The following is a 72,089-nucleotide window of genomic DNA, read 5'->3' as shown; positions in this document are numbered from 1 at the left end:
TCTATTGGTTTTAAGACTTACTAATTAAATTAGACATACAAACCAAAAACAAGTGATAATTAATAAAACATAATTAAGCCAATTTATTTCGGATCCCTACGGTTAAATTACTTTACATACCGACATCTAAATAAATTAGCCAGACATACTTAAAGAAACAAACATGAAATTATAATTATTAAACATGGAATTATAATTATTAAACATGAAATTATAATTACTAACCATATTATAATAATAATGATAAAACAATATTATAAGAACATAAAACTAAAATAATTGCAAATAAATAAACCTGGAAGTAAAGCAGACGAAATAAACTTGAATTAAATTGCGAACAAAACAAATCTTGAAACTTGAATGAAGCTTTGAAATAATGTCGGCAAGATTGTGATCCAAGAGTACATAAATTGTAGGCCTAAAACTAATGGTGTGGTAGTTCCTCAATGTGAGAAACTACCACTTTTACAAAGTGATAATTTATGCCTAAAACTATGAACAGCGCTTCCGCGCCTAAAACTTGGATGCTCTCAAATGAATGCTCAGCCTCTATTTATAGGGAATGGAAATGGAAGTTCCTTTCAGCATCATGTGAGAAGTAGTGGAGATCATGCGTGGGAAGTTGAGAAAAAGGTGGAGAAAATAGTGGAGAAAGTGGCGGGGTCCACGTGCTTTTGGAGACGTGCGTCTCCACTTCTTCAGAGTGACCCAGCACGCGACTTGAGACGTGCGTCTCAAGTGGAGGAAATGTAGGAGGAGCTGGAGACGGGCGTCTCCTCATTGGTGACGTGGCATGGATCGTTGGAGACGTGCGTCTCCACTTGCTTGTGTGATTTGGGCCACGCACAATTGATTACTTCGTGGGCTGACTTTGTCTCTTTGGGCCTTTGGGTCTCCTTTAGCATGGTTGAGCCTTATTTGCACCCCCTTTTCATTTCAACACCATTTTTCATCTTTTAGGCACAAATAGTAGTGATTTTAGCTCCATTTCTTTCCTTTTCACAAATAGTCCTCAAAACGAACATAAAACCTAAAACAGTGAAAATACCAGCATAATACCAACATAAAGCAACATAATTAAGATAAAATAAGGAAATAATATATGTAAATCAAGCCAAATATGTGATACATTTTCGTGTTATCAAATACCCCCACACTTAAACCATTGCTTGTCCTCAAGCAATCAACCACACGGTAAAAGAAAATGATTAAGCAAGATTCGGAACAAGGGCATGACACGACTCCTAATCATATTTATGTTAGGCAAATGTTACATCGATAGGAAATAGAGATCAACACCAAGGATACCGTAACGACACAATGTTCAAAAACTCCCTCCTTATACAAACCAATTCAAATTATGCCATTATAACTCAACCTATATCTCTCGTTTTTCTTTCGCTCCTTTTCATTCAAGCGCAATCACATTAAGCCCGTTATCCGTACACTCACATAGTAGGGGAAATCGGTTAGCGACTATGATCCTTTTCTTTTCTTTAGCACGGGGTTCTGGTTTTTTAAATGGCAAAGCCCCATCTTTCCCAACTGCGGTTGCGGGGGATCGGACCGTAGTCCACCCTACCAAGCCCAGTACCAGTGACCTCTAGGCCAACCAACAGTGGGTGCTAATTATTAAATCCTTATTGGCTTAACAACCGTTGGGCTAAATGACCGTGTGAGGGTCACCTAACTTAGAAGGTTATTTTTCAATCAAAACATTTATATATTAAAAACAGGATCATTCACTTATATTCATCGACTCCCTACGTAGTTTGTGCTTAAGATGGTGCCGACTGCTAATATAAACTACTTAAGAGCTACTTTGAAAACTTGAGCCTAAGGTCTCGGCATAATGGGTACTCAAATTGATATCACATAATTAGGGGGTTTAGGGTGTCAGGACGGTATCAATGTTATTGAAACATTCCCAAGTCTTTCCAACAAAGCCTAAAGTGTGACGACCTAAATACTTTCAGAGTGTGTATGCCATGCGTCAAAATTCAAATTTTTGTTGGAGGTTGAAATTTTTAAATTTCATGGGAAATTCAATAACAACTGAAAATCACATATAAAGACTCGACAACACAACTAGAAGACAATAAATAAAGTAATAAATGAAAGCGGTAAAGCTTCTCCCCCACACTTAAACCAAACATTGTCCTCAATGTTTCGATCCAAGGTGGAGAAGAAAAGACAGAACCTATATGGATGCAACCGGCGGGCTATCACAACCAAATCTGCTCCGCGTCCGGAGGAAATATCTTCTCTTATCATGCTCATCAATGGTGTCACCACCAGCAGCAACATTCGTAGGAATGTGCGTGGAGACCCATTCATCTTTGAGATGATCGTCTATAGATTTTTCGCCTAGATATGGCCGAGACGTGACAAGTGATCCATATCTTTATTATCTGCAAGTTCAAACGATAAAAGGAAAACATTAAACTGAAAACTCGTGGGTTGCCTCCCACGCAGCGCTTTGTTTAACGTCGATAGCTCGACGGCTTAAGAGTGCAAGCACTCAAGGTGGTTCTCTCGAGAATGAATCCTCGGTTGAACTTTTAGAAAACGTCGTTTTCCATGGCCACTTATCAAGCCATCTCACATATCCCTCACCTTTTCTTTTCTTTCTTCTATGGGGTGGTTCATTCTTTTGAAATCGTGGTGGCGGTTCTGGATCGATCCTAAGTATCAGCTTTTCAAGTTCGGGCTTAGTGATATTATCCACCACCTCAAAGATTAACCTTACCCTCTTATCACTAATGATATCCTTAGTTTCATGGTCGTCTAAATTTCTCTTTTTATGCAAGACTTCAAATAAGGGTGCATTAGTGTGGATATTTTTCAATATCTTCACATACATTATGGATTTGGAGTCTACCTTAGCTTCCACAAAACTTTGCGGGAAAGAAATCGGTGGGGTATAGGGAAGAGGAATAACAATAGGTGTTTCCCTCTCTACCTCTTCTACAACCTCCCTTTCAGATGGTGTTGGTGGATTTTTCTCAATCTCCACTCTTTTCTTACTAGAAATCTCTTCAACCGCATTATCACTCTCCTCAATCTCATAATCACTCTCCTCAATATCATTATCACTCTCCTCAGGAATTTCAATTTGTTTTTCACTAATGGTTGTTTCAACATCCACATGTTCCTCAAGGAAGGGTCCTAGAAGGTTTTGTTCAAGTTGGGAGATTTGAGTCTCTAATGCCATGTTGTGAGTCGCGAGGGACTCAACCATAGTGGTCAGTTGCTTAAGGGTGTCATTGTCATGAATACTTTGTTTGATAAACTCTTGGTTTTGGACGGTTTGCGTCTCTACAAAGTGCTCCATCATGGCTTCTAATCTAGAGTGAGTTAGCGTCTCGTCGAGATCCTCCATTGATGTTTCGAAGTTAAAATTATGGGATTCTTGAGGTTCTTCAAAGGGATCTTGCGTTCCATTTTGCGTTTCCTCAAAGTGCTTCGTCATCATAGATTCTAGCCTAGAGAGAGTTTGTGCTTCAATGAATTCCTCCATTATGATTTCGAGGTTGGATTTATGATAATCTTGCGACTCCTCAAAATGTTGGGCGTGGTGATCATAGAGGAAATTTGGTTGATGATAAGTTGGCGTTGCATTGAAATCCTCTATTAATGCTTCGAGGTTAGAATTATTGGAATCTTGTGGTTCCTCGAGGTAGGTTAGCGTCGCATTTTGTGTTTCCACAAAGTTCCTTGTCATCATAGATGTTTCATTAAAATTTTCCATTATTGTTTCGAGGTCGGATTTATGGGATTCTGGCGACTCCTCGAAATATTGATTGTGGTGATCGTAGAGGAAATTCGGTTGAGGATAGGTTTGGTTGGGATTATAAAATTCTTGTGTCTCCTCAAAATGTTGGGATTGATAGTTGGAGAGGTAGTTTGGGTGAGAATGAGTTTGTGACACATTGAAATTTTCCAACAGTCTTTCGAGGTTGGATTTATAGGATCCAGGTGATTCCTCGAAATACTGTTGTTGGGAGTTGTAGGAAAAGTTTGGGTGATACATTGTAACTAATAAAATAAATAAAAAAAAATTCCTTAGTCTCTACTGCGTAACTAAAAGAGTTACGATATCGACTTGAATAGTCCCCGGCAACGGCGCCAAAAACTTGATCGCGACTTTGCGTGTCTATTAGTCGGGATAACTGCAAGTGCACAGTCGTGTCGTGTAGTTTTAAAAGATATCGAATCCACAGGGACTATAAATCGACCTACCGTTATCTAAAGTTACTATGTAAAGCTAAGGCTAATGATATTTGGGTTTTTTTATAAATGGGGAAACTAAAATCTTAAATCTAGGTAAAATATAATAACAAACGGATATCAGTATGTATTTCATCTAACTTAGGTGATCCGAAGTTCCATTGGCCCGATTCTAATTAAATCAAAGATCTTTACTAACTATGTTATTTAAAAGTCCTCCTCTCAAACTCTCGCTCTATTGATTCAGACTACGATCCTAACTCTTAATGTACGCTTTCGCCATCCCACCAGATTTAGAAACGCTTTTTGAAAACAACATAGTTAATAAAATGCTTGTCTTATGAAGTCGTTATCTATTTAAATCTCCTAATCTCAAACTTTCGCTCTGTTGACTCGGAACATGCTAATATCCCTAACGTACGCTTTCGCCATCCCGCTCGGGTGTAAAAACACTTTTTGGAAATAAATAAGTTCTAATTAGTTTTAATACGCTTTCGCCATCCTTAAAACCAATGTCCTATGTCTACTATCCAGTTAAAGATCTCAAACTTTCGCTCTATTGATTTTAACCTTTGACCGTCTTAACCCCTCAAACTTTCGCTCTATTGGTTTTAAGACTTACTAATTAAATTAGACATACAAACCAAAAACAAGTGATAATTAATAAAACATAATTAAGCCAATTTATTTCGGATCCCTACGGTTAAATTACTTTACATACCGACATCTAAATAAATTAGCCAGACATACTTAAAGAAACAAACATGAAATTATAATTATTAAACATGGAATTATAATTATTAAACATGAAATTATAATTACTAACCATATTATAATAATAATGATAAAACAATATTATAAGAACATAAAACTAAAATAATTGCAAATAAATAAACCTGGAAGTAAAGCAGACGAAATAAACTTGAATTAAATTGCGAACAAAACAAATCTTGAAACTTGAATGAAGCTTTGAAATAATGTCGGCAAGATTGTGATCCAAGAGTACATAAATTGTAGGCCTAAAACTAATGGTGTGGTAGTTCCTCAATGTGAGAAACTACCACTTTTACAAAGTGATAATTTATGCCTAAAACTATGAACAGCGCTTCCGCGCCTAAAACTTGGATGCTCTCAAATGAATGCTCAGCCTCTATTTATAGGGAATGGAAATGGAAGTTCCTTTCAGCATCATGTGAGAAGTAGTGGAGATCATGCGTGGGAAGTTGAGAAAAAGGTGGAGAAAATAGTGGAGAAAGTGGCGGGGTCCACGTGCTTTTGGAGACGTGCGTCTCCACTTCTTCAGAGTGACCCAGCACGCGACTTGAGACGTGCGTCTCAAGTGGAGGAAATGTAGGAGGAGCTGGAGACGGGCGTCTCCTCATTGGTGACGTGGCATGGATCGTTGGAGACGTGCGTCTCCACTTGCTTGTGTGATTTGGGCCACGCACAATTGATTACTTCGTGGGCTGACTTTGTCTCTTTGGGCCTTTGGGTCTCCTTTAGCATGGTTGAGCCTTATTTGCACCCCCTTTTCATTTCAACACCATTTTTCATCTTTTAGGCACAAATAGTAGTGATTTTAGCTCCATTTCTTTCCTTTTCACAAATAGTCCTCAAAACGAACATAAAACCTAAAACAGTGAAAATACCAGCATAATACCAACATAAAGCAACATAATTAAGATAAAATAAGGAAATAATATATGTAAATCAAGCCAAATATGTGATACATTTTCGTGTTATCACAAGTCACACAATTGCCTTAGGGTTAGGCTTGCATGAAGTCCATAGGTGCATACCCTCCTTCCTCGCGTTTAGTTCGTTCAACCTGTCCGAAAAGAGTAACCGGGTTCTATGGTGCTCATATCCCCGATCTTTCTCGCGGGCATTATCTCAACATGGCACTCGATCGACCGACCAAAAACATCCCTAGAGTCCGATCTCAATGAGTGTAGCATCGAGTATCAACCGGCTTCAGTCAGGAATCCAAAGCCAACTATCTCGCTACTTTCTATAAGCCAAAGTCAAGTTCAACTAAGGTTCTAAGGGCGAATTAGTGCTTATGACACCACGCGGTAGCCAAACGTCTCCTCGATCATATTCAACGGCCATCAGGATAAACCAAAGCGTCGCACTAACGGTGGCCACCAGATCAACCATAACGATACATGTCGTACAGTCTCCTTGGTCTCTTGCCACATACCTAAGGTACACTAGATCCGGGTGTAGGATCTTTCACACAGCAGAATACCCAAAACAGCCTTTAAAGATAAAGCAAACAAATCAAACAAGTGAAAACATTTAAGTGAATCCTAAACTTTAAGGTAACCCCTCTTTTATTCGAAAGCATCCCCAGCAGAGTCGCCAGTTCTGTAATACGGTGAACTGACTTTAAAGAATTGTCGCGGTAAGGAAGAGTCGCCACCGACTTTTATTTTATCCAATTTAATAGAAAGGCTAAAAGAACAGAAAAAAACCTTTTAAAAAGATTTTGAGTTCGGGGGGTAATTTATACAAAGGGAAGGTTTAAGGCACCCTTTGTATCCATGGTTTTCCATGGGCTCTTAATTGCTTAGCTCATTTGTTTTCAAAAGTTTAGAAATGTATAGAAAAAAAAGGCATTTGAATAAGGACTTTAGCTTGTAAATAAGTGTAGCCTTTTTGAAGGTTTTTTGACAAAAGGGTAAAATAGATTTAAACCAGAGCAAGCAATTAGGAGGTAATTACCCTTAAAATAAAAAAGGTTCTTTTAGCCTTTCAGGGCTATCCATACCATAAGAGAGTAGGAAGTCCTTTTATTGGAGGTTGAAGGGTCATCGGAGTTATCGTTCGCCATAAGACTATCCTTGCCATAAAGAGGGCAAGTAGTCTAAGGGAAGGATGAAATAGTCATTTTAGGCAACCAATGAGGACACCTCTGCAATCGAAAGGGACTATCATATCATATCGTAGGCAACTTAGAGGGACGAGATCATATAATTGGAGGCAACATCGAAGGGGCTTATGATCTTCAGTAATGATAATGAACTGAGGGCAACATTTGCTGAGGCATCCTCGTATCCGAGGGACTTGACTATTCTGTAACAAACAAGGCAACAAGGCAACAAGGAAGCAAATAACAAGGCAACAAGCAACAAGCAACACGCAACAAGAGGGGTTACCCTTAAAGGTGTGTGGGTGCACAATCACATGGTTGATTCAGATATATTATCTTATAATTAATGATTCTAAATTTGATTCAAGGTTTTAACGCCCTATTATTACTAACCACGCAATTAAACAAATAATACAAAATCTAACTATTACAAGGCCTCGGGCGGGGGATTACATGGCCAAAAGCCCATTGATAAAAAATAAAGGCAAGAAAGAACAATAATTAAATAATAGTGAGTTTAGGGTTACCACAAGGTTTGAGCTTTAATCGATCTGGTTAACCCTGAAAATTAGGCACGAAGAAGAGGAATGGTTAGTGCATTATAGATCGACAACCCTGATTTACCGGGATAAATCAGGGTTGGAAACCATAAGATTTAAAAATAATTTAAATAACACCAAAAATTAAAGAAAAGTCGAAAGTTCGATTTAATATATCAATTAAATAATTATTGGATTAAATCCTAATTATTTAATTGATTAAAAGTATTTATGAAAATATCGTTGAATTTTTTAAAACAAAACAATTATTAATAGAATAAAAAAAATCGAACTTTCGACAAAAAGAAATAAATAAAATAAACAATATAAAAAAATATAAACTTTGGTAAATAGATAAAAAGATGTTTTAAAAAATAAATATTTAACAAACAAAAAGAAAATAAATGAATAAATAAAAAACTATGTAATTAAAAATAAAAAAAAATTGGAAAACTTAGCTTTTAATCTGGTGTGGCGTGGCGCTGAAGGACCTTGGTGGATTCCCAGCCTTGGGTGCGTAGGATCAAACACAAGTGCGATCGGAGGGCTGTGAGACTAGAGATGCATCACACGTACGTAGGCAAGTGCGTACTGGATTGGAGACCATCAAAATAAAAAGCACGCGCGCATCTGGTTTCAAACCATCCAATAGGATGACGCCACGTCTTCGTCGTCTTCACCAAAAATCTGAAATACACTTTTTACAGCGTTGGTTGCAGGCACGCTATAAAAGGTTCATGTCTTTTACACCTGCAAAATCATAAACCATCCAAAACGAAGCAAAAATTTGGCGCATCCCATGGATACGATTGTCTAGATGTCACGAGTTCAATGATACCTACCTTCAACCCTAATTGCACATGGAACGCAAAGCCCCAAATTGAAAGGCTCAAACCCTAACATAGTGATCTATGGCAAACGCGCGTAAAAACACAAATAAAACTCCAGATTCATTCAGAACAATATTAGGAACCATATTAGAATGAGTAGTATGTGCGTAAATTATTGAATTCGAAGAAAAATAAAAAGACACAAACCGCAGGTCCTGTGAGCGAATTCTGGGTGCTTCAAAGCTTGGTAAGAGTCTGAACACGATCAGTGATACTCCAAGACTCTGTTTGAATCTTCGAAACTCTTTGAATCGATCCCAATCACCAATCATGAATTCAACTTTTTCTTGACTTTAGAGGCTCAGATTAGGGTTCTTAAGACTGCCAAAAAACTCCCCTTTCTGTCTGGAACAGTTAGGTACTTATAGGAGAATCAATTAGGTCAATAAAATTGGCTTGAATCTTGCTGAATCATGGATTGGAAATTTGGAGAGAATTGATTTGTAAATCTTTCTAAATTGGTCCAATTTCAATCTTTTTCTCTCAATATTGTCTTGCACGAAATTACATTGATAATATCACTTAAATGATGATTGAATTTGATCCTTATAGTATCTCTAACCAAATATTTGTTTTTCCTTTGATTTACTTAATTTTAATCATCTTTTAAATGAATAAAAAACCATAATAAATCAAATAAATTATGTAATTTCGTGGCAATTGGGTTTTAAGTCTTGGATAACTTGAGGATCAAGATTGGGCCAATAAAGATTGGGTCCCTTTGTAAAAAGATTCATTTTGGAGCCTTTTATTTCACATTTTTCTTCTTAAAATTGTCCAACTTTGACAAGGCATATCTCCCTCAATGTTTTAGATATGGAGGATTTCTAGGACTTTTTGGAAACCTCAAGATGTCCTCTACAAGCCACTTTGGAAGCTTTTTTTCATTTGAAGATTTTATCTGGATGATATGTGCTTTGACAAAAAACTGCTTTTGGTTGACTTTCAAAAAGGACCCATAATCTTTTGATCCATATCTCTCAATTGAAGCATTTTTAGACTTGGCTTGTGAGAGACAAAGTTGTAGAGAATTCAATTTCCTTCAAAATGAGCTTCGGATGGGAAATTTCTGAGGTTCCATGTGAAAGTTATGGTTGGTCAAAGTTCAGTTGACTTTAGGTCAAAAAACCCTAATTTAGAAACTTTAGGTTTTTGTTGATTTCTTAACTTTCCTTGATGAATCATGATCAATCCTTGATCAAATGATGAATGATACTTCCAAATAAGGATATAGACAAAAAATCAAGAGTTTTGACTGTACTTTGACCACAGTTGACTTTTAGGTCAAACTAGTCGACTGTTGGCTTTCTGATCATTTGACTGGGCAATCCTTAGAATTGAAGCTTGTACTTATCCATAGAGATAGTTTGAAGCATCATAGGTCTTATGAAGTCCATTGGAGACTTTGATTCATTGATTTCCTTTAGGGAATTCAAAACCCTAGTTCATTGAGCCATTGTTTAGGAGGGTGTGTCTTTGAGCCTTGAACTTTGGTATGAGCTTGAATAGGAGAAATGAGATGGGCAAATTTTGGGGTATGACAGTCAATTAGGTTTAAATCTCACTTTTAACCCTATTCACTTTCTGTCATTAGCCACAAACCTTACCATAATACTCTTACAAACCTTAAATGCAAACCTTAAGAAAGGGTTAAGGGTGCCTAACACCTTCCCTTGACCTGATTATAATAACTTACCCAGAGTTCTCTAAAACTTCGTAGGGTTTCCTATTCGCCCTGGTAGAATAGGTGGCGACTCTAAATTCATTAATTTTTAGGGCAGGTTGCTACATTGTGGGAGAAGTTTTTATTATTAAAATCAAAATATAGGGATAGGGAGTGGGTTATTGGAGGCGACTTCAATGCGGTGAAGAACAGGAGGGAAATAAAGGGGTGTTCGGTTATGTGTAGAAGCGGTAAATGAAGGGAGTTTGCAGAGTTCATTGAGTTGAGTAATTTGGTGGACATTCCAAGCAAAGGGTAGAAATTCACTTGGTTTCGTGGGGATGGTAAGGCAGGAATTAGAATATATCGTTTTTTAGTGGCGGATAATGTTGTTAGCAAATGGGGTGTTGTTAGCCAATTTGTTGGAGATTATGATTTATCATATCATTGTTCGATTTGGTTGATTACTGACAAATCAAATTGGGGTCCTAAACCGTTCAAAGTCAATAATGAATGGTTTTCTAATATGGATTTTATTCCGTTTGTGGAAAAGGAATGTCAAGCTTTATCGGTGGAAGGAATGAATGATTTTGTTCTAAAAGAGAAATTGCGGCTTCTTAAAGAAAGGTTAAAGTGGTGGAATTTGAATATTATTGGGAAGTTTGATTTGGAGGTTGATGAAGGAGTGCGGATAATGAACGAAGGTGATGAGATGGTGGATGATGATGACGATGTGGAAGACAACGTGGATTTGGAAAGTAAAAGAAGGGCTAGTAGCGATTTTTAGACGAATCTCAAGATTAAAGAGAACATGTTAATTCAAAAAGCGAGATTGAAATGGTTGAATGATTGGGATTCAATTTTAACAGAAAGAGGTATAGTTGATTCGGTAGTGGAAGTGAAGGAGGAAGTTAAACATCATTTCGAGAAGAAATTTTTCGTGATGGAGAGTGGTAGGCCGTCTTTGGAGGGTATTCCATTTAGATCGTTGAATCTTAATGAGAGAGCTTTTCTTGAAGCTTCTTTTTTGGAGTTGGAAATTAAAGACGCGATTTGGAATTGCGAGGGATCGAAGAGTCCGGGCCCCGATGGGTATTATTTTATGTTCATAAAAAAATGTTGGGATATTCTAAAGTTGGATTTTATCAATTGTTTCAAGTGCTTCCATCGCGAGGCTATCTTATCAAAGGCTATTACTTCATCTTTTTTGACTTTGATTCCTAAATCCTCTAATCCTTTAGGTCTAGATGATTATAGGCCTATTTTTTTAGTGGGTTGTGTGTAGGGGTGGCAAAGCGGGCGGCCCGCCGCGCCCCGTCATATGTCTGCAAAAAAAAGAACGGAGCGGGCAAGCCCGCAAATTGAAATGGGCATAAAAACCTAGCCCGCCCCGCCAAGGTGGCGGGTTTGCCCGCCTATTATTTATTTATTTTATTTTGATTTTTTTAATAGATTTTTTTTACATTTTAATTAGATATTTCACATAGTTTTTAGAACAATTTTTTATAAAACATTTTTTAACAAATTTTACTTAAAAATATTGCATATATTCACAAATAAATGTATAAAATAAAACCATCAAGAATTAGAATTAGTAGAATTAACTTAAAAAATAGTGGATTTTGACGGAGCGACGGGTTTTGGCAGGCAGCGGGCTTTGACGGGGCAGGCTATGGCAGGAGGCAGGTTTTGGAGGGCGGGCTATGGCGGACGGCGGGGCTAAAATGCCAACCCAACCCGCCATTTTTTGGCGGGTGCGCGGGCTGGCCTGCGGGCCCGACCTGACGGGCCACGACCCATTTTGCCACCCCTATTTGTGTGTATAAAGCCATATCCAAACTTTTGGCTTCGAGATTAAATAAGTTGTTGAACTCAGTTGTTTCCAATTCTCAAAGCGCTTTTGTCCCGGATAGGCAATTATTGGATGGGGTTTTTGTTGCAAATGAGGTAGTAGATTTGGCGACAAAAGAGGGGAATAGTTGTTTACTTTTCAAGGTGGATTTTGAGAATCTTATGACAACGTTTGTTGGATTTTCTTTGATTCATGTTGAGAAAGTTGGGTTTTGGTGATACTTGGATGAAGTGGATGGAGGCGTTGATTTTTTCGAGAAAAATGTCGGTGTTGGTCAATGGTAGTCCTACGAAGGAGTTTGTGGTGGAGAGAGGTTTAAGACAAGGTGATCCTTTATCGCCGTTTCTTTTTGTGCTTGTAGCGGAGGGTTTGAAGGGTTTGGTTAGTAAAGCGGTGGAAATTGGCGAGTATGTTGGTTTTAATGTTAAGAGAGCTTGTTGTGTAGATATATTACATTTTGCGGATGATACTTTATTGGTGGGAGAGGGGAGTTGGACGAAAGTTTGGGCTATCAAAGCAATTTTAAGGGGTTTTGAAATTGTTCCGGGTCTAGGGATTAACTACCATAAGAGTAAGCTAATTGGAATTAATGTTAGTGATAATTTATTGGACATTGGTTCTAACTTTTTATCTTATAGGAGGGAGGAGAATCGTTTTACTTTCCTTGGTATTCCTATAGATTTTAATCCTAGAAGAATATTATCTTGGAATTTGATTTTGAATAAGATTAAGTCTCGGCTTACGGAGTGGAAGGCTCGTTTGTTAAGTTTCGGTGGAAGATTAACTCTTCTTAAGTCGGTGCTATGTAGTATCTCGATATTCATGCTTTCATTTTACAAGGCTCTCATGAAAGTCTCAAAGGAAATTACGAGGTTTTGAAGTAACATTCTTTGGGGCGGATCGATCAAAGGTAGGAAAATTCATTGGTTAAGTTGGAGGAATATTTATCTTCCCATTAAGAAGGGTGGGCTTGGGTTGAGAAGGATTATTGATTTTAATTTTGCTCTTCTTCACAAATGGCGATGGAGAATTCTATGAGGTTTGGATGCGTTACAGTACAAAGTTTTGAAAGCTAGATATGGTGATATTAATCTACATGTTGTTTCTTATGATGGGAATAATTGCAAGAGGATTTCTAAATCTTCTTGGTGGATGGACATTATTTCTTTGGAGAAGAGTTACAAGGAATTTTTTTTGTCAATAACTGTAGATTTATTATCGATAATGGTTACAACACTTCTTTTTGGTAAGCAAATTGGTTGAATGATAAGTGTTTAATGGATTTATTTCTGGATGCTTTTAAGCTATTGGAGTTGAAATTTATGGCAGTGGCGGGTATGGGCAGGTGGGTCAATGGAGTGTGGGAGTGGGGGGAGTTCGGTATTCCGACTCGAAACAGTTCGATGGCTGCTGCTGCAGTGCAGCACCTGAGACTGTTTTTGCGCCATTTTCAGCCTGTTGTTTCGGGCAGCGACGACGTCGTGTGGTTGGCGGAAGCGGACAATGTGTATTCGGTTAGAAGTTGTTATTACCTTTCAAATGTTTTCCATGTTCCTTTTGGCCCAGAGAAGGCGTTTGTCAAAGTTTTTAATCTTATTTGGAAATTGGATGTCCCTTACAAGATTAAGACTTTTGGTTAGGGATGTTTTATCAATAGAATGCCCACAAGGGATCTCTTCTTATTAGAGGTATTTCTTTTCCTTCTTCTATTGTTTGTGTTATGCGGAACGGGGAGGGAAACGTTGAATCATATATTATTCTCTTGTGGAACTTCCGCTTTAATTTGGAAGGAGGTGGCAAGTTGGATCGTCATGATTGATTTTGAGTCCTATTGCATCATGAGTAGTTTTTTGAGATGGAATAGTTTTTGCAAATCCAAAAAGGTGAAATCTTGTAGAAAAGGGAGTATTTGGTTGGCTACTTGTTGGACTATTTGGAAGCTTAAGAATGGGATCATCTTCCGAAATGATTATTGGAATGTTTTCGATACCGTATGGAGCGTTAAGGCGCTTATTTGGCGGTGGTCCTTCATAGGAAAAATTACTCGTACCAATTACAACTTTTATGAATTTAACAAATCTCCTTTTTTCTATCTTTCTTAGGTTGTATTTGGAGTATAATTTTTCTTCGGTTTGAGTTATGTTTAAGCCCTTTTGTAATCTTGTTTTAGAACCAACTTTTAATTCTTTCGTTAATATATCTTGATTAAAACTACGGAACTCTTTTTACACTATTTTTAAAGTATTAGCATTAAACTTAATTTTTGAATATTTGAAACATTGAATTATATTTTAAACTATCAATGCATTAAGAAAATAGTGATTCACTTTTCTATTTTATGCACAAAAAAACACTTATTAATTAATTCAATACCTGTATATATAAGCAACCATCACTTGATTATGTTCAGTTCATCAAAATAAAATAAACAATACATATGTGTTATTGATTAATATAATTTTTTTATATTATTAGTCGGATACTTCGTTCCCAATTCTATCTTAAATCTTACAATTGGGAATGAATTTCTAATGATTATTGTAACTTTATCTACATATCAAATGTCCAACATTAAAATAAAAGTGATAATATTTATTATAAATTAGTTGTATACAGTCAGGATGTGTGTGTAATTAAATAGTTAGTGTTTTCCCAATAGTAGCAAAGAATAAATATGTTATATTAATGAATTTTCCACACTTTTTCAATTTTTTCATAATGAAGTAAATTAATATGTTATTGGAATATACGGTTAATCTATAAAATAAATACTTTATCATTAATCAATAAATTAAATTAATTTTTCTAATATTTTTTTAAAATATTAATTAATATTAAAAAGAAAGATATGTATTCATTACAAATATTTGAGATTAGTACATTGAAATAATATGTAGAAAATATTTGTTATCAAAATAGTAAACAAATATTTACTTATAATATATAAAAAAAAAGTAAAACAAATGGAATAAAAAATTCTATCGATAAATATGTAAAAGAAATAGAAACACATATTTATATTATATAATATTAAAATAAATTGCACTTAGTTAATAATACATAAAAATCTCAATATAAATTTTGAATATGAAATTATTATTTTTAATTTGTAAACATTAATTTAGATAATTTAATGCATATTTTTAATAATCAAACTATAAAAACTATAATTATTTTATTAAAATGTTAAAAGTGTCAGAGTATTTAATGATTTTTTATTTATGTTATTTAATTTTAATTCTATCAATTAAATTTTAAGATACTTTATTTAATCTATCAAATATATTATCTATTGTATAATTAGCAAACATTTACCTAATAGTAGTAATATTCAGTGTTTTAAAACCGGACTGAACCGGTCGGTCGGACTGGTTGGATCGAAAATTAAAGGGATTATTGGTCTGGTCTGATTGCTGGATCAGGTATGCTATTGCACCGATCAAAATCGGAAAAAATCGATGAACCAGTGGTTTTAAAAAATCGGTGATTCAAATGCATGCTCTATTTTTTTCACACAAAACGACGCCGTTTTCATGATTTTTTTTAAAATATATAATTAAAATATAATTAGATTTTATTCAAACCTTATTTGGAACAACTTTTTCTCGTTTGCAATTAGACCTCATTTAAAATTTATTTAAATTAATATTTTGTATTATTTTATATTATATTTAGAATTTGAATGTTAAAATTTTGTATTATATTTAGAATTTGAATGTTAAGAATAAATATGTGAAATTATGATATTTTAAAATTTTAAAATTTTGTAGGTGTTGTTAGGGGTGCTCGCGGTGCGGTTTGGGCGGTTTTGACGAAAAAAATCATCCGAACCGCAAGAGAAAAAATAGTGCGGTTTGGTTTGGTTCGGTTAACTTTTAAAAAAAATCCGAACCAAACCAAACCAAACTAATGCGGTTTGGTTTGGTTCGGTTGGTTCGGTTTTGTACAAATATTTTATTGACCCATTCATACATATATATGACAACATAATTTTATATTTAGACATTCATACACTAACAAATAACAACAAAACTCGTCATATTTTGACAACAATTTTCCATGTAATATGCAAAAATTAAATTAGACAAAAGTGGAATATTAAACATAAAATAATAGCATAAAACAATATAAAATTATTATAATGAAAAAAAAATAGAAGAGACGAAAGATTAGTGAAGGTGAAAAAAAAAGTGTTGAGAGATTAGAGAAGAAGATGTGCGATAAAAATGAAACTGAAATACGGAACATTTACATAAAAATGAGAAGGTGAAAAAGAAAGAATATAGGAGAGTAAAGATTATAGAAGAAGAGGGAAGATGTATGTAGCAAAGAAGGTAAAATAATGTTATTAGAGATTTGAGAAAATCGGGACCGAAATTACATGTGTAAGGATGAGAAAATTGTTCGCATTCATAAGGCTAATGTATAATAGGTTTAATTTTGGGTTGGATGTGAGTTAAGTAAAATTTAGGTTGTAACATAATGCGGTTTGATTCGGTTTGGTTCGGTTTACAAAATACAAATTGCAAACCGAACCAAACCGTGTGGTTTTGTTAAAAAATGACCCAAACTAATCCGAACCAAATGCGGTTTTTTGCGGTTTCGGTTTGGTTTGGTTTGGTTTGCGGTTTTCTATTGGGTAGGTTTGGTTTTGAGCACCCCTAGGTGTTGTGATATTTTTTAGAGACTAAGTCATCAGGTTTGACCGATTTAATAAATATATAGTATTATAATAGAGACCAATTTATTTAATCAAATTATTCGATTTAGTTATACGGTTTGATTAATAACCTAGTATTTCAACCAATGAATCAGTAACTTAATACCTTCAAAAGTTTGATGAATTGTCTAATTTTTAAAACACTCTTCACAAGTTTGATGAATTGTCTAATTTTTAAAACACTGGTAATATTGTAGTATTTATAACAATTACGTACGGGACCCGCGTGGGTATTTTCTAGTTTAATATAACAATCATATCTATAACAATAACAACCCCGTGCGATATCAGAAGTATTTCTCCAATTTATCAAAATATTTTTAAAATTAACCTGGAAAGCAACATTTCACTTGATGCATTTTACACAATGAATGTGTAAAATTTGTTCTATTAAAACAAAATAATAATCATTTCTCATAAGTTTTCCTAGTAGAAAAAGTACTTACTACTCTCTCATTGCTAGTAATGAAGTTATTCATTTGGCATAGAATACTGTTTCAAAATAAATAATTTATTTTAATTTTTAATACATTTTTTAAATTATATTTTTAATTAATAAAAATTATCATTTTCAATACATGATAGGAGACACTATAGTAAAATGTTAAATTATACTTCTTATTAATAAAAATTTCATCATTTCCAATACATAATAAGGAATACTAGTATTTTTATACACTTTTTTAAAATGTGTGAATAATTAAGTGAGGGAGTGAAATAATTAATTATTCCTATATTAATTTAACCAATATCAGACTCTTAAATATACATTGAAAAAGGAAAGAAGAATATAAAAATCTAATTATTCATTATAAATTCAAACGTAGAAAAAGTGATGATGATTGCTCTTCTTCTACTTTGGCGCCATACTATATTACTTCCATTCTTATAATATCTCTTCACATCACATTCCTACTCTCTGTAAACAAACCATTATTGTGTTTGTTTCAATGGATGGTGCTTCCAGTATTACTCAAAGTAAGAATGTTTCACTGTTCGGTAGTGTTCCATTTCATGGCTCATGTTCGTTGAAAACTAAGCGTAGAAGAAGTGACATGTGTTTGAGCTCTAAAAAAAGCAAGTCAGATGAAGAGTCTCTTGTGTGGCATAAACAAGTTAATTTTATTCGCATTGACAGTGATGAAGAACGAGATCAAGAGTGGTCGAAATTTTCTAAGGGTTATGATGATGATGTTATTTGGATTGACACTGACGAAGAAGGAGATCAAGAGGAGTTGAAATTTTCTAAGGCTTGTGTTGAACAAGTAGAAAATGTTGTTGGTGATGCTGATGATGTTATTTGCCTTGACAGTGACGAGGAAGGAGATAAAGAGGAGTTGAACTTTTCTGATAAGAAATTTTCTAAGGCTTGTGTTGAACAAGTAGAAATTGTTGATAATGCTGATGCTGATAAGGTTGGAGATGAGGAATGGTTGGGATATCCTAACAAGAACAAATTTGAGGTTGACGGCATTAATATCCAAAATGAGGAACAAAGTGGAGATATTGTTGGTGAAGGAGGGTTGGAAGAATATTATAATGATGATGAAGAAGATGAATTTGATGATGGTGAAGAAAGTGAGGAAATTGAGACTAGTGATGAAGAATTTCTAGTTGATAATGTGAATGATGTTTTTGAAAGTGATGATAGCCGTGGTGGTGGTGGTGGTGGTGATGATGATGTACAATCTGTTCGAGGTTTACGTGTTGGGGTTGAAAGTGATTCTATTAAACCAAAACAGAAGAAGATGATTGAGAGGAAGGAAAGTGATTATAAAGGTAGAGCTAGCAGCAGTAGTGGCGAGAAGAAGGAATCCATGGAGTTGCGTTTGAATCAAAGGGGAAAAAGCACAGTTTTTTTGCCGAAGGAGTTGCGTTTAATCGAACTCCTTGCTGGATACTATTGGGGAAACAAGAATAGTAGAATTCAGAATGATTCACCTGTGTTGGAGATGAAAGATGTTATTCGGCGTGATACAAGATCACCACCTGTTTGTACTGAGACAGCTCCATTGATATGGAGCCTTAAAAAGGCGGAGAAGGTGCAAAAGACCAAGAGCGAGAAGGAGGAGGAAGTACTATGGGATAAAATGGAAACAAGCCTTAGAGAACTTGAAGCTGAATCCATGGTAATCCTCCTCCTTAAGAATATTTAAATTTATAAGCATTTTAATTTTAATTTTTGAACTACAAGACTAGTGCTTAAGCTGATCTAGCTATCTGTGTAGATGGGAAATTTAGGGACCAATAAAGCTGTGAAGGAAAAGATGGAAAGTTCATCCTCTGAATGTGATCATGACATTCGTCTCGACGAAGAGATTGGTGTATATTGCAGGCGATGTGGTTGGGTTGTCACTGATATTAAAGATGTCTCGCCACAAGTGGTAAGCATGGTCTGATGTTGATATATATATATATATATATATATATATATATATATATATATATATATATATATATATATATATATATATATATATATATATATATATATATATATATATATATATATATACACTATCTTGCTTAGTTTTTTTCTAATTGCAGCTATAGTGTTGTAAATGTCTCACACTTTCATGACTCCCACTTCAATGACCCAGGTTGATAAATTTCCTTATGAAGGGTCCGGACAAAGGGTGTCGTTTGGTGATGCAAATGTCTCACACTTTCATGACTCCTACTTCAATGTTTTTAATAATGACTTGGGGACTAATTTCTCGTACGACGAAAGAACAGTTTGGGACCTAATTCCTGATGTAAAACAAACCTTATATTCTCACCAACAAGAAGGTTTTGAGTTCATTTGGAATAAGTTAGTAGGAAACATTGAACTTCAAGGGTTAAAGAATGCCAATCTTCAAAGGGAGGGTGGTTGCATTATTTCACATGCTCCGGGAACTGGAAAGACAAAGCTGACAATCATGTTTCTCAAGGCTTATTTAAAAGTTTTTCCAAAATGCTTGCCGGTCATTGTTGCTCCTGCTGGTTTGTTGCTTACTTGGGAAGAAGAATTCAAAAAATGGGACATAGGTGTTCCATTTCACAATTTGAAGAATCCTGAGTTATCTGTTAAAGAGCTTGATGATGTTGTTAATGCAACTAATTGGTCTAATTCACAGTGGCATAGTACCGACGAGACACGAATGGCTAAACTGATTTCGTGGTTCAAAGAAACGAGCATTCTGGGAATCAGTTACAGTTTGTTCAAGAAGCTAGCAGGCGGAGAAGGGGCTTTACAAAAGAGAAAAGAAAACAGTTATATGAGAAAGGCTTTACTTGAAGCTCCAGGTTTGTTGGTTCTAGATGAAGGACATACGCCAAGAAATGCAAGAAGTCGTGTTTGGAAGGTGTTGTCAAAAATTCAAACAAAGAAGCGAATTATGCTTTCTGGAACTCCTTTCCAGAATAATTTCTTGGAACTGTACAACACCTTTAGCATAGTGAAGCCTTCTTTTCCTAACACGATACCGCACAAGCTGAAAAAGTTTTGCCAAAAACATAAGAAAGCAGCAAAAGAGTGGAGTTGGGAACCAGTTGCTGAAAACAGTACAACAGGAAATTCTACTGATGATAAGATCAAGCATTTGAAGTTGCTAATGGATCCCTTTGTTCATGTTTACAAAGGCGCGATTCTTCAAAAGAAGATTCCAGGGTTAAGAGATTGTGTGCTTCGTTTGAGGCCAGACAGTTTACAGAAGCAAATTCTTGAGAGCATTCAAAGTTCTCAGGGCATATTGAACTTTGAACATAAGCTGATACTGGCCTCAATCCATCCATCACTATTCCTAAAATGCAAACTTTTGGAGAAAGAAGAATCTATTGTCGACAAGGAACGACTTGAAAAAGTTAGATTGGATCCACATGTCGGCGTCAAAACAAAATTTTTGGTGGAGTTTGTTAATCTTTGTAATGCTGTTAATGAAAAAGTCCTTGTGTTCAGCCAATTCACCGCTCCTTTACGCTTAATTATTGAGCAATTAAACTCAATCTTCAATTGGGCCGAGGGGAAGGAAATACTCTACATGGATGGCAAGATTGATCTGAAGGAAAAACAGTCTTTAATCCATAACTTCAATGATGCAAACAGCAAAGCTAAGATTCTACTTGCATGTACGAAAGCTTGTTCCGAGGGAATTAGCTTAGTTGGAGCTTCAAGGATTGTGCTACTTGATGTTGTATGGAATCCTTCTGTCGAACGACAGGCTATCAGTAGAGCATATAGGATTGGACAAGAGAGAGTCGTGTACACGTACCATCTACTCATGCACGGGACTGCCGAGTGTGTCAAATATAGCAAACAGGCCGAAAAGGACCGGTTGTCTGAACTAGTGTTTTCGGATAATGGCAAGGGAAAAAACCGTGCGGTGAACTTTGAAGATGGTATTCTTGATCGAATGCTTCGGCACAAAAAACTTAAAGACATGTTTGTCGAGTGTGTGGTGCAGCCGAAGGAAAGAGATTTGGTGGAGAGTTATTATTATTGATTATGATGAATGAATGTCCAAGGTAAAATAATTTCTGGCGGTTGATCTTGTTTCTATGTTTTTGATTAGATTTAATTGTCGCTGCTTTATTTAATTCAGTTCATGCGTCTAATGTAACTTTATTTGTTTTTGCAGATTCTTCAATATTGCTCACTATACAAAACAAGTTCATGTGATGCTCACTTTAACTGTTATTGTTATTATTATTATTATTATTATTAGGGTTAAAAGATGTTTTTGGTTCCTAAAAAATTATTAAGGTTTGCTTTTGATCCTTGCAAGAAAAATGACATGTTTTGGTCCCCACAAAATTATTATGCATATAATTTTAGTCTTTTCTTATTTTTTTTGTGGTGATTCTCCCGAGTCTTCCCATCTGTGTGTTCCTTGTGATAACTTAAAAAAATAACGATGAAACGAGGATTTCGAGTAGATTGAATACCGTTCCTTAAAGCCATGGGAAAATCAGACTTTGTGTAGGGTTACTCCACTATATGATTAAATGGCTGAGCAAGACATGCTTCTTGTGATTCATCAAGTAATGTTAGACCAGAAATTGATAATTGTCTAGAAAGAAAGAGTGCTAATAATGATGAATAATCAAGTCTTTCAAAGATAATTTGAGATATTGGTGTAAACTTCAAGTATTCATTAATTTTCACAATTTTTTATTTTATTTTTTACATAATTGTAAGTCCTACTGATCTAAACCTTGCTTTGCTTGGACTTATACTATTTTTCCATAGAGTGTAAATGTGTAATGCTTGGGAAGAAGAAAGTGATTAGTTTAAACTCAAGACGTCCAATAAAACCAAGGGATATCATACTAAACACCAATTGAAGTGATAGATTCATAATAACATGGATAGTATTCGAAAAAGTATCTGGAAGGGAAACCGTTTTTAGTTATTTTTAGCCTTTAAGAAGTTTTCTGGTGGAATTAGGAGGTTGAAATCTTCATTTGTAAAGTTAAACAAGCACTCTATGGCCAGCCTCCAAATATGAAAACTAGCAAAAGTGGTTTTAGGCTCTTGTCCTGCAAGCAAGAATTTTGGCATTGTAGAGGAAGTAAACTTAGAGTTACACTTAATCTTGCAGAAAGTTGATTTACTTTTGTATGATGTAGCGTTGATCTATCTTAAATCCTGTTAGGTTTTTCATCCTTGTTTGGGCCTGATCAATCAACTTTTTTGCTTTCCCAAAACAATGGAATTTTTTTGAAATTCTTTAATTTGATCAATCAGTCTAGGATCTCTTGAACCGAGAAGTCAATGCCCCAGAGGTGTGTTGCAATAGGAGCAACAAAAGGGTCAAGATTTCTTTTGATCTGTCAGGTGCATTGGTCTGGTGAGCTTATCATTTATTTCTTTGGTGTGCTGCCGGCGTCAGTGGCAAATGCGATCCGGTGTTAGAGATATTTTTGAAGTTAATCTTATATCTCTGAGTTTTGAGCATATATGGCTCAAGTGGTTTTGCTTTGTGGATGGCTGGGCTTGTTTGCTTTCCAAGGCGTATTTGTTGCTGATTGTTAGGTGGTGGTTCAAGTGGCAGTGATTGTATCAGCACTTAGAATCGGAGGCTCGTATTAGTAGGTCTTCGCAGAGCTAGCTTGGTCATTGATGGGTTGTTGCGGGCTCTGTCCCATAATTCAGTGTTCTTTATTTCTATTGCCCCGCTTTTCCGGCAACGGCGAGTTCGCTGGAACTAAGATGAATAGTATTCACGTCTGCGCCATTTAGGAGTTCCTTGGAAGATATCTGACCTTGGAGTTGGAATGGTTGTCAGTTTGGAGCTGTGTAGGATTTGGTATCGATGCAGATTGCGGTACTATTGTTTTTTCGTCCAGCAGTACTGATAGGTCGTCTTCCTTCTTTCTATTTTCTATAGCAATGCTTGAGAAGGTAGTTGTGTGCCGGTTATATGAGGTTCTTAGGCGTGGAAACAATGTCAGGCTTCAGACTGTTGTACTTTCTACCGGTAGAACGAAGCTGATCTTATCTGAAACTTTCAGTTTCTCTCGATGGAGGCTGCAATCTTATTATCAGTTTGAAAGTTTGTCTCGTCCGATTCAGTGGTGTTGAGGTAGCATCCTTGAATTTCTGTTTCTCACGACTTAATAGTTTAACTGCAGTATTAAATGAGCAACAATGCTTAGGAGAGTCTGATTCAAACTTAAACAGTTGTATGGACTCTGTACCAGCTTAGAGTTAACTCTCATGCCGGCGTTGGCACTGGCACAACCCCTTATGAAATCAAATGCTACTAGAATAGGTTGGTATATTTAACATCTTATTATGACTTAAAGTAACATTGGTATTACAATAGATTTGGTTGTATGTGGGCTATGTCTTGGTAAAACAGTAATGCAAACTACTACTGAAAGCATTTTGAATGTTTTCAGCTTCTAAATCCAATGCTTCTACTGCTGAAAGCATAAAACTGAATATGAGTTTTACAGTAATAGTTTTTAATTCAACTTGTTGTGTAACACACTATTGTTTCAATCTTACAATTATGAAACTTGTGGTGTGAAAAAGTGATTTCTCAAATCTAATTTATGCAATAAAATGATAATAGAATTTGGTTGTTGCAGTCAATTAGGAGTAAGCCAGTATTTGCAAATAACCGAGTAAGAGATTTCTAGCTATAATTCATGATTCTGTTTTCCTCTCTGCAGGTGGACTATTTGCTTGGAAAACAAGCCTTCTTTGGACAAACTGATTCTGAGGTAATTTGTTAATAATTTATAACTACCATGCATTATAACTTACGTAGACTCCAGACACGACACTGACACGTAAACATTAATTATAATTTAAGAAAATTGATGTGATAGAATGTAAACCACATATACCGGTGTCATGTTGATTACAGACACTTGCACGTGTCAGTAATCAAGGAGGCATAAAGGAAATCCTAACTCAAAGAAGAAGTGGTAAAGGAAAACAAATATGCACACCATGCATAGAACCAAAGTAAGGGAGTTTGTTAGTATGAATTTCTCCAAAAAAAAGCAATAGTCAAATAATTCTAAATAATTGAATACAATCAAATATTTAAACTGTATCATTCTCCCTCAAAATAGAATAGGATACATCTTTGATAAAATAGGCACATAAAAATACTTAGTTTTCCAACGGATTATGAAGCTCGTCGTTTTTCTGGATAAACACAGAATTAAATTACGCCTTCGTATAGTTTTAACTTTGCATCGAGAATACAATGCCATAAAGAGTTTAAATTGACAGCGAAAATATATAAAGCCTTGAGAGAATATTATGATCAAGATAATAGATGGGTACTTTAGTATATACATTTGTTTTTAATGAGCTTTACTAACTTTATTAAGTGTGTGCATATTATTAGTTTTGATTATATATAGGTAATCAGCGGCACTCTTTTGCCCTTGAAATCCGGGTGGTGCAACAGATGAAGCAGGGCCGCCGGCAACAAACTGGGGGTTGTTGGTTTTATACAAGAATATTTGGGTGATTTCTCCAATCAAAATTATAAGTATTACAATATGAATTTTTTTGTTGGGTATAATTCATCTGGTCAGGAGGATGTTCGGTAACAAACAATAATTGACATGCAGCATCAATATGATCAGACACACTTTCGCAATTTGGAGTTACAGCGGTTGTAGTGATGGTTAAATTATCTAACTTCTGATATAAGGTGTCCATTTTCACATTCATGTGGTCCAGGGTGCTAACTTCATAAAATACGCCTTTTTGAAGGGCCTTTTCCGCAGAAGCTCATTTGCTCCCCCATTGGTAATGATTTTAGGCCATATCCTCGATAAGAGCATAAGCCTCATCGAAAGGTTTGTTCATAAGCGTTCCTCATGCAACTGTGTGTAGAGTCATTCTCGTATTGTAGAGAAGACCATTTTAGAAAGTGTGGACGATAAACCACTTTTTTGAGTCTATGATGTGGGAATATTCAGATCATCTCCTTGACTCACTCTAATGCTTCGAAGAGCGATTCCTCACCCTTGTGCCTAAAAGATATGATTTGGTTCATAAGTTGCGCAGTTTTACTCGGCTGAAAGTATATGGCTAGAAACATCTTTTTAAGTTCAGTCCATGTCATTATGGAATTGAATGGAAAGGACTGCAGCCATTCTCTGGCTCTATCCCTAAGGGAAAACGGAAAAAGTCTTTGTCGAATTGCATTGGTATCCACTCTAATGTATTTCAGAATGTTCTAGTATTCGACAAAGATCGAAAGGTGCAATATATATATATATATATATATATATATATATATATATATATATATATATATATATATATATATATATATATATATATATATATATATATATATATATATTTCTCTGGAGACTTGTCTGCGTTCCCCGGGTGACATTAGGGAACGACGAGGTCGACATCACGTGGTCGTACTTTGTACTATGCTCTGTGTCACAAAGGACCGTTTCTCGGCCAAGGGTAGGATCCTCGTCCCTTCCCCTGAGGCTTGGCTCGGATCGAGGTGGACGTCTCCAAGATCCACCACCTACGCCCTTGGACTGGCTAGATCCATTGGGGTACGCCAGCTACGCAGAAGAGCGTTTAATTAGCCTCGAATGCGAGGTGTGACTTTGAGTTGTGTCTTAATTGCATAAATGCGTTTACTCTGTAGCGGATACACCATTGAGGTGTGGAATGTGTTTTAAATTGTTTTAGAATCGCATGAACACGTTAAATTTGTATCGGATACACATTAATGCATCTGGCGCGTTTTAAGCCGTATTAGAATTGCATAGATGTGTTAAATCTGTATCATAATAGGCTCAGAATACGCTTAGGTCGAATCAGAATCGCAAAAATGTGTTTAAGTGTGTATCGGAAAAGTCATCAATAGGTTGTCGTTAGAATCAGCTGCTACCCCGTGGAGAGTTATGGTCGACTCAACTGACCTTGCTTTGGTTTATTATACACGACAAAAGGTAGTTTTGGATGTAGGTATAAGATCCTTTGGGGTACCCGTAGTGGGCTTCTTATCATCTATCCTACACCCGGTATTTACCATGAACTTGTTGTATCTTCGACGTCGCCTCTACAAGTAACCCGATATTGGTGGGAAGTACATGTGACGTAAAGTTGGAGGGTGGATCCTGAACCTTTGGCTCGGGCTTCACGGAAATTGCCTCCAGACACCGACTCAACCTTAGATCTGATTCTAAGAGCCTTCATTTGCTATTATGTGGAATTCTCGAAGAAATCAAAGATTTTTATTCTAAAGAAGTGGAGCAGAAGCGGTAGTTGGCTAATCCTTGTCTTCTTTCTCGAAGACTTTCTGATTTTGAAACCTGACGAAGTAGCAACCGGTGAGGATGGAAAGCGAGCGCAGATTTGCAAAAAACCTAAGAATCGAAAAATTGACCCCCTCTTGATTTGATTATCTGAGGATGTTATAAACTGGTTAATCGAGATTTGAATTTGAACCGCAAGAATCCATATATAAAGCTTCTAAGTTTGTCCGACGATATTTTGTGAAGCAAACGTGATTTTTGTGGAAAAAGAAGGAATCAAATGTCAATTCTCACAGACAATGCCATTATTCTGTTCGGAAACCAGAATTGGACGATCTAGCTCCATGAAAGAACAAAAAATAAAGAGAGTTGGATAACCATTGATATTGAACAGTGGTCCCGATTTCTAGGTGGTGTAAGATGGACCTGCATGATAAGCATAAAAGAGTATAGTAAATTTAGAAATTAGAGATTGTGTTCCAAATCAATTTAAAATTTAAAAGGAGGGAAAATACCAACCATAACACTTGTACTTACACACAACCAATTACATTTTTTTTTATTAATTAAAAATTAACAATAAAATTGTCTCTCTCCTCTTTAATCTCAACCATCCCCATGATGTCAATTAAAAACGAAATTAAAATTTAAATAAATTTGGATTCTCTCTTTTCATTGGTTGTTCCTAAAAATATGGATTTAGGTTCGTGTCCATGCAAGTATTTCTCTAAAAGGAGTATAGTAAATTTAGAAATTAGAGATTGTGTAACTTCTCAGTATACTATATGGAATAACATAAATTATATTCAATCATCTTTCTATACTTTTTTTTCAATTTTCCAAAATTTTACCTAAATGAAAACTCAAAAATCATATTAAAGAAGAATTTTAAAAAGGTTTAGATAAATACTTCTAATTCAATATATACTGATATTATCTTTTAAAAATTAAAATTATATCAGTAACAAACATTCTTTATCACTCTATTAAAATGCTATTTTATAAAATGTGAAAGATTTTTCTCCCCCTCTCTATTCCTCCTTAAAATTCTATCTTTCCATGTCATCTAAAGTTTAGTTTCTAAACTTACTAGCATGTAGGATAGTAATAAATAAAGAAATCACTGTCATTGAGTCCTATTCTTATGCTTGAGTCCTAGTAGGTTAAAAAGTAGACTTCAATGATGCAAAATTTGTTATTCCTATGCTTGAGTCCTAGTAGGTTAAAAAATTAGACAAAAAGTAAACAAAATACAACACATCAACACCATGTTGAAATAAATACCAAAATATATGATTCTTGTTCAGCAAGCAAACTCCCCAAAATGGAATTTCATTGAAATTCTAACTCTATCAAAAATCGACCATTTATGTTCATGATGCCAAATTGCCAATGCATCATCACAGTAGTAATTCACTAGCTGTCACCATCAGTAGAGTAGTTCAGATATTATTTATTAAGTACAGCCATTTAAAATTCACAAAAGATGTTACACCAGAAGCATTAACTTGTTTTGCATAGTCAGTAATGTTGAAGAATCTGCAAAACCAAATAAAGTTACATTAGAAGAAGCATGAACTGAATAAAACAAAACAGTGACAAATAAATCTAATCAAATGGTATAATAAATAAGATCAACCACCAGAAATTATTTTACCTTGGACATTCATTCATCATAATCAATAATAATAACTCTCCACCAAATCTCTTTCCTTCGGCTGTACCACACACTCGACAAACATGTCTTTAAGTTTTTTGTGCTGAAGCATTAGATCCAGAATACCATCTTCAAGGTTTACCGCACGGTTTTTGCCCTTGTCATTATCTGAAAATACTAGTTCAGACAACCGGTCCTTTTCGGCCTGTTTGAAATATTTAACGCACTCGGAAGTCTCGTGCGTGAGCAGATGGTACGTGTACACAGTTCTCTTTTGTCCAATCCTATATGCTCTACTGATTGCCTGTCGCTCGACAGAAGGATTCCATACAACATCAAGTAGCACAACCCTCGACGCTCCAATTAAGCTAATTCCCTCGGAACAAGCTTTCGTACATGCAAGTAGAATCTTAGCTTTGCTGTTTGCATCATTGAAGTTGTGAATTAAAGACTGCTTTTCCTTCAGATCAATCATGCCATCCATGTAGAGTATTTCTTTCCCCTCGGCCCAATTGAAGATTGAGTTTAATTGCTCAACAATTAAGCGTAAAGGGGGGATGAATTGGCTGAACACGAGAACTTTTTCATTAACAGCATTACAAAGATTAACAAACTCCACCAAAAATTTTGCTTTGACGCCGACATGTGGATCCAATCTAACTTTTTCAAGCCGTTCCTTGTCGACAACAGATTCTTCTTCTTCCAATAGTTTGCTTTCGAGGAATAGAGACGGATGGACCGATGCCAGTGCCAGCTTATGCTCAAAGTTCAATATGTTCTGAGAAATTTTAATGCTCTCAAGAATTTGTTTCTGAAAACTGTCCGGCTTCAAACGAAGCACACAATCTCTTAATCCGAAAAGCTTCTTTTGAAGAATCGCGCCTTTGTAAACATGGACAAAGGGATCCATTAGCAACTTCAAATGCTTGATCTTATCATCGGAAGGATTTCCTGTTGTACTGTTTCCAGTAACCGGTTCCCAACTCCATTTTCTTGCTGCTTCCTTATGTTTCAGGCAAAACTTTTTCAGCTTGGGCGGTATCGTGTTAGGAAAAGAAGGCTTCACTATGCTGAAAGTGTTGTACAGTTCCAAGAAATTATTCTGGAAAGGAGTTCCAGAAAGCATAATTCGCTTCTTTGTTTGAATTTTTGACAACACCTTCCAAACACGACTTCTTGCATTTCTTGGCGTATGTCCTTCATCTAGAACCAACAAACCAGGAGCTTCAAGCAAAGCCTTTCTCATATAACTGTTTTCTTTTCTCTTCTGATTATTCTTTTTCTTATCTTTGCATTCCTCTTCTCCGTGGGCTAGATCCTTGAACAAAGTGTAACTGATTCCCAGAATGCTCGTTTCTTTGAACCACAAAATCAGTTTAGCCATTCGTGTCTCTTCCGTACTATGCCGCCGTGTATTAGACCAATTAGTTGCATTAACAACATCGTCATGCTCTTTAACAGATAACTCAGGATTGTTCAAATTGTGAAATGGAACACCTATGTCCCATTTTTTGAATTCGTCTTCCCAAGTAAGCAACAATCCAGCAGGAGCAACAATGACCGGCAAGCATTTCGGAAAAACTTTTAAATACGCCTTGAGAAACATGATTGTCAGCTTTGTCTTTCCAGTTCCAGGAGCATGTGAAATAATGCAACCGCCCTCCCTTTGAAGATTGGCATTCTTTAACGCTTGAAGCTCGATGTTTCCTACTAACTTATTCCAAATGAACTCAAAACCTTCTTGTTGGTGAGAATATAAGGTCTGTTTTACATCAGGAATTAGGTCCCAAACTGTTCTTTCATCGAAAGAGAAATTAGTCCCCGAGTCATTATCAGAAACATTGAAGTGTGAGTCCTGAAAGTGTGAGACATTTGCATCACCAAACGAAGCCCTTTGTCCCGAACCTTCGTAGGGATATTTATCAACCTGTGTCACATACAAAAACAATTATGCATAAACTCAGGGCTACTTCTCAAAGTCAAATCAGAGCAATTATATACAACACAGAACAAACCAAAGATGCAAACATCAGTGGCTCCTATCAACTTATCCCTTACTAGAACAACCATAAGAGAATCAAACTAAACATAAATATATTTGAACCACATGGATATCACAGCAATTAATCCCTATTTTGCTCTTCAATTTTTAAGTATATTGAGTAATACAAAATAATGCAAATCAGTTTGTCAATCACCGATCGCAAAAAGTTCCGCCATAGTTGCAATTAGACTACACTTGGTTACATAACAACAATGGTTTGTCCAAATTTTGCTAACCAAGAGTCAAATAAAAAAGTTAAGCAAGATAATATTTATATAAATCACATCAGACCATGCTTACCACTTGTGGTGAGACATCTTTAATATCAGTGACAACCCAACCACACCGCCTGCAATATACACCAATCTCTTCGTCGAGACGAATGTCATGATCACAGTCAGGGGATGAACTTCCAATTTTTTCCTGAGCAACTTCATTGGTCCCCAAATTTCCGATCTGCGGATAGTAACACATGTATTTAGTCACTTCTACTAATTTCTCCTTACAAATCTCAGAGTATATCTTATATCTTATCATTTAGACTAAAGTTTTAGCATATAAACAATTTAAATTAAAAATCAAAATCAGCTTAAGTTACTAATCCTTTAGTTCAAAATTTAAATGCTTATAAAGAGGAGGATTACCATGGATTCAGCATCAAGTTCTCTAAGGCTTGTATCCATTATATCCCATAGTACTTCCTCCTCCTCCTCGGTCTTGGTCTTTTGCACTTTCTCCACCTTTTTAAGGCTCCATATCAATGGAGCTGTCTCATTACAAACAGGTGGTGATCTTGTATCACGCCAAATAACATCTTTCATCTCCAATATAGGTGAATCATTCTGAATTCTACTATTCTTGTTTCCCCAATAGTATTCAGCAAGGAGTTGGCGTAAACGTAACTCCTTCGGCATAAAAACTGTGCTTTTTCCCCTTTGATTCAAACACAACTCTACGGATTCCTTCTTCTCGCCACTATTGCTGCTAGCTCTACCTTTATAATTGCTTCCCTTCATCTCCGTCATTTTCTGTTTCTCTGAACTCTTCATCTCCTTCTGTTTTGTTTGAATAGAAGAATCACTTTCATCATTAACACCTAAAGCTTGAACAGATTGCATTTCTTCTTCATCAAAATCACCAATAATAACACTTTCTTTGGCTTTGGATTTGGACTTGGATTTGGTTTTGCCAACATAAACATTATCATCATCATCATCATCATCAGACACATTTTTCTCTTTCATTTGCATACCTTTAGATGCTTGATGCAATTTAGAAGAAGAAGAAGGAGCCTCCATTGGAACATAAGAAACCTTTTTGTTTAAGGCATTATTTCTCTCAGAAATTTCATTATTTTGACCCACCATCTCCGCCAGCTCATTGTCACATTCTTGCCAAACCATTCCCAAACCCACATCTTTCTCCACCTCTTCCTCCACAACCACCACCTCCTCCTCCTCCTCTTTCTTCCTCCAACCCTTTTTCTTCGCTTCTTTCTCCTCACCATTATCATCATCATCATCAGCATAAGAAGAACTGCTATTATCACTGTCAGAAACTTCATTCACCTCATCAACTTGAAATTCTTCATCACTAGTTTCAATTTCCTCACTTTCATCATATTCATCTTCATCATCTTCATCATCATCATCGTCATCATCAGATTCATCTTCATACTCAGATTCATCCTCTGAATCTGTAATCAGGTTTTCAGATATCAAACCACACTCTTCATCATCAAAGCTTTCATCTTTTTCAGCTAACTCACCAATTCCTCCATTTTTCTCGCTCACTGCTTCATTTTCAACACCAACACAACCTTCAAAACTATTATTTTCACAATTTTTCAACCCTCCTTCATCTTGATCATCACCGTCATCTTTATCATCATCAGATTCATGATCTGAACCTATAATCATGTTTTCAGATATCAAACCACACTTCTCATCATCAAAGATTTCATCTTTTTCAACTAAATCACCAAGTCCTCCATTTTTCTCTCTCTCTACTTCATTCTCAACACCAATACAACCCTCAAACCTGTTTCTTTCACAATTTTCTAACCCTCCTTCACCACCATTATCAACACTATCGCCACTTTGTTCCTCATTTTCAACATCAATGTCACCCTCAAATTTGTTCTTATTACAATATCTCAACCAATCCTCATCTCCAACCTCGTCAGCATCAGCATCACCATCAACACAACCCTCAAAGTTGTTTCTTTCACAATCTTCAAACCCTTCCACATCACCATTATCAACACAACTTTGAGAAAATTTCTTATCAGAAAATTTCAACCCCTCTTCATCTCCTTCCTCGTCACTACCAATGCGAATAACATCATCATCTTCATGCAACACAAAAGACTCTTCATTTGGCTTCCTTTTCTTAGATTCCAACGAACCTGAGCCATGAAATGAAAGACTACCAAACAGCAGAACATTCTTGCTCCGAGTACGACTCGAAACACCCTCCGGCGGACCATTCTTCTTCCAACGCATATTCTTCTCCTCCTCCTTCCAACCCTTTTTCTTCGCTTCTTTCCCCTCACCATTATCATCAGCAGCATTAACACAACCCTCAAAACTGTTTATTTCACAATCTTCCAACCCTCCTTCACCAACAATATCTCCACTTTGTTCCTCATTTTTAACATCAATATCGCCAACCTCAAACTTGTTCTTGTTAAGATATTCCAACCAAGCCTCATCTCCAACCTCGTCAGCATCACCATTACCAAAATTTTCCACTTGTTCAGCACATGCCTCAGAAAATTTCAACACAGAAGGCTCTTCATCTCCTTCCTTGTCACTGTCAATGGGAATAACATCAACACCTTCATGCAACACAAAAGGCTCTTCATTTGGCTTTCTTTTTTTAGAGCTCAAACCTATATCACTTTTTCTACGGTTAGATTTCAACGAACACGCACACGAGCCATGAAATGGAATACTACCGAAGAGTGGAACATTCTTACTACGAGTTCGACTAGAAACACCAACCATTGTGACAAAAACAAGAACAATAAAAACTTTAGTTTTGTATGGTTTTAATTGATGTCAGTTTGAGAAAAAGTGGAATAGGAATGTGATGTGATGAGAAGAAGAAAAAAAAGGTATGTTGGTAAAGTACAAAAAAGAAGACAGAGAGAGAGAGAGAGAGAGTATGGTGGCGCCAAAGAAGAAGAAGATGAATCAATCACTCATTTTTCTATGTGGAATTTATAATTAATGAATAAATTTATTTTTGTATTGTTATTTTTTTTTCCAATGTATATTTAAGAGAACTTTAGGTTAAATTCTGATTTCAATTAAATTTTTTAGTCAAATTGTTAACGTACATGGATTTTAACAGTTTGGATCACTAATTGTTTTAATATTGTTAAACACTTTTTAGTAAATGTTTTTTTTACAGTAAAAATGTTGTTGTTAAATGTTTCATAAAAAATAATGTTACCACTTATTAAATTAAATGTATTAGAGTTTATAATCAAAATAAGTGTTGATTTGTTTCAGTTTTAAAAAAATGGATTTTTTCTTTGTATTTTTGAAAATAGATTTTTTTAAATTGTTTTTTAAAATATTACAAGTTTTTTTATATTTGTTTTTTCTAAAATGAAACACTAATTTTGACATCCTATAACATAAACATACATTATTGAAGACCAAAACTTAGTCAAAATCGTAATTATTTCAAAAAGTTGCATTTCAAAAATGATTTTTATTAAAATCTATTTGAAATAGCTTCAAAATTAAGTGATTTTTTGAAATTTAGATATCCAATTTTTTTTCATAAATTGATGAAATACCTAAAATCGCATTTTAAAAATAACTATTCAAACAAAAATTTTATTTGAAGCTTCTATAAAAAATTTCTTTGTAAATATTTTTTCACAAAATTATTTAACACTATAAAAATTATTTAAAAAAAAAAAAACAAAACAAACGGGTCCTAAGACATTGGGCCATGATATATAAAAGGGAAAATTAAGTACACAAAAAAGGGAAACAAACACCAAAAACCTCAAATCTGACCCATTCGAAAGTTAGGAAGGTCTAACTTGTCTATTATAAATATATAAAAAAATAAATTATCTGATAATTACATAATAAACCGTCTGATTAAAAGCTAAAATTAATCTAATTACAAGGATAAAATTGATTAATTACTCATTGTTTGTTTTATATTGACTTGGTATTTAATATCGTTGATATGGCATATCTAGGAATTTTGTTACATTTTCTTTTATTGCATAATAATTAACTTAACTTAATTATTCTGTGCATTTATATAATAAGCGTGGTTGCACTTGGTAACAGAAAAGTCAGTCGAAATTGTTTGAACTTCACACTACACACAATATTCAACTCCACCCACCATTTTCCAATATTCATTCAATCGATTTTGTTGTTAGCCATATTAATACGATTCACTACATGTCAAAAAATCACTTAATTTTAAAGTTATTTCAAATAGATTTTAATAAAAATCATTTTTAAATAATGAAATTCAAAACATAAATATTGATTCTTTAAATAATGAAACTCAATTTAATTTTTTTAATTTGTTTTGATATAGAACGCAACAAATTTTGACCATATTATATTGTTTCTATGAAAATTGATTGTTTTAATAATTAATTTATTCTTTAATAATATATTATAAAAGAATTTTAAATTTAAGCAAAAAAATATATTAAAAGAATTCTCTCTATTTTAAGATATCAGCCTTAGTAATAAGGCCTAATACTAATCGAAAAAAAGTATACCTCACTCAATTTTTTTTAAAACAAAATTGATTCTTAAGTTAACATAATATTTATAAAAATTATGTTTATGAATGATCGTAAAATATCCATTATATTAAAAAATTTATATTATCTATAAATTTTGATAATAATAAAAAATAATTTTATTTTATACATCACTCAATCTTATTGAATAGATCCATATTAAAACAGTTTTTAGTTTATAGCTAAAATACTACATAATATTTATAAAATATTAAAATTTTGTATTAGGAATATGTACATTGAAATTATCCATAATTATATACCTATGAAAATTATATTTTTTTAATGATAAAATGGTAATATTTATACTAAAAATTGCTATAATGTTTGTTTTAATAAAAAAACATGAGACAATCAAGATGTATGAAAAACATAACTTTCATATGTAAAACACAAATTTATCATTCTTTTATTCAATTTATTTTATTGTGTATTAAATATTTATAAAAAGGCTTAATAACACTTTTGGTTCTCGTGTTTTGACCAACTCATGAATTTGGTCCTTCCATTTTAAAACAGAACAAAGCAGTCCCTGAACTTGTCTAATGGATGCAATACTGGTCCCCATTTCCACTCCCAAAAAACTGATGTGTTCAAATTTTAAATGATGTGGCCAGATGTTTGTTTATGTGGAGTTGCATATTTGGAAATATAAATTATTAATTAATCATATAAATAATTGATGTAATTAATTTATTAATTCAGAAGTATAATATCTTCTCTAATCTCCTCAAATAGAATAACCTTCTTCTTCTTCTTTAGTATTTTCAATCTCATCTTCATCTTTTCTTTCCTTTTCTTCATCCAAGATTAGATTTTTCTTTGACTCTTTTGCTTTCTTTTTCTGAATTGATGTTTGGTTTGGTTGTGTATGAACATGATGAAGATTTTGTGTTATTTTTGTGCCTTCCAAAATTCTCTTTTTTATGTTCATTTTTTTAGACAAATTGATATATATATATATATATATATATATATATATATATATATATATATATATATATATATATATATATATATATATATATATATATATATATATATATATATATATATTGATGATTGATAATGCTTTATTAACAAGATAATGCAAAGAATTCAATTAAATGTGATTTTTTGTTTAAATTTTTTTCTTTATTTTCTGAAATATTAAATCAAATATTATTAAATAAAATATTCAGTTTTTAATGACGTGTAAATGCCTAGTCAGCCCCTTAATTTGGACACATCAGCTTTTTGGAGTGGAAATGGGGGTTAGGATCAGTATGGCATCCTTTAGACAAATTCAGAGACTGCTTTGTTCTGTTTTAAAATGGAAGGACCAGATTCGTGAGTTGGTCAAAACACGAGGATCAAAAGTGTTATTAAGCCTTAGACTATTTACAATGGAGGTGTTGAATTTTTTTTTCAATAGTTGAATTGGTACAATGGTGTGTTGAATCATATGTTGAAAGTGATGTGGATTATTTAGTGTTGAAAACATTCAACATGTTGAATGAGAAATTAGTGGGGGCCACATAATATTTTTGGCAAATTATTATTGGTTGTTGTGAGTGTTTATATTTTTATTTCATGATAATTATTTAATGTCATTTATTTTATAGTAAATAAATTTTTTATTAATTTTTATTTTCACCAAAATTCATCATTTTTTTTTTCTATAAATAAAGACTTGGTTCATTTGATTTGGACACACCAAAAAATTCCACTTTTTTCATAATTTTTCATAATTTCAATTGATAATAATATTAATATATAATTAATAATATTAAAATTCATCATTTTTCATAATTTCAATTGATAATAATATTAATATATAATTAATTTTAATATATAATCATAAAACAAAAATATAAAAGAAAATAAGAATATGAAATAAAAGTAGTGGGGTAGGGTGTTGAATTTTATTAAACAAAATTATTGTAGTGAGTAAAAGTTGAATGTGTGTTGAATTATTAGGTGGAAGAGAAGATGATGTGGAGTATAAAAAGTGAAAAAGTAGGGTGTTGAATTTGGAAACCATTGTAAATAGTCTTATAAAAAAGATGAATAAATTCATATTATATTTTTGCTTAAGTAAATTTATACTATATGAATTTTATATTCATACTATATTTTTTCTTATGTAAATTCATACTACATGAACCTTCTGTATATTTGTAAAAAATTATTTATTAACCATCATTATACTATATTTATTTTTTATTTATAACGATAATGTGTGACTCGTGCAAACGCACGAGTAGATGACTACTTACTTATTTTCTTTATTTTTTTCAAATAAAATATAAATTTTTGACATACCATACTACTTTTTTATAGTTTTTATAAACATTTTGTAACCATCACTATCCTTTTATATATATATATATATATATATATATATATATATATATATATATATATATATATATATATCCCTCCTCATATATATATATATATATATATATATATATATATATATATATATATATATATATATATATATATATATATATAAACTAATAAAAATATTTAAAACTATTAATATATATGAACATATATATTAATTCACTACAAAAATTATTTTTTACTCCATTGTTAATACTCTTACGGGTAATGTGAATGTATCTATGAGATATCCGTTTAGACTATTAATTTTGATGTCATATTTTAAATTTTTCTTTTCCTTCTATTTTATATAATTGAAGTTAGAGAATCAGATGTACGGTTTATTATAAGTACAGATCAATGATTAAAAGCTGGAGTATATTATTAGTCTATATTTGTAACCATGTGAATCTTAATCAATTGAAGAATGAATTCAAACTTTATAAATGATAATTTGATAAATGTGTAATGTGAATTCAGACAGGACCCGTGTGATAGCACGTGTTTCTTACTAGTTTAACTATAACATTGTGTTAACACACTAATATAAAAACATAATATTTTTATAGTTTAACGATAACAGTGTGTTATCTATCATATAAGAAAAGTCTACCATTTGAGCCATTCTTAGACTATCCACATCAGCAAATGTTCCCTCAATTTTCCACGTCATCCCCTGCTCTTCTTCATACTGATTCTGTGCTACGGAAGTTGCAAAGTTTGTGATTTGTAACGTTAAGCCTCCATCATGTTGCAGTTACAGATACTTTAATTCTCTACCCATCCACGTTCTAAACTGCTACACTTTGGTTAATCAATGATACGCCCATCCACGTTCCAATGTTTCTCTCCAATCTTCTTCTTCTACAGCGCGGTTTCAGACAACCGTTTCTCTTTCATTGGGCTTCTGATTTGTTCGTCTTCTCTCTCTTTCAACTTTGATTTTGATTTAGTTTTCAAAGTTTCAGGTTTCATGGTGTTGGCTCACGCGGAAGGGGAAAGATCCATCGCCGATGCAGTTTCTGATGATGTGTGGTGTTGGTTGTGGTGGACGGCAATTAATATTCTAAAAGAGGTTCGGTTTTATATATATTTGTTATTACTTTGTATGATTTGTTAAATTCTGTTTGGATAAGCTGTGACCTACGTTTGATGTGGGTTTATGTAGGTTCGATGATGAAGCACAAGTTTGCTTGACCATAAAAAAGAAAGGATGGCAATGAGAGAGATTGATCGGTTCTTTGTAGTATTTTGATTTTGTTTATGCTTTGAATTTCAGGTGGCGGTTCGTTTCGATTTGGATTTCTAATGCTGCCTCAGGTATAATGCTTAAATTTTTTAACCGCATTAAAGATTGTTTATTCGACGTTGTTGGAATTGAAATTCTGTTGAAATTATGCAGGATGGGAAAAGTAAGAGAATAGTATAACATGGTATATCTTGCCATCATTTCAGTATTTGGATGGGCTTATAGCTTGCCACTTACGTTCAGCATTCAGGTATAAATATAATCAACCAATTAACACTTCATCTTTTGGCAGAAGAATGATAAGTAACACCGGTTTTCAACTCTGATTTAGGATTTTGCGTATCTTTATGATCCAAACAATGAGACTGCTGGAGCGTCATTCGTGAAGCTGAATCTTCTTCCATCATCACCAATGCAATCTAATTGATTCTACCTTAATTCCATTCTCTTCAGGTACATTTTCATCCAATTTTCAATCATGAGTTTCAATCATCGGTTGATTTCATTTTATGCAAGAGGCTCTCAGGATATGAAGTGTGTTGGAATGCAGTATCTTGAAGTTGTTCGTAAGCTTAAGGAATGGGGGTTTCAACCTAAAAGGAGTATTTATTTGGCTTTTGCTCTTAATGAGGAGATTGGTGGACTTGATGATGCTGAGAAGTTTTCTCTTTCTAGAGTTTTTCAGGATTTGAAGGTTGGTACAACCCTTGATGAAGATAACTAAACATTTCCTCTTCTTAATTTTTTACTTTATAGCATAAACACTTATAGCACTTACATTGCCTCTTTATTCATTTCAACTTTGTATTCACTTTCAAACACACAGGGCTTCCTTCTCCGGACGACCATTGCAGGGCATTCTATGCAGAGAGGAGTCCGTGGTGGTAGGTGATCAAGGGTGTTGGGATTCCTGGGCATGGGGCCAAACTTTATGATAACTCTGCTATGGAGAATCTTTTGAAGAGTATTGAGACCATCCGAAAGCAGCGTGCCTCACAGTTTGACTTGATAAACTCCGGCTTGAAGGATCTTGGGGAAGTTGTTTCTATTAACCCGGTCTTTTTGAAAGCTGGAACTCCATCACCAATAGTAAGTCAATCATGGTTGTGGACAACTATTTAAACCTTTATGTAATACATACGATTGATCGTTCCATGAATAGAATAGAATCAAAAACACAATCTTGCTCAACATTTTTTTCACATTGTAGAGGAGTCTTCCTGCCAACTATGCTATGCTTACTTTTGAAATGACACTTCATTTCACATATTTGTGTATTAGCGCGTTAAGAAATTCCAGCAATTGTCAAGGTTGAATTCCTCCGAATGATTATACTTTTGCTCTGTACCAGGGTTTTGTCATGAATTTGCATCAATCTGAAGCAGAAGCTGGATTTGATATTAGAGTGCCACCAACTACGGATACAAAATCACTGGAGAGGTGAATTGCCGAAGAGTGGGCGCCTACTTGGCGTAATATGTATAATCTCCTTATTTTGAGTTGATTATCTGTTGATTTACATTGTAAATGTCTTTAAAATGCAAAACGATTTCATATGTCAATTTTGCTTTATGATTTTTCTCTTCACAGCCATGGAAACATTTGTAATTCTTTCATATTATTTGTTACAGGAAATTATTGATATGTGTGATTATTCTGTTGGGCTGAGCCGACAATTGAAGGGATCAATTATCCCATCGGAATGTAAGTTTTTTTATTTATGTTTTGATGCTAATTTCTTTCCTTGATGTTTTTGTTCTGAGTTAATTTTTTCAATGCTTTTGCTTTACAGGTCCAGAGCATATGATGTTTGAGGTTTGATATTAACCTGTGATTGTTCTATTATTTACTATTTGATCGTGGGGGTTTATTTATGAAATTTAACTGTTTGCTCTTACACTACAGGTATGGAACCCCCTGGAAACCGTAGGTGTAATCACTGCTTTCAATTTTCCATGTGCTGTAATAGGTATGCTTTTTGTTTTCCTATCTCAACACTCACATTAATAAACTTCTGGTCATGTATTCCAAACTTCAAGTAAACTACTTTGCATATTCTAATGATTAAAATGTTATGTACATACCCTGATCATTTCTATTTTGTCTTAGGATGAAATGCTTGCATTGCACTAGAAACTAAAATTGTTACAGCGTAATAAGATGGTGCTCCCTATGTTAGTGAAATTGAAATTGACAGGATCTGAATTTTGGTATAAATGAATTGGTGATCAAAGATGTGATAGTATGCGAGAAGTAGAAGAGAGCATGGTGTCATTGTCTGTGAGTAGTGTTCTCTTTGGAGCTTTAATCTAACACTACACATTGGAGCATGGTAGTAAGTTGACACCTATAGATAAGGATGTTGGTATATGTAGTTTGTAATGTACAGTGTTAAGTTCTGTAGCATTTGTATAGGTGGGTGTTAATTCGTATCTACACTTACTTTGCGAAGTAGTTCGTCTGTCGATCAATAAGCGAGGAACGGATGAAGGGGCTCCACAAGAGTTGTGGCAACAAGAGCTGAAATTGACTTGAAAATTTTGGCTGATGAGTATCAAAGGAGGGACAGTGTCCCTCTTGATCGTGCCATTGTTAAGGATACCACTGGTGACTATGAGAAAATGCTTTTGGCACTTTTAGGACATGATGATGCCGTTATTAGGAAGAGAGCAAAACTTGAATGTTTCTATCGATGTTTCGAGCCTGCTCTAAAACTATGCTCCAGTATTCAGGGAAGCCTTCCAAGGAGAATTATCTTTCATCAAAGTGATGTCCCAATTCTACCGTCTTGGTTCGGTCGCTGTAGGATTTTCTGCTGCATTGGTGATTGAGTCATTAATTCGATAGCTTCCTTTTCGGCTTCGGTTATGAGGAATGCTCGATCCTTTTTCTGATTGAGCTATTGTTTCTTCGTCGTCTTCTCGATCAGGTTTGAGCATTATTTTTTAGAATGGACCGGCGACGTAGTTTGTTTCTTTGGGCATTTGTTCTATTGGGTTTTTGTTGTGTTATGGTGCAGTCTTGGATATTTGCTCTATTATTGTGGTGCAGTCTTTGACGTCTAAGCGTCACGGAAGTATTAGTGCGGAAGATGGCGTGGGACTAATGTTATGGTGTGATTTCTATACCTGAATTTTCTCACTGGCTGCGTTTGAACAGAACAGTGCCGACATTGGTTGTGGGCTGATTTTTGAAGTGCCTTCTATTTTGTATTGCTTATATTTTGAATCTTTTATTTCAGGTTGCATGTGTACCATGTGTTGTCGTTGTTGGTGGAGTCATGTCTATGCTCATGGTAAGAGTTACTACCTATGTGTCTAACGCTTAGGGGTATTACAATGGCTAAGGTTGTTAACTTTGGTTTGCAGAGTGATGTCACTGGTGTTTTGACAAGGTTGTTGCGGTCTGAGATGGTTTCATCGACGTTGAGGTTGATGAGAGTGTTCCCCGTGGTGGTGGACATGAAGTTTTTGCGATAATGAGGTTGTAAAAAAGGTCCACGACCGTGAAAACCTCCGCGACAACGACGGCAGTGGTTAATATTCGGTCTCATCTTTGATTATATCATTTCTGTAGATGACATCGGGAACCTGTTTCTAAACCTGTATCTCAATCCCCACGACAAATTTTGCTTCCTTCATCATTGTATACAACGAGTCTCCCTAGCGATGAAGTGAGTTTGCTGTATAAATTTCTCTAATATTTACCAATAATTTCATTTTGAATTGTCCTAAATTAGTTTTAAAGTTATTCTTTGGAGTGCAGGGATTATAGCATGAGTTACACACTGACACAGTCTTCATTCCAGTGTGGGTAAGTTCATGCCATTTTATTCTTACTTTTCCTTTTAAGTTTTATACAGGACATAACATTTTAACCATATATAGACACTTCCTAAACATTGCTTTGAATTGTGATGCTATTGTTGGTTTGTGTATATTGCTTGATTTGAATAATCTAGGTCTATCCTCTAGCAGATACTTGTGTTTTACTGGCTGAAATTTTGACTTTTTTCCTTCATTTTATTATTTTGAAAAAACAACTTATGGTTTATGTATCATTTCCATGTACTCATAGTAAAATATAGTTGTAGACATATGTGGAATAATAACTCTTGAGTTAGATACTATTAGTGTAGATATTTTGGAAAATTATATTATTACATGTCTTCTGTTTTGGCCAAAATATGGTGTTGAGATCATCAAAAATTTCTTTAAATAGCATACTGTTCCAGACTGTACTTTAAGAGCTTCTATCGGCATAGCAGTCAGTGATACACCTATCGGTCCATTCGAATATCTCGGTAGCCAAAGACCGCATGGATATCAAAGCAGGGACATGACAGTTTTTAACGACGAAGACGGTGTCGCATATCTGATATACTCATCTGAAGGAAACAATGTAATGCACATTGGACCCTTGACTGCAGATTATCTCAATGTGACATCTGGTATGAGAAGGGTTTTCGTCAGACAGCGAAGAGAAAATAAATGTGATATCTATTAACATATATGAAAAATTTAGTCTACTATCATGAACTTACATAATAACTAATCCTCATTGTGTTTATTCTTAACCACTTGACAGGGCCTAATTGAATTGCACAATTATCTCACAAGTGTTTATGAAGAAGGTGATGCAAGATCAACCTTAATCACTATTACTGTTTCAATTCATAGTGATTTCATCTCAGGCATGGACATAACCGATTTATTATTTTTCGATTGTAGGTGAGGACACATGTGTCAGGCCTGATTGGAAAGAAGTTTTAAAACACCCGAATTCTACAGAAGGTAATAAATTGCTTGCAAAAAATGCAGAACCATTTCTCTCAAATTATAATATTGCATTTGCAATTACGATTGTAAACCTCAATTTAGTTTTTGTTACTCGATAATATTAGTAAGTTTTTAGCAAGAAAACGGTGCATAATACTTGCAGGTGTGTTCTATTGTGGGATGCCAGTGCTTGCGAAGGAGCTAAAAAGGCTGTCACTAGAGTTCAGTCATAAAACAACCACACCCTTTGAATTTCATAACGAGTACTTCTGAAATCGGAGCTTAAAATTAAAATGCTTTGTTTATTCTTATGTAACTATCAGTTAGATCCTTCTGGTTCTACTTTTCTTGCATTGGATGATAATAGACTTTGTAGGTGGGATATGCATGACCGTCACTGAATAGTTCAGCATCTTGCTAATTCTAACTCTAAAATGAGTAACCTGTGTTGAATTTGGCACAGCCATTGACCTAATTGTTACCTATTATTGTAGCTTAATTACTGACATTTTAGATGTTTCATTTTTTTTAGACAAGATTAATTGTTTCATTTTAAAATATATAAAACCTACCGATGACGTTTGAACTCAAATTTATAAAACATATATTAACTTATAACAATGAGTGAAATTTCTTTTTTGTGTGTAGTTTTAATTGAATGTTATTAAATATCAATAAACTAACTTAAATACATATAAAATATTTTACAAATTTTTTTAGTAAGAATATTCAATCTATTACTGATACGACTAATTTAATAAAAGTATTTTTTAAATCTCACAAGCTTTTTTTAGTAAAAATATTCAAAAGACTAATTTAATGATTTATTTAATATAATATTAAATATTAAAATAGTTGTCTTAATTGTGAAAAATACTAAAATTATATATATATATATATATATATATATATATATATATATATATATATATATATATATATATATATATATATATATATATATATATATATATATATATATATATATATATCAAAAACCTATATATCCAAGAACATTAATTTATTTATTAAAATATTGAATATTAACGAAAACATGAAATTAGTGATCAAAATATTAAATATTAACGGGAACGTGAAGTTACTGATCAAATATTTTATATTAACAGGAACATGAATTTACTGATGAAAATATTAAATATTAACTGAAACATAAAATTACTGATCAAAATATTGGATAATAACGGGAACATGAAATTACTGATCAAAATATTGAATATTAACGGAAACATGAAATTATTAATCAAAGCATTGAATATTAATAAGAACATGAAGTTACTGATCAAAATATTGAATATTAACGGGACCATAGAGTAACTGATCAAAATTTTGAATATTAACGAAAACATTAAGTTACTTATCAAATTTTTTAATGTTAACGGGAACAAATTTGGAATAAACGAAAACACGAAGTTACCGATTAAAATAATGAATATTAACGAGAACATAAAGTTATTGATCAAAATATTGAATGTTAAAAAACATGAAGTTACAAAACAAAGTATTGGCCTACAAGAGAGCTGATAGTTTGAGATTGGGCTAATAGTTTGTAGTTATAATTGAGGCAAAATAATTAATTTTCTCCTTAGCTAGCCAAAAATAATCGATTCTCCTTAGCTGATAGTTTGAAATTGGTCTAATAGTTTGTAGTTTAATCAATTATATTAAATAGTTATCACTAATTGAATTATATAATTTGATTGAATATTTCTTCATTATAATTTGTGAATTTGCGATTTTAAAACTTTTCCTTCATTATAATTTGTCAAATAAAATATTACTATTTTTATAACTTTTTCAATTTTACCCAAAACTTAATCTTTTACTAATATCTTTTATTATTCTCAATCACAATGTGCGAAAACGACGGGTACCCGTGCGAACGCACGGGTAAGATATTAGCGGTAACATGAAGTTACTGGTCAAAGTATTGTTCTATTAATTATGTATTTTGAATGAATCATTATTATAAATGGAGTTTGTAGTGGTTTTTCATTGGCCTACAAGAAAGAGCTGATGGTTTGAGATTGGACTAATAGTTTGTAGTTATAATTGAGCCAAAATAATTAATTTTCTCCTTAGCTAGCCAAAAATAATTGATTCTTCTTAGCTTATAGTTCGAGATTGGTAATAGTTTGAAATTTAATCAATTATATTAAATAGTTATCACTAATTGAATTATATAATTTGATTGAATATTTCTTCATTATAATTTGTGAATTTGCGATTTTAAAATTTTTTCTTCATTATAATTTGTCAAATAAAATATTATTATTTTTATAATTTTTTTAATTTTACCTGAAACTTAATCTTTTACTAATATCTTTTATTTTTCTCAATCACAATGAGCGAAAACGACGGGTACCCGTGCGAACGCACGGGTAAGACACTAGTTACACTAATATAAGAACATGCACTGTAAAATTTTGAACGTTATTTAATTTGTAGTTTAAAGTGTGATAATAATCAAAATAATGTCAATAATATTAAAAATATTATCACATAATAATAATCAATAATAAAAATAGTTATTCTTTAGTTATTCTAAAATTTTGTTTATTTTTTTACTATTAAAAGATGAATTTTTGAAATTTTATAAAAAATAGTCATTTTAATGAGTTTATTATAATAAATATTAAATCGATAAAATCCACCCGATTTATCCGCTTAACCGATTAAACCGAATTTGACAAAAATCGAATTTTTTTTGGCGAAATTGAGTCATTATAATAAAATCTCGATTTATGTCGAATTTAAGTTTCAGGCACGATACCGACCCAAACATACTGATTGCCCACCCCTAAAACAAATAATACATTAGAGTCTAGACTATAATCTTTTCTTACGTTGAGTTTATAATTAATGAATAAATTTATTTTTGTATTCTTTTTTTTTCCAATGTATATTTAAGAGGAATTTTGGTTAAATTCTGATTTTGATTAAATTAATATAGTTGTGAAATTTTTTTTAGTCAAATTGTTACTAACGTACATGAATTTTAACAGTTTGGATCACTAATTATAGTTTTAATATTATTAGTAAATGTTGTTGTTGTTTCTTAAAAAACACTTTTTAGTAAATGTTGTTGTTAAATGTTTCATTAAAAAAATATGGTTTAACGTTACCACTTATTAAATGTATTACAGTATTAGAGTTTATAATTTTTTAATCAAAATAAGGCATTGGTCCATGATATATAAAAGGGAAAATTAGGTACACAAAATGGGAAACAAACACCAAAACCTCAAATCTGACCAATCCGAAAGTTAGGAAGGTCTAACTTGTCTATTATAAATATATAAAAAAGTAAATCATCTGATAATTACATAATAAATCGTCTAATTAAAAGCTAAAACTAATCTAATTACAAGGATAAAATTGACTAATTACACATTGTTTGCTTTATATTGATTTGGTATTTAATGTCGTTGATATGGCATGTCTAGGAATGTTGTTACATTTTTTATTGCATAATAATTAATTTAACATAATCATTCTCTGCATTTATATAATAGACATGGTTGCACTTGGTAACAGAAAAGTCAGCCGAAATTGTTTGAACTTCACACTACACACGATATTCAACTCCACCCACCATTTCCCAAGATTTATTCAATCGATTTTGCTGTTAGCCATGTAAGTTTTTGGTTCTCAGTATCCTTACCCTGCCATGTAAGTTTTCCAGTTTCTCATATTGCCAAATTTAGTTTCTGTTTTCATGTTTTGGTTTCAAAATATAATCGTATCATCTGTTTCGTTTCAGCTCAAAGAGAAGAAGGGTTTCAGGCAACCATAAAGTTATTTTGTAGATTCTCTATAATGATGCCAGCAGTTTGATATTTAAGAGGCAGCTTGATACGCATCTCAAAAAGGCGACGATGGCATGCTCAACTCTAAAGGACCATTCTGTTCAGACCGCATAAGAGCTCATATTGCCGGAAATATCGAAGGTCGCCATGGTGATATTCACCCAGCAAAAGGAGGACAGGGTCAGATCTCAATTTTCTATTAAAACGGTAAGGATATTGTGTTTGATTATGCGGTGATACAAATTAATTTTGACTGAATATGAATGTTTAAACATGTTTTTTAACTTAAGGTTTTTGTTAATTACATTTGTTAAGCTAAACAATAATGTATGTGTTTGAACTTAAGGTTTTTGTTAATTACATTTGTTTAAACATGTTTTTGAGCTTAAGATTTTTGTTAATTACATTTGTGACATTGATGCATCTACTTTTTTTATCTTTTCTAATCATTTTCAAAATTAGTGTTTTTTTTCTTCAATTTTTGTCAATTTAATTATTCAGACGATTCCTCTATTTTTGTTTATTAATGGTGTAACGGCAATACATTAAGTGTTAAGCATTATAATATTTGTTATCATTTGTATCTTTATGGTGCGCTCTATCGTTGTAAAAGTCATCGATCGTTGTTGCATGGAGGATGGCGGGACACCCAGGAACCCAATTTTCAATCGTTCGAATGCTCATGTTTGATGAAGCTACAAAAGTAGACACTCAAGTCATGCTGAAGCACAAGGCATACTATTTGTTGTAATGGATTGTGAGAAGCAGAAGGAGTTAGACGATGAGTGTGTGAATTCATTTAGACTGAACTCCATTTATTGAATCTTTGAAGAAGCAAGTAGAACTTGAGATTTTAATTTAAGAACTTAAGATTCTAAGAATATTCTAAGAACTGAACCCCCTGTTCTTACGATTCAAATTGTCTTTGTTGTAATTACAGTGGATTGAGTTCTCTGCTATATGTAGTTATTTCAGTGGCCCCTATGTTAAGTTTTATATACCAACAATTGATCTCAACTTTATTTTACTAATTTAACAATGACACTTTTGCTTTCATATAACAAAAAATTTAATTGATTGAGATTCTTATCTTAATATTATATATAAACTAATTTTTGAATGGGTTAATACCATTTTACCCCCCTGCCATATAGGTCTTTTCTGATTTTGCCCCCTGTAATTTTTTTTTTGAAAAACAACCTTGTAATTTCAAAATACTAACATTTTAGTCCCAAAAGTCAAAATCCGAAAGAAAATCCGCAGGAAACCTGCAGATTTTCTTGCGGATTTTGACTTTAGGGGCTAAAAAGTTAGTATTTTGAAATGACAAGGTTGTTTTTCAAAAAAAAAAAAATTTACAGGGGGCAAAACCAGAAGAGACCTATATGGCAGGGGGTAAAATGGTATTAACCCTTTTTGAATTATACAACTTCATATCTATATTGAGTTATCTAGATTTTTCAATAAATGTAATCATCCATTCCATGACAGTACAATTTCTTTTCTTCTTTTCATTTTAAGTTCTTTGTTATAAAGAGAGAAAATAAATTGTTTAAAGTACTAATGAAGTATGGTGCAATGAGTCAGATTAGCATATCAATGTGTTGTTTGGAAACAACTTGAAGAGGCTAGGAATCAATAAATAGAGTTGTCATCTCTTGATAAATAAGGTATACAACTTTCCAGAACAAGATAGGAATAACATAACTATTGAAGTCAGTTTTAAAAATGATGTTATTTGCAACATTGAAGTATATGTACTTTCACTATGCTATAAAGAAAAATGGTATATATATATATATATATATATATATATATATATATATATGTGTGTGTGTGTGTGTGTGTGTGTACTTTCACTATGCTCTAAAGAAAAATGGTATATATGAGGAAAAACTTCTGGCTTCCACGTGACATGATCATTGTCCCTACCGTTTATAAACAATTCCTTATGTTTTTAATAGTAGATATATCAGTTTTGATAGACAATTGCATAACAACAATAACCATTTTTCTCACTCCATTTTTCATGTAAGATGTGTTATCCTTCAAATGTGTTGTCATCTCTAACTTAATCTTTTTTCTCCATTTTATAAGCAATTAAGTTTCTTGTGTCATTTACTCTGCTGTTTATACCAACAAAAAAAAAGGTAAAACATATTTAAGCATAACTTTAAGAGTGAGAATATGTTGATTTTCAAAAATATCTCTAAGAAGTTATTATAAACAATTAATTTAATTTTTAATTATTATCATTATATATTATTATCAAGCATACTAAATTTTATATAAATTTAAAAGTATTACTATTAGTTACATTTTTTAAAAGTTTATTATATTTTTATTTAAAATTATTCAATGAAATATCAAATAATTTAAAATTTACAAAATTTACAAAATTTTGTAGAGTTAAACTTCTATCATGAAATTCTCCAAGACAAAAAAGATAGAGAAAATATTTATTGAGAACTAAAATTTCAAGATACCATGGAGTGTAGATATTCATTTAGAACTGAAATTTGACGGGGAGTTGTCATATATATACATGCATACATATATATATATACATACATACATATATATTGATCGCGACTTTACGTGTCTATAAATCTGATGACTGCAAGTGCACAGTCGTGTCGTGTAGTTTTAGAAGATATCGAATCCACAAGGACTATGAATCGATCTACCGTTATCTAAGGTTACTATGTAAAGCTAAGGCTACTAATATTTTGATTGTTTCTAAAGGGAATGTGAAATGATAATATAAATAAAGGCGGTAAATAATAAACCTGAATAAAATTAATCTGAAATGAAATTGAATCTTGACGTACTCGAACTTCCACCACAGGTTGGCTGGATCATTCTTCATAAATTATTAGGCGTAAAATTAAAGGCAAGGAATGTAAAAATAAATCTAACGTAAGGCTAGATCTATAAAAGGTTCACAACAATTTCCGGTGTAGAAATTGTTGTGAGAAAAAGAAAGCAATTAAATGAAATGAATGAAAAATTAAAATGCTTGAAGAATGAAATTGGCAGCACTTCGTTAGCAGAAATTCGGACCCTGAGAACTGAGGTATCAGTCTCTATTTATAGCTGAGGGTCTGCAGATACGTTGCGTGAAAAGAGGGACTTCTGACTTGGACTGGGGAGACGTGCGTCTCCATTTTTTAGGGAGACTCAGCAAAACGACTTGAGACGTGCGTCTCAAGTGGAGAGAATATAGGGGCAGTTGGAGACGGGCGTCTCCTCTTGATGACGTGGCAGAGAGACGTTGGAGACGGGCGTCTCCACGTGCTGAAATGGTCTCTTCAATTGTGGGCCACGCGCAAGTGGTCATGTCCAGCTCCTTCGTGGGCTGGGCTTGCATCTTTGCATAATTGGGTCCTCTTTGCACCCCTTTCTTACTTCAACACATCTCTTTCATCTTTTAAGCATAAATAATAGTGAATTTAGCTCCATTTCTTCTCCTTTTCACAAATAGCTCTGGTTTGAACGTAAAACCTGAAACATCGCAAATACCCGCATAATATCATAATAAAACAATATAATTAAAAGGAAATGCTAATAATACTTATGGATTTTAAGCTAAATATACGATATAAAATCGTGTTATCAAACTCCCCCAGACTTGAACCTTTGCTTGTCCTCAAGAAAATAATAAGATAAAAACAGGAGGACAGTGAAATGAAAAACATTTCCACCATGTCGTTCGGGTCGTACTCAGCTACAGAGTGTTTTCATCGGAAACTTATGAGGTGAATCCTAGCAATAAACTTACAGTAGCAACACTAGACAACTCCCAGCATGCATACCAATCCGAATCATGCTATCATAGCTTGACCTTGACTTATCACCTTGTTTTACCCGTTTCATTCGCGCGCAATCACATTAAGCCCATTATCTTGACACGCACATAGCAGAGTAGCCGGTTAGTGACTATGATCCTTCTTATGGATCTGGCACATTTGTGTGGTATACTCCTTAGCGCTCATTTGTGGATTGTGGGGAATCGAACCATAGTCCTTCCTACCAAGTTCAGTACCAGGTAACTTCTGAACCAATCAACAATGAGTTTTAATATTTGAGATTTGTGACCGTTAGGTTAAATGATCGTGTGAGGATCACCTTACTTAGTAGGTACATTTCTATTGGCAGTTAAGCATATAATAATAATTATATGGATCATACACTTATATTCATCGACTCTCTGCGTAGTTGGTGTCTAAGACGGTGCCGACTGCTAGAATAAACTAATAAGGGTTACTACAAAATTAAAGTCGATGGTTTCGGTATAAAGGGTATTCAAATCGGTTACGCATACTTGGGGGTTTTAGAGTGTCGGGACGATAAGGGTATTGTCTCGAGTCTTTATTCTAGTTTCTATGTGTTAAGTATTTGAGTAGCTTCGTACTTCTCGAACGTGCAGGGATGTGCGTTTATCATTTTGGAATAAAAATTTAGTTATGGCTCAAGAAAATGGAAAAATTATAATAGACACGGGAATATGCATATAAGACTTAAAATTCCATAAATATGTTTTATTGAATTTGAAAGGAAACGTTACAAGGAAAGGAAATAAAAGTAAAATGATATTTGTTATGGCTCAAGAAAATGGAAAAATTATAATAGACACGGGAATATGCATATAAGACTTAAAATTCCATAAATATGTTTTATTGAATTTGAAAGGAAACGTTACAAGGAAAGGAAATAAAAGTAAAATGATACTAAAGCGAGTAATACGACTTCCCCCAGACTTAAATGATGCAGTGTCCTCAATGCATAGCTACTACTCCTCGTTGTTGCGGTTGCGAGAACTGCTTGCGCCTCTTGTACGAACACGTCGACGTCTATCAGTAGGAGAGTCATTTGCACGAATGTTGAGATCATTCAATTGTGTAGCAATTTCTGTGTAGTGGCCTTCGGTCCTGATAGCGTAGTCACGGTGCTCTTGTTGCATTTCTCGAATTATCCTTAGTGTTTCGTTTTGATTTGTCTGCATGGCTTGAAAAAGTTGGTCTTGGCGTTGAATTGCAGCATACATGGCATCGAGAGTAATTGGCGGAGGATTATTTTGAGGAGGTTGGTTGAAATCAGCATCTGCTTGGTTGAACTCTTGTTCCATTGCATCCACCGGCTCGTTAGGATGTTCAGGTTGGTTGTCTTGAGGATTTTCATTAACAAGCCTCCAACGCTGAATATAATGGATGTTGATTTGCTCGGGGCATGGCAGGATGACATTTGGAATTAGAACTTTGTTGATGACCAGAGTGTAACGGCCATCATGACGGGGTGAAACCAAGTGAGAGTCACGGCAGTAAGTGAGATCGAGGGACTGAGCAGGCATCATGAGATGGGAAAGGGAGATGAGGTCGTCAGCGAGACCTAAGGCGCATGCTAATGTGGTAATAATGCTGCCAAAACAAAATGGGTTTGTGGCGGGAGCGTTGATGCAGCCTTGGATGTGTTGGAGCAGAAATGGTGCGGCATTGATGCGGATATTATTTAGCGCACAATACAGGAAAAATAACTCATTTTGGTTTACCTTGTGGTTGTTGGATCTTGCAAAAATAGTGTTACCCAAGACACGTTAAAAATAACGTATAGCAGGGTTTTGAATGTGAGAAGCGTGAAGATTCCTCCAACCGGTAGCATTTTCGCCAGTTAGATTAAACCATAATTCAAAAGTGAGTTGTTCCCAAGGTCGGCCATGGAGTTCTTGAAAGATGGTGCGATGAGCATTAGGTGCATTATTAAAATGCAAGTACGTAGCAACTTCTTCTTGATCTAAATTAAAGTCACGGTTAAACATCTGAAATTGGATGTTACCGGTTAAGAATGGTTGATCAGAAGGAGTGTCGTAGTGAAAAGAACTCAAGAACTCTAAGACGAGCGGCTTATAAGTGGGTACGGGTTCGGTACAGAGATGGTGTAGGCTAGATTTTGTAAGTAAACGGGTGACACCATCTATTAGACCCAGAGTTTCTAGACATTCAGTGTTCATGAATTTCGTGGGGACAACCGAACGTTCATAGAAAGCGAGATATTTTATTCTCAGAGCATCGTTGTTTTCCTCTCGAAAGATAATATGTGAAAGGTTGGGAGGTGGTCTCTCAGGGCGCACACTTCGGATGACTGAACGCGGAGGCATAGTGTGTTTAGGAGAAAAGAGTGTAGAGAGTGGAAGAGTAGAAAAATGGTTTGGAGGTTGTGAAGAAAAAGAATGGTGGTGGTATGGTTTTATAGTGAGGTTTGAAAGTGGTGGAGTAAATATAGAATTGAAAGGAATTTATGGTGGTGTTTGAAGTTTGAATGGAAAGGAAGAATGGGAAATGATGTAGAGTTAAAGAGGTGATGATGGAGGGATGAATGTGGTTTATGGTGTTTAAATGGAAGGAATAATGGGGAAGATAAAGAATATTGCATGATGAATTTTGAAATTCAAAATTCAAAATTCAAAGATGGGAGAATTTATGGTCTCTGCGTGGTCAAACAAAGCAGACAGCTGCAACACCCTTGGGAGACGCGCGTCTCAGGTGTGCAGTCTGCTGGGGGACAAGGTGTGGAGACGGGCGTCTCCTGTCCTTAACATGCAGGAGGGTGGTCCCACAGAGGTGGAGACGGGCGTCTCCTAGTCTAGGGAACAAGCCTGTCTCGCATGGCTGTTGTGTACATGTGCTGACAGGTTTGATAAACATGGGAAACAGTACATGCGATATTACTATAAACAGCAAAATGCCAGACTGAGTGTATTGTATGCATTCATGAATATATATAACAATCAGACAGCAGAATAGTATAACACAGTAGCAGTAATGAATAAAATATTGCATTTCGAATTAAAACTGGGTACTGAGTGTTAATAGTAGCAGAATGTAAAATGCAGAAAATGAAATACTAAACTAGAAATAGGAAATTGCTAAAACTAGAAATAAAAAAAATAAATCTAAAAATCTAAGTGCCAACATCTAGCCACGTCTGTTGTTTTGCACATTAGAATAAATGTGCTTGAAGACTTCGTCAAATTGAGCATTGACGGTGTCGATGAAATTGAAGAAGTGCATTTGTAGAGTGTGTAACTCGTTGCGCATATGCTGAACTTCATGTTGCAGTGCATCGATGGCTTGGCCATGTGTAATCGAATGATAAGCATGCTCGATCCTCGGAGGAGCATTTCTCTGGGCTACTGATTCAGCGGATGCAGCAGGTTGTTGTTGTTCAGGCTCGACATCGGTCATACCTTCAGAGTGATCTTCTTGTGAACCAGTAGGAGTCTCAGGCTCATACTCAGGAACAGGTTCATCTTCAGGTAGAGGCTCATATTCAGGCACAGGATCATCCTCGGGCATAGGTTCGTACTCAGGTATAGGCTCGCCTTCGGGATGATTCATGTTATAATATCCAGGAGGAGTGTCATGCTCAGATTCTGATACTTGCATGTCATCTTCAAAATGTTCATAGGCTTGTGGAGTTTCAGGAGATGATTCTCTATCAGGAATCTGACCATAATAAAGCCAGTTAGTAAGGTTGTACACACTCGTCCTTGGATTCGGTAAGGTAAACTGATCCATTACTTTGTTATCAATAAGGAGGTCAAACTGATCGGGACCAAGATTTCCAATGATACCTCTGTTAAAGCAAAACTGAATGTCCATGGAGTTATAGTTACCAAAGGGTGTCAATCTAAGTAGTGGTGTTCTCAGACCAATAGCATTTGTAATCATAGTGACGAATCCACCGATCAGAATAGGTGAAACTTCGTCTTGCGTGATGCGCTCGAAGTTTGCTAGCATAAATGTAACAGCATTAACCGGATGATTCTGAGAGGTGCAGAACATGATGAACAACTCTTCTCTGGAAACTTCAGTGACATTCTCGGGTTTACCGAAAATGTAGTGAGCGATAATCTTATGCAGGTATATGAAGGCAGGATTATGAATGCTCTCGGATTGAAATTCGTGCTCTTCAGGGTTATCATTTCCAGTAATCTTACCCCAGAAGTTTTCCAACTCCCAGTGAGCAAGATTTTCCTCAGAAACTGTGGTGTATGCATCCGATCCATTAGGTATTTCTAACATAGAAGCAAAGTCACGGACACAAAACTGATACTCCAATCCAAAGAGTCGAAAAAGGATAATTCCTTTCCTCAATCCTTGGCCACAGTTAGGCAGGTAAGTCAATGAGCTCAAGAACTCCAGAGTGAGCTTTCGGAAGGTACAGAATTTGCGGAACAGGTGAGAACCGGTCCAATCGATTTGGTTCAGCAAGTACATGACACTTTCGTCGATTCCTAACTTCTCTACAGTCGGAGGATGAGGGTAGAGAGTCAAACCCATTTGCCTCTCAACTAGCTTAGCATATCTTGCTTGTTGTCCTCTTCCTCGGAACACAACTTCCATATTGTCGACTTCTTGCATCTTAATGAGTTAGTTACTAAATAGGCCTATAAGTCGAAAAGTATGAAGATTAAGTTAGAATTAGGCTAGCGTTGGTAAAAAGAAGAAAGAAATATAAATTAAAAGACGTAACAAATTATAATAATAATTATAATTATAAAAAGATGAAATTTTTATAACTATGATATAAAATAGTGATTATAATTATAATAATTATTATAAGTGGCAAAAAGCATAAAAGATTAAAATAGAAAATTAAAATAATAACAAATTAAAATAAAATATTTTAAATAAAAAGATAAAAATAAGAGAAATAAAAAAATGTGGGTCGTCTCCCACTAAGCGCTTTGTTTTATGTCGTAAGCTCGATGATTTAAATGAAAATTATTTTTTCGAATGAGCGGGCAGCTCGTCAAGTTTTAAAATCTGAATATTTTCATCGTTCTCAAGACGATGGTAATGTTTAAGACGTTGCCCATTTACGACAAAAGGTTCGACCGTTTTTCCTTTGATTTCTACCGCTCCGCTCAGAAATATGTTAGTAATTTCAAAAGGACCAGACCATCAAGATCGCAGCTTTCTAGGAAATAATTTTAGTCTAGAATTAAATAATAGTACTTTATCGCCTATGCTAAAATTTTTCCTAGATATACGCTTGTCGTGCCATTTTTTTCGTTCTTTCTTTATAGATTTTAGCGTTTTCGTAAGCGTCTTGTCTAAGCTCGTCTAATTCGTTTATGTCGAGAATTCGTTTTTCACCAGCAGAAGTGTAATTTAAGTTTAAATTCTTAATGGCCCAATAGGCTTTATGTTCCAGTTCTACTGGGAGGTGACATGATTTTCCATAAACGAGTTTGAATGGGGTGGTTCCATTTGGAGTTTTGAAAGCTGTTCTATAAGCCCATAAAGCTTCATTTAACTTGGATGACCAATCCTTTCTAGATATAGCCACAGTCTTTTCCAGTATTTGCTTTATTTCTCGGTTAGAGACTTCTACTTGTCCGCTTGTTTGTGGATGATACGGTGTAGCTATTCGATGATTCACTCCATATTTTCGAAGGAGTTTTTCAAGGATTCTTGAAATGAAATGAGATCCACCATCGCTAATTACCAGTCTTGGTACACCAAATCTAGGAAAGATAACATTTTTGAAGAGTTTGATCACTACTCGTGTGTCGTTTGTAGGAGAAGCGATAGCTTCTATCCATTTCGAAACGTAATCGACAGCCACGAGTGTATATTTATTTCTGAAAGAAGATGGAAAGGGACCCATAAAGTTTATTCCCCAGACGTCAAATATCTCTACTTCTAGAATGCCCTTTTGAGGCATTTCATCTCTTCTCGAGATATTTCCAGTTCGTTGACATCTATCACAGTTTATAACGGCAAAGTGGACGTCTTTCCATAAGTTGGGCCAATAGAGTCCAGATTGGAGGATTTTAGCACAAGTTTTAGACGTGCTAGCATGTCCTCCATAAGGGTCTGCATGGCAATGCGTTATTATACTTCCTACCTCTTCCTCAGGTACACACCGTCTAAAGATTCCATCGGGGCCTCTCTTGAAAAGAAAGGGGTCGTCCCAATAGTATTGTTTGAGGTCATGGAAGAATTTCTTCTTCTGTTGGTATGTTAGATTAGGGGGAAGTACACCAGCGGCTAAGTAATTTACGAAATCCGCATACCAGGGGGTAATGGTCATAGCAAAAGTGGTAGCGGCAGGTTCGTCAGGATTATTTCTTTCTAGTTGAGCTACAAGCTTATCGTAAGGAAAATCGTCGTTATTAGGTACGGTTTCGGGTTCTAGGTTTTCTAAACGAGAAAGGTGGTCTGCTACTACATTTTCTGTTCCTTTTTTATCTCTTATTTCTAAGTCAAATTCTTGCAGTAGCAAGATCCATCTTAAGAGTCTCGGTTTAGCATCCTTCTTGGTTAATAGGTACCTAATCGCGGCGTGGTCGGTGTATATTATTATTTTAGCTCCTACTAGGTATGAGCGGAATTTATCCAAAGCAAATACTATGGCTAAAAGCTCTTTCTCAGTTGTAGCGTGATTCATTTGAGCTTCGTCCATGGTTCTACTTGCGTAGTAGATAACGTGAAGTTTCTTATCTTTTCTTTGACCTAGGACAGCGCCTACAGCGTAATCGCTTGCATCACACATTATTTCGAATGTTCGGTCCAATCAGGAGGTTGCATGATGGGTGCGGAGATTAATGCTTCCTTAAGGGTTTCAAAAGCTTCTAAACACTTGTCATCAAAGACGAAATCGGCGTCTTTCATTAGTAGTTCGGTTAATGGTTTAGTTATCTTCGAGAAGTCTTTAATGAAGCGTCGGTAAAATCCAGCGTGTCCTAAGAAGCTTCGTATCTCTCTAACGGTTTTCGGAGGTTGAAGGTTTTCCATAACTTCTATTTTAGCTCTATCTACCTCGATTCCTCTATTCGATACTATATGTCCTAGCACAATCCCTTCTTGTACCATAAAGTGACACTTTTCCCAATTTAAGACTAAGTTGACTTTCACGCAACGTTCTAGGACTTTTTCTAAATTCGCAAGACATCCTTCGAAACTTTGTCCACATACGGAAAAATCGTCCATGAAGACTTCCATAATATTATCTAGGAAGTCTGCGAATATGGCCATCATACATCTTTGGAATGTCGCAGGTGCGTTACATAATCCGAATGACATTCGTCGGTAGGCGAAGGTTCCAAAAGGGCAGGTGAAAGTTGTTTTTTCTTGGTCATCAGGATGGATTGGGATTTGGAAGAAACCAGAGTAACCATCTAGATAGCAGAAATGAGAATGTCTAGCTAAGCGTTATAACATTTGATCTATGAATGGTAGGGGAAAATGGTCTTTACGAGTGGCTTTATTCAGTTTTCTATAATCTATGCACATTCGCCAACCAGATTCAACTCTCTTGGTTATAGTTTCTCCTTTCTCATTCTTTATCACTGTGACTCCTCCTTTTTTAGGTACTACATGAACAGGACTAACCCATTTACTATCGGATATGGGGTATATTATCCCAGCTTCTAAAAGTTTCAGAACTTCCTTTCTAACCACTTCGCTCATGATCGGGTTAAGTCTCCTCTGATGTTCTCTCGAGGTTTTCGAGTCTTCCTCAAGCATAATTCGATGCATACAGACAGAAGGGCTTATTCCTTTGAGATCAGATATTTTATAGCCTAAAGCTGTTGGATATTTTCTTAGGACTTCCAACAGTTTTTCGGTTTCGATCGGTCCTAAGTCAGCATTGACTATTATAGGTCTTTCAAGTTCGGTATCTAGGAATTCATATCTTAGATTGTTTAGAAGTGTTTTGAGTTCGTCAGTCAGTTTACTAGGAACAGGTGTAGGTTCGGGTGTTGGTTCTAAACATTCGGTTAAACTTAGGTTTTGGTTTTCTTCTTGTGTGTCATCATCAGATGTTTCGGTTATTGGGATTTCTAGGATTTCAAGGTTTTCGAGTGGTTCGATCTTTGTTTCTCTGACGCATTCATCAGTGATGTCCATGAAACAACATGTATCGTCGATTGCAGGTGCTTTTAAGAAGTGAGACAAAATAAATTCAATCTTCTCTTCTCCAACTTCGATGGTTAGTTTTCCTCGTTTAACGTCTATGATTGCACCAGCAGTTGCTAAGAATGGTCTTCCTAATATGATTGGGATGTCGGAATCCTCTTGGATATCCATTATGATGAAATCAGTCGGGATATAGAATTGACCTACTCGCACAGGGATATTTTCCAACATTCCTACAGGGTATTTAACTAAACGGTCAGCCAGTTGAAGAGACATTCTCGTAGTTTTAAGCTCACCTAGTTTTAGTTTCTTACAGGTTGAAAGAGGCATCAAACTAACACCGGCTCCTAAGTCGCACAAGGCTTTGTCTATAATAGTCTTCCCTATCACACAGGGTATGGAAAAACTACCAGGATCTTTCAGTTTGGGAGGCATGTTGTTTTGAATGATAGCGCTACATTCAGCGGTAAGCGTTACAGTCTCGTTATCCTCGAGTTTCTTTTTGTTCGATAGGATTTCTTTTAAGAATTTAGCATACGAAGGCATCTGAGTTATAGCTTCTGTGAAAGGTATGGTTATGTTTAATTGTTTCAGAAGTTCTACAAACTTTTTAAATTGCACTTTGGTTTTAGATTTAGCTAATCTCTGAGGGTAAGGAATTGGTGGCTTATAAGGTGGTGGTGGAACGTAAGGTTTCTCCTTTTCAGGTTCCACATCAGAGTTGTTTTCATTTGTTTTAGTAGTTTGATCATCAATCGATGTCTTTTTGGTTTCCTTTGGCTCTTGCTGTGACATGGGTGCGTTTTGAGTTCTAGGATCAATAGGTCCATCGTAGTTCGTTCCACTTCGCAGTGTAATCGCGTTCGCATGTCCTTTAGGGTTAGGTTGTGGTTGAGCAGGAAACGTGCCAGCAGGGGCAGCAGTAGGTTCTTGTTGTTGAGCTACTTGTGAGATTTGTGTTTCTAACATTTTGTTATGTGTAGCTAAAGCATCTACTTTGTTTGATAATTGTTTTAGTTGCTCACTATTATGAATGTTTTGATTTAGGAAGTCTTTGTTGGTTTGTTGTTGGGAAGCTATGAAGTTTTCCATCATGATTTCTAGATTTGACTTCCTAGGGGCGTTTTGAGCAGCTACAGGCGCTTTCTGATAGCCAGGTGGGACAGCAGGTGTTTGTCCAGGTGCGTACAACGCGTTGTTGTTCTTATACGAAAAGTTTGGATGGTTCTTCCATCCAGGGCTGTACGTGTTAGAGTAAGGGTTTCCTTGAGCGTAATTTACTTGATCAGATGGAATACCAGTCAAGAGTTGACATTCGGTGACAACATGTCCGGTCAATCCATAAATCTCGCAGTTAGGTGCTACAACAGCCGCGGTGGCTGAAGGAGTGATGGTTAAGTTCTCGATCTTTTGAGTTAAAGCGTCTACTTTAGCGTTAACGCGGTCTATACCACTTACTTCGTACATTCCTCCTTTGGTTTGAGTTTTCTCTAGAGCAGCTCGTTCTCCTCCCCATTGATAATGGTTTTGTGCCATGTTTTCTATGAGGTTGTATGCTTCATCATGGGGTTTGTCCATTAGAGCTCTGCCAGCAGCGGCATCTATAGTCATTTTAGTGTTATAAAGTAGACCACCATAGAAAGTATGGATGATCAGCCATGGTTCGAGTCCATGATGAGGGCATAGTCTAAGCATGTCCTTGTATCGCTCCCAAGCTTCGAAGAGTGATTCGTTATCTTTTTGGGTAAATCCGTTGATTTGACCTCTTAGCATAGCAGTTTTGCTAGGTGGAAAATATCTAGCTAAGAATACTCTCTTCAGTTCGTCCCATGTAGTTATGGAATTAGAAGGCAGGGATTGAAGCCACGCTCTAGCTCTATCTCTCAAGGAGAAAGGAAAAAGGCGTAATCGAATAGCTTCGGGGCTTACGTTGTTAGCTTTGACAGTGTCGGCATATTGCACGAACACGGATAAATGGAGATTAGGATCATCTGCAGGGCTTCCAGAGAATTGGTTCTGTTGGACAGCTTGTACCAATGAAGGTTTCAGTTCGAAATTGTTTGCCTCAATCGCAGGTGGTGCGATACTTGAGTGCGGTTCAGCTCGTGAAGGAGCGGCATAGTCTCTAAGAGGACGAGGGGCAGCCATCTCTAACTTCGGGATGATTTGATTGATTTGATCAGTAAAGATCAATTCCTGAGAAATCGGAATTGGTGCTACTTCGGGAAGATGATAAGCTCGACGTCTTACGTTAACAAAACGTTTGATCTCGTTGATTCGTTGTATCAGGTCTCCTCCTTGTGCACGAGTATTTGGCATACAATCGTTCAAAAAGAAAGGAAAGAATTTGCCCTAGTCTCTACGGTGTAACAGTGAGTTACGATATCGACTTAAATAGTCCCCAGCAACGGCGCCAAAAACTTGATCGCGACTTTACGTGTCTATAAATCTGATGACTGCAAGTGCACAGTCGTGTCGTGTAGTTTTAAAAGATATCGAATCCACAGGGACTATGAATCGATCTACCGTTATCTAAGGTTACTATGTAAAGCTAAGGCTACTAATATTTTGATTGTTTCTAAAGGGAATGTGATTGTGAATTCTAGGAAATATAATAATAGGCAGATATCAGTATGTATTTCGTTTAACCTAGGTGATCCGAAGGTCCATTGGCTAATGTATTAATCCAATTAAAAAATCTTTATTAATTCTATTGATTAAAAGTCCTCCTCTCAAACTCTCGCTCTGTTGATTTAGACTACTTATCCTAACTCGTAATGTACGCTCTCGCCATCCCATTAGATTTAGAAAAGCTCTTTGAAAACAACATAGTTAATAAAATGCTTGTTTTACGAAGTCGTTATCCACTTAAATTCCCTAGTCTCAAACTCTCGCTCTGTTGACTCGATTCATGTTAGTATTCTCTAACGTACGCTTTCGCCATCCCGCGTCGGGTTTAAAAACACTTTTTGAAAATAAATAAGTTCTAATTAGTTTTAATACTCTTTCGCCATCCTTAAAACTAATGTCTAATGTCTACTATCCAGTTAAGAATCTCAAACTTTCGCTCTATTGATTTTAACCTTTGACTGCCTTAAAACCTCAAACTTTCGCTCTATTGGTTTTAAGACTTACTAATTAAATTAGACATACAAACCAAAAACAAGTGATATTTAATAAAACATAATTAAGCCAATTTATTTCGGATCCCATGGTTAACTTACTCTACATACCGATATCTTAATTAATTAGCCAGACATATTAATACGGTTAAACATGCATAAATTCGTTTGGTTCATAATTAAAGGCATGTTAAATGACATACAATATATCATGCAATAATAATATAAATAAAGGCGGTAAGTAATAAACCTGAATAAAATTAATCTGAAATGAAATTGAATCTTGAAGTACTCGAACTTCCACCACAGGTTGGCTGGATCGTTCTTCATAAATTATTAGGCATAAAATTAAAGGCAAGGAATGTAAAAATAAATCTAACGTAAGGCTAGATCTATAAAAGGTTCACAACAATTTCCGGTGTAGAAATTGTTGTGAGAAAAAGAAAGCAATTAAATGAAATGAATGAAAAATTAAAATGCTTGAAGAATGAAATTGGCAGCACTTCGTTAGCAGAAATTCGGACCCTGAGAACTGAGGTATCAGTCTCTATTTATAGCTGAGGGTCTGCAGATACGTTGCGTGAAAAGAGGGACTTCTGACTTGGACTGGGGAGACGTGCGTCTCCACTTTTTAGGGAGACTCAACAAAACGACTTGAGACGTGCGTCTCAAGTTGAGAGAATATAGAGGCAGTTGGAGACGGGCGTCTCCTCTTGATGACGTGGCAGAGAGACGTTGGAGACGGGCGTCTCCACGTGCTGAAATGGTCTCTTCAATTGTGGGCCACGCGCAAGTGGTCATGTCCAGCTCCTTCGTGGGCTGGGCTTGCATCTTTGCATAATTAGGTCCTCTTTGCACCCCTTTCTTACTTCAACACCTCTCTTTCATCTTTTAAGCATAAATAATAGTGAATTTAGCTCCATTTCTTCTCCTTTTCACAAATAGCTCTGGTTTGAACGTAAAACCTGAAACATCGCAAATACCCGCATAATATCATAATAAAACAATATAATTAAAAGGAAATGCTAATAATACTTATGGATTTTAAGCTAAATATACGATATAAAATCGTGTTATCATATATATATATATATACATATGACAACTCCCCGTCAAATTTCAGTTCTAAATGAATATCTACGCTATATATATATATATATATATATATATATATATATATATATATATATATATATATATATATATATATATATATATATATATATATTGTAGGTTTTTAAAAATTGACTAATATCTAAAAAGTAATGTTATTTGAATTGGAAAAATGATTTTATTCAAATCTGTAGTTTTAAAATTAACTCATCTGGATTCAACTGAGTTTTCTTAAATCATATGAATTCATGGGTAGATGTAAATGTATCTATGAGATACCAGCTGTAGACTGTTCATTTTAATGTCCATCTTTTAAATATTTCTCTTGTTGTTGTTTTATATAAGTGAAGTCGGAGAATTGGCTATATGATTTATTGTAAGTACAAATCAATGCTTAAAAGTTGGTGCATATTATTAGCATATGTTTGTAACTATGTCAATGTTAACCAATTGAAGAATGAATTCAAACTTTACAAATGATGGTTTGGTAGACATGTGATATGAATCCAGAAGGGACAAGTGCGATAACACATGTTTCTTACTAGTTTCTATTGAAATCCATAGTTACATTGGAGTGTAAACAATTCCATCAAGTATAGTTAGCGACTAATAATCCTAAATTAGCAATCTTATCTGCAAAGTGATTTCCTTTTCTATAGATGTGAGTTACCATGAAGTTGAGATTGTTAAGAGCTTGAATGCAAATATCTTATCTATTTTTAAGCTTCCAACGTACTACTGAAGCATTGCTGAAAGCAAGCACCACCGTCTTAGAATCCGACTCCAACCATAAATTATACCAATTCTGACTAAAAGCATGCTCCATGACTAAGATAACTCTCATGAGCTCCGCATATAAAGCATTGACTAGACCCAAAAAAACTAGCTAACTTGCCCAACTGGTCACCATTATGATCGCAGAAAATACCACCACAAGCGGCCACCGGAGGGGTACCAACTTCAGCCTCATCCATGTTAACCTTAACCCAAAACCGAGGCGGGGAACTCCACAAATTCTCAATACATAAATTTTGTTTTGAAGGGTGCGCAGAGACATCAAAATTCTTGAAAATAATAAAGTTCTGATTATCATTTTTGGAGAAATTTGAGGTGAAATTACCTGCTAATGCAGTGAGAGAAATGATGGAGGCACAACCAAATTTCCAATAGGAGAGCTTATTTTGGAAACGAGCAATGTTCCAAGAATTCCAAATAAAGGAGATGGTGTGGGCCACCGTTGCAAGGATGACAACCTTGCGCTGCAGTGTGATTTTATGGAGACTTTATTCTCCTCCATGTTGGGTTATCGAATTCCTGATGTTATGGACATGAATGATTGGTTGTTGAGTTGTGTAACTTGAGGTGACCTTTTTAGTTCTAAGTTGTTGTGTACAATGTTGTGGAAAATCTAAAATTCTTGAAATATGATTATATATCAAATAAAAAGGTGAGCCCAAAGCTGGTGGCGGATGAGGCGCTTGATTGCGTGCTAAAGTTCAACGAATGGAATCCAAATCTTTGTGTTAATAAAAAGATGGTTTAAAACAAAGATTTGAAACCTATTTCCAAAGACGTGTTTATGGTGTGGGTGGATGCATGAGTTTTCTAGGAAGGATTTGTGTCTTTCGAGTGTGTTATCAAAGACAATATCAAGGAAGTGATCATCACCTCCAATAGAAAAGAGCACGTATAAGTGGAATCGTGTGTTGCTGAAATCTTAGCAATCAAACGGAGTCCTCATCTAGTGCGAGAGGTGAGATTTGATAAAATTCTCATATAGTCGGATGCAGTCAATGTTGCGGATTGTATAAACTCCATTCAATCTATTGTTGTTTTTGACCATATTGTTGTAGATTGTAGGTAATTTCTAAATAGTTTTAAGGTTGCTTCTATTATGTTTTTGAGCAAAATGTTAAATGTAGATGCTCATATTGTGGTTGGTTTAGGAAAGCTCTATGATTTCAAAACTTGGATTGGAGATTTCCCTAATGAGGGATCTCTGGTCTCTGTTTATGCTTTTTCTTCTTAATGAAAAAAGCTTTCTCATCAAAAAATATATATTTATGAATATTCTTATGATAATATTATGTTAATTTTTAATTATACAATTTTTCTAAAATCCATACTGATATTCAATTCGGTCAAGGTAATGAGATATTGGGTCATTCATTAGATAGATGTATTATTGGTAGAACTACATGATTTTTCAATTCAATCTTATTTTGATTAACTTAATATAGTAGTAATTAATTATCACCGAACAATCTTTTATGTATTATTTTTTTAGGTAAATTATTAACGCAGCTGAATTTTAACATTTTGAACCGTGAATCACTAATTATACTCTTAAATAATAATTTTTTAAAAAATAACAATCTTTTCCAACAATAATATCAATATAATCATCTTTCTACAAAAAATTTTAAAATATTCATGTTTCAAACAAAAAAACTTATGCCCAGAGGTTAAGCAATTGATGCCCCATTTAATGTTTTAGAAGGCAGTAGCCATGTTAAAATCACCACACATAATCCAATTATTAGAATTAAAAAGATCAGTAATCAGAGAGCATTGCCGCACGCTCGCGAAAAATGAACTGAGTCGCCACCAATATATTTATCCCATAAGGGAAAGGAATATCAGGAAACCTAACAAAGAATAAGAACAGGGTCTTGCGACCAGAGATAGGGTACGGGAGTCAGTTACGCAAGGAGAAGGTATTAGCACCCCTCGCGCCCATCGTACTCGATGGTATCCACCTATGTTTGTTTCTATCTAAAGGGTGTGTACTATATCTATGTCTATATGCAAATGAATGCAAAATGTAGGGAAAAGAAAGAATTGTACTCGCACGGGCCCTACCCCGCTGCCTACTGTAGCGGGGAAAATCTGATATCGAAGCCATAAGATTGACTCGAATCAATATTTCAGTGAAAGTCGCCACCGCGCTTTATTTTTTCCAAAGGAAAAGGGAAAAGAACGAAAAAAACCCAAAGTTTGTTTTTTTAAAACAAAAAGAAGAGATCTTAGGTACGGGTGTTGTTTATACAAGGGGAAGGTTTTAAGCACCCCTCATATCTGTGGTACTCCACAGGAACCTTTTTGAAAATCTGTGTCGTGTGTGCTAAAAAACGGTTTGTTTTATTTTTAAAATAAGCTCGGCAAAGCGTTAAGCTTTGGGCCTACATACCTCCTCGGTGCAATGGAGAAGTCAGAGCTAATGTAGTTCCGCTTTTGGGAAAAACGTTTTTAAAATGAATAAACACTTTGTTGTCGTTAGAGAGAAATACTCAGCCATTGATCTTGAGCATGAGAACAAACAAGTTCTTTGCATCGCAAATGAAAGAAGGGCGCCAACTCGGATAAGATCAACGAGTATGCCACTAGCTCTCTCACGCGGAAAAGATCTCGTTATTATCAATCAATTTCAAAATCGTGGGCTATAACCACTCGTTTCGACAATTAATGGTGTCTAAACTTTTGAAGAAAAACCACTAAGGGCGAAAGATATTTTTAAGAAAAAGGTTTTGAAAAGGTTTGCAAACATAAGAATATTTTGGAAAAAGGGAGAAGATTTTGAAAATTTAAGAATGGGAGGAGATGAAGAGGCTAACCTAATGCATAAAATAAAAGCTAAGGAAAGAAACGGTCTAACCGAATAAGAAGCCAACACTTGACATTAAGAGCCAAGGTAATTTTCCCATCCTTTGGATTTATCAATACCAACACATTAACACTTGGGGATCCAGATGAACTTATTGTCTTAGCACCATTTTTCACTAAGCACATTAAGATTCTGACAAAAATTGGGCAGAGTAACGGCTGTTTTTGGGTAAAATCCTTATCTCAATGCCTTGGAATTAACCATCAAGGGCTTTCAAGGAAATACCTGCACACATAAACATACAACAGAACAATGCCAGACAGACAGAACAATCACATGATAGTAATAGAATGAGTCCAAAGGTACTAGGTCCATAAGCCCGAATCTCCAAATTGCTAGGGATAGTAACTGATAGTCCAAAGAGAGCCTTATGTATTTTTTAGATTTTTGATTATTTATTAGTGTTTTAGCGAAAAGGTAAAGTATGGTCCAAGTGGACAAAAGAAAAATAACGGAAGCATAAACATATGTCCAAGTGGACAAAGAAAAAACGGCGGAAAGTAAATATGATGAAATGATAAAATAAAGCGATAAAGCGAGAAATATAAAGAGCGGTATAGTAAAGGTGCAGAAATTAAAGTTAGTTGTTAAATGTTAAAGATAACCATCTTGAAACTTGTCAAGTATGTTATCAAAGTTAGTAGGAGATCGATGGTGAGTGAATGATGTACTCGGATTTAAATTCAATGGGGTTTATCAGAAGCTTGATAAAATCATAGCGACTACACGATAAAAACCTCCACAAGTCTTAAATCAACCGCATACAATTCTCTTCCATATTTGATCTTTTTGATTCGGGACACGAAATATTGCGCTATGTTAAGCAGATCGCCAAGTGATTTATGTAGAAATCACCCTACAACGAGGCCGGTCAAAACTTTATGTGCTAATGCATGCGAGAAGAACGATATGTAGATCGTTTTCCGAAAGCAATACCGCACGAAAAGAAAAATGGTGAGTGATCTAGTCTTTACCAAGAATCCATAAGAATTCTCAAGGTATTAAGACTTTCATCGATCAAAATAAAGAGAAGTAAAAGATGGAACCACATTAAAAGCTCCTTTCATCCATAATTTCAATCACATAATTTTGCGGATTTGGATTCTCATCCTATCGACGCCCTAAGTCCATTGAAATTAGAGAGAAATTAGGCCTCTAACTTGTGATTCAAAGAAGATATCAAAAGAAAGGAGTAGAAGATGAGTTAGAACCAAAAACAAGTCAAAAACCACAAAAATCAGCATTCTGCCCAATGTAAATCGATTTGCACAGAGTGTAAATCGATTTGCATAACTCTGTTTTCAAAATCTGCGCAGTTTTCAGTTATGTAAATCGATTTGCACAGGATGTAAATCGATTTGCACAACACAGTTTTCAAAAAAACAGCAAATAAAGAGAAGAAAACTTGTTTAAACATAAAACCAAACACCTTGTGATCTTGGATCAATTTGTGCACGAAAATGTATCAATTAAGCAAGCAAATCTCATCAATGTAGCACCAAAGGTGCATCAAGCATAAACAACAATGGATCACATCTTGGATCATGTAAAGGATCAAGAATTTTACCAAATCTTCACAAACTTTGAATCTTCTTCAAGAACACACAACCACAAGCCTTGATCTCTCACAATTGATGCAAAAACTAGTGTTTATGTTGAGGTTTAGCTCTAAATTAGTGAGGTTCAAGATGTGACTCACTAATTTGTGTGGAAGAGAAAGAGCTTTGAGTGATGGGCTTGGAAGAGGTGAGGAGAGAATTTGCAATAAGTTTCTTGGCTATCAAAGCTTGAAAAATGAGGAGGGGAATGCCTCAATTTATAGCACTTAGGCTTGGGAAATTTTGTGGCTTGGAGTTAGGATTGGAAAATAGAATTAGGCTTGGGAAATGGTTTTGGAGCCAAAAATGAAATCCAATGGTCTTGATGCAATCACATGAGGGTTCATGATTAGATGATGTAGGAAATCAAATGTAAGAACTAAGTCATGCTTCCCATGCTTGCAAATGATGTCAACACTTTCAAAAGCTGAAATTTGCCTTCATTTTTCCAAATTCGTGCTGGTGCAATCGATTTACACTTTATGCAAATCTATTTACATAACTGAAAAAGGCAAAATCTGGGGAAAAAACAGTTATGTAAATCGATTTGCACCTTATGCAAATCGATTTGCACTGATGGCAGAAGCAAATCTGGTGCAGAAACAGTTGTGTAAATCGATTTACACCTTATGCAAATCGATTTGCACAGTGCAATTGTTGAAAAATGCTCCTTTTGATGGGTAGTTTGACTTGATACCTACAAAACACAAACATACAAAAGCACAAGGCAATATTTTTGGTATTTTGGTTAGTAAAACATATATATACAAAAAAAACATTGGTGTTTGATGATCCCTCTTACAGATGAAGTGAGCATAACACCGAGAGCAGAGCTTTAAGATGAAACTCTTGATTGATGATTGATATGCAAATGATGTATGATCTTAGGGTCAAAAATTGGGGTATGACACCTACGTATCCTTTTCAGGAATCAGAGTTACCGTAGCTCGGCTCACGATTTTCTGTTTATTTTTGTGTTTTTTAGTTGGGCGGAGTTAACGTTCGCGCTCTTGCATAAGGGATCGACCTAGGATGCGTTCGAGCGGAAATAACATTGCCCTTAGAAAGAAGAAAAAGAGAGATTGGTTTGTATCTTTTAGGGTAATTCCATGATGACGAAAACCTACTACAAGGCTTCGCACCACTTCCTTACTTTGTTTTAAATCTGATCATTTATTAGTGTTTTAAGTGTTTTTGGTTGTGTGTTTTTTAAGGGGAATTTGTTTGCGACTTGAATCACGTAAAAAGTGTATAATGATCGAGAAACAGATTAGGGAATGAAATCCCACTCATTTCTCTCCCATTATATAGTGATCGAGAAACAGATTAGGGAATGAATCCCACTCGTTTCTCTCTCGTTAAATGATTAGGAAACAGATTAGGGAATAAATCCCACTCATTTCTCTTCCATTATATAGTGATTGAGAAACAGATTAGGGAATGAATCCCACTCGTTTCTCTCTCGTTAACTGATTAGGAAACAGATTAGGGAATAAATCCCACTCATTTCTCTTCCATTATATAGTGATCGAGAAACAGATTAGGGAATGAATCCCACTTGTTTCTCTCCCACTAAGTGATTAAGAAACAGATTAGGGAATAAATCCCACTCATTTCTCCCTCACTATTAGTAACGTGTGATTCGCATCTTTTGTTTATTAAGTATTTTAAAAGTCGGAAGGAAAAAAGGAATGAACAAGGGAGACTAACCTATTTCTCTAACCTAAGTGTTGTTTACAAGTCTAAATCCTAATGTTAACATGGTAATGGAATATATTCCAAAAGGAACATACAAATGAAGTCACAAAATAGGCCAAAATAAGGCCAAAAAATACAAGCAATAAAATCATACAAGAATCATGGAAATAGCACAAAAACACTTACAAGCATTAATGCAAAATTAAACTAAAACTACTATTTTTATATGACATTTTTATGAAAGAGAAATGAACTCTAAATCAAGCAAAAAAGAATTAGCCTAAACTAACATTTTTTATTGATTATTTTCTATGTCAAAATTTTGTACTAAAATCTAAAAATAATAGGAGAAATTAGCATTTTATCACCTAGAAGAAAATAGAAAAAAATCTGATTAAACCTAAATTCTAGTAATTAAAAAAGTAGAAACAGGGAGGGTGTGAATTGAATTGGATTTGTGGTGAATAGAAGGGCGCAGGGCCCAACAGAGGCTGGCCCAGAATGGCCCCCTTTTTTGCATGGCAGAATTTTGTTTGTCAAAAGAAACATGGGCCCAGAAGGGAGTGCTAGCGTTTCAGGCCCAAGAGAAATGTTATTCAGATTTTTATCAGCCAAAAATGAATGGTTCGTGGGCCTAGAGAGGGTGTGATAGCAATTACGATGAAGGCCCAAGTTGATTCATTTCAGATTTACAAAGAAAATGAAAGATCCAGGTCCAATTAACATCAAGTTTTCTAGGTTTCGATCAAGACATTTATCCAAATTTTGTTAATCACACATTTATTCGGTTAATATCTAATCAATCCTAATTAATTTTAGTTATAAATAAATAATCAATCCTAATTAGTGACAACTAATCAGATTACAATTAAAATTAGAAGGGGTTAGGTTTTGTTTTAACGTGACTATTCAACTCATCTCCAAACAGATGCCTCAACTCTCTCCTTCTCAAAGCGACGGCGGCGGCGGACCGCTCAAGCTCTCTTCTCCAATCGAGAACCCCGGCCACAATGAACCACGGCCCAGAACAACCATCCTCTCACCTTTCCGCCTCTCACCTGAATCTAACCCTCAGAGAAACCCTAGAATGAACCTAACCCAAAGCTAAATGCTGATGAAATGCTTGATTACGCGATTGGAAAATGGAGGTATGCTTAGAGAATTGAAAGCTTACTTGGAGTGAAGATTGAAAACGAAGGAGTCAAAATCCAGAGGGGAGAACATAAGGTACAATTCCAATCTTCCTTTGCTCTTCAATTCTCTTCGCGACTCCTTCTTCTTCTTCTTCTGCTCTTTCTTCGCTCCTGCTCTTTCTTCGCTTCTTCTTCTTCTACTCTTTCCCTTTTTGAATTTCTTTATGTTTCTTGCGTTGCGTATTGCGTGTGCCGTAGTGATTGAGAAACTAAGTCCGTGAGAATGAATTAAGAGAAATTGAGGTGAAGGTAAGATAACCAGTGATGCGGTTTAGCTCTGCTCCATTGAAGTTCAATGAGGAGCTTCAATGGAGCTTTGGTTTTGAGCGTATAGTGGTGAGGGTGAGTGAGGGAAGTGCAGAGCGAGGGAGATGGATATAGGGAGAATTGAGGGAGAAGAGAGGGTTCAGAGAGAAGGATGAAAGAGGTGGTTGTGGTGGTGGTGAATGAGCGTTAAGATTGAAAATGGTGTGAAGAGTGCAATGAGAGTGATGAGGTTCTGTTATATAGAGTTTGGAAGAGTGAATTCGGTTGAGGATGG

General features: G+C 34.8%; 2 protein-coding genes, 2 non-coding genes and 1 pseudogene across 4 annotated transcripts; 4 read left to right on the top strand and 1 right to left on the bottom strand.

The window, feature by feature from the left end:
- The first annotated feature begins 17,719 nt into the window (after positions 1-17,719).
- LOC131613694 (SNF2 domain-containing protein CLASSY 4-like) lies at positions 17,720-24,232 on the top strand. The gene is made up of 9 exons (XM_058885341.1): positions 17,720-18,898; positions 18,998-19,153; positions 19,370-21,192; positions 21,389-21,449; positions 22,993-23,327; positions 23,454-23,524; positions 23,655-23,710; positions 23,931-23,981; positions 24,128-24,232. Exons 1-9 carry the CDS (start codon positions 17,720-17,722, stop codon positions 24,230-24,232), a joined length of 3,837 nt encoding a protein of 1,278 aa, XP_058741324.1.
- Positions 24,233-25,178: 946 nt separating this feature from the next.
- On the top strand, positions 25,179-25,285 carry LOC131615394 (small nucleolar RNA R71). The gene has a single exon (XR_009287811.1). It is a non-coding gene; the product is annotated as a small nucleolar RNA R71 (small nucleolar RNA).
- A 2,592-nt stretch (positions 25,286-27,877) lies between these two features.
- Positions 27,878-33,222, bottom strand: LOC131613693 (SNF2 domain-containing protein CLASSY 4-like). The gene is made up of 4 exons (XM_058885340.1): positions 30,859-33,222; positions 30,515-30,670; positions 28,171-30,097; positions 27,878-28,052 (listed from the first exon to the last, which is right to left on the bottom strand). The coding sequence occupies exons 1-3, from the start codon at positions 33,220-33,222 to the stop codon at positions 28,193-28,195; spliced, it is 4,425 nt and encodes a 1,474-aa protein (XP_058741323.1). The 3' UTR covers positions 27,878-28,052; positions 28,171-28,192.
- A 5,875-nt stretch (positions 33,223-39,097) lies between these two features.
- Positions 39,098-41,459, top strand: LOC131613692 (uncharacterized; annotated as a pseudogene).
- A 19,367-nt stretch (positions 41,460-60,826) lies between these two features.
- Positions 60,827-60,933, top strand: LOC131615341 (small nucleolar RNA R71). Its single transcript, XR_009287761.1, has one exon. It is a non-coding gene; the product is annotated as a small nucleolar RNA R71 (small nucleolar RNA).
- The last annotated feature ends 11,156 nt before the right edge of the window (positions 60,934-72,089 follow it).

This window comes from Vicia villosa, linkage group LG6 (genome assembly GCF_029867415.1).
Source record: "Vicia villosa cultivar HV-30 ecotype Madison, WI linkage group LG6, Vvil1.0, whole genome shotgun sequence".
Classification (NCBI taxonomy): domain Eukaryota; kingdom Viridiplantae; phylum Streptophyta; class Magnoliopsida; order Fabales; family Fabaceae; genus Vicia; species Vicia villosa.
This window is presented reverse-complemented; position numbering and strand designations above follow the sequence as displayed.

Bases quoted from the DNA above. Each gene is read 5' to 3' on its own strand.
- LOC131613694 (XM_058885341.1), top strand. From the start codon at position 17,720: ATGGATGGTGCTTCCAGTATTACTCAAAGTAAGAATGTTTCACTGTTC. The intron at 21,193-21,388 runs GTTTGTCGAGTG...TTGTTTTTGCAG, and splicing joins CACAAAAAACTTAAAGACAT to ATTCTTCAATATTGCTCACT. The intron at 23,982-24,127 runs GTAATTTGTTAA...TGTTGATTACAG, and splicing joins TTGGACAAACTGATTCTGAG to ACACTTGCACGTGTCAGTAA.
- LOC131613693 (XM_058885340.1), bottom strand. From the start codon at position 33,222: ATGGTTGGTGTTTCTAGTCGAACTCGTAGTAAGAATGTTCCACTCTTC. The intron at 30,671-30,858 runs GTAATCCTCCTC...TACTATCCGCAG, and splicing joins AACTTGATGCTGAATCCATG to ATCGGAAATTTGGGGACCAA. The intron at 30,098-30,514 runs GTAAGCATGGTC...TATGTGACACAG, and splicing joins AAGATGTCTCACCACAAGTG to GTTGATAAATATCCCTACGA.